Source organism: Cryptomeria japonica, chromosome 4, assembly GCF_030272615.1.
Source record: "Cryptomeria japonica chromosome 4, Sugi_1.0, whole genome shotgun sequence".
NCBI lineage: Eukaryota > Viridiplantae > Streptophyta > Pinopsida > Cupressales > Cupressaceae > Cryptomeria > Cryptomeria japonica.
Window position 1 is genome coordinate 44,215,115 of NC_081408.1, and position 72,089 is coordinate 44,287,203.

Here is a 72,089-nt window from a genome sequence, read left to right on the forward strand (position 1 = left end):
TGTCAGATCGATTGCATGAATCTGGAAGGACGAATGTGTGATCCTAACAAGTCAATTGCGTGATAATAACAAGGCGATTGCATGACACACAGGCAGATAACAAAAAATAAAAATTGAAACTAAATTTGATCAGAAACCTGAAAAACAGATTGTGAGGCCCTAGCTAGATCTCTCATCATCCATTCAATGTTAAATCAAATCATATTTCGCTCAATATGAGAGAACTAAGTTGTTGTATTTGTCGATGGCTAGTTGGTCTTCCTAATCTTGTATCTTCTTTTTCGCTTGGAGAATTCTCTAATAGCTTCTGGTTTGCTTTCTTTGTTCCTTTGTCCTTCTGGCACCTGAAATCCTAAATTATACCTTAATGCCATAAACTGTTAAAACAAAAACATGCAATAAAAATAATTTGTTTCCAGATTTACTCAATTTCATGCAGAATTAAACAAATTAGAGAACATAAAAAGCATAAAAACAGAATTATCAGAACAAAAAGATTCAAAATGAATGCATGATAGTATCAGAGCGATTGTCTGATCCTGTAAGGGTGATTGCGTGATTCTGTAAGGGCAATTGCATGATTCTGTAAGGGCGATTGTGTGATAGGTTCCGCATGAATGCGTAACCCTACCTAGTTGATTTCGTAGTCTTGTCTATGCGATTGTATGATGATGCAACCGCGAATGCGTGATGAAGAGATATGTCTTGAAATCCATGCAAAACCTGCAAAAAAAGAAAAAAACCATACGATATGCAAAAATAACACTGGAAAAAAAAGAAGGTTAATTAGTTGTTGTTCACGTTGGGTTCACCAAAATGTGCTATACTCAAATTCATCATTGCTAAATAGGAAATAAGGAAAATCATGAATCTCTTAACTATCTAAGCAATCCAAACATAAAACCAATGAAATAGATGCAATATAGAATAAAATTAAACAATATAAAACTCCCTATTGTGAATCATGACTTCCATTGCTCTTTTCCTCTCTGTGGTATGGTGGCTCTCAGATATTGCTCTAGCAACCTGCAATTGACACAAATATTCAAAGTTCGTGATTGTTGAAAATGGAGATTAAATGCTCAATTTATAGATAATTGGAGAAGATTGATTGAAAGGTGGAACAAATTGATCAAGAGGTGGAACTCAGGTGAGCTCACATGAAAATTGATAGTGGAACTACTGATTTAGAGGTGAAACAAAATAGATTGAATAGATTAATTGAGTTAACTAATTGAGAAAAAGCTAACTAAAGGAAGAAAAAGAAAGATTGGAGGAAATTAAGAAGATGACAAAGCTAACTAGAAGATGGAAATAAAGATCGGAGAGATAAATGATCTAATTAATTAATTTAGCATGTGCTTGCATTTTAACTTAGATTTTCAATTTAATCTTTGCATAAAATTTATTCAAATATTGAATTTATTTTAAATTCAGTTTAGTATTTGAATAAATGTAGAACTTGACTTTGATTTTTGAAATCATGCACATGTATTTGAATTTAGAAGAAATTAGAAGAATTAATTAAATGAAATTAGAATTTGAAGAACTAGAAGAATTAATTAGTTAATTAAATAATTTAAAGAAACTATTTAATTATTTAGAAATAGATTTTAATTAAATCATAAAGATTATTTAAATTAAAGAATTAAATGACAATTAATTAAATAATAAATATTTAATTAATATTTGGAAAAGGGTTGAATGATTAGATGATTAGAGATCGAAATTGAAAATTAATTTTATTTAAATAATAAAGATTATTTAAATTGGGGAATTAATCAGAATTAATTAAATAATAAATATTTAATTAACATTAGAAAATAGTTAAAATGATTAAATGATGAAAGAATAAGAAATATAATGATTAGTAAGATGAATAGAAGAAATATGAATTTAGAAGAATATGATTAATGAACTTAATTAAATAATTATAGAATTATTTAATCAATTAGACGAATGATTAGTACATGATGAATGAGACATTTTTAGGTGTCTACAAATATTACGATAATTTCAGAGCTAACCCCCCAAAATTGGCGAATTTTATGATTTCTAGATGGACGAAATTAAGGTTCCAATTTAAAAATAGGACCCTAGTATGGTTTTGAAGAAAATGAGGAATTGAATTACAAATTTGAAAAAGGTCAAACCTAATGGATAGGGACATTTGAAATTTGTACAAAATCCAATTAAGTTTGAAAATTAGGGTTTTATGACCTAACCACATAATTTTGAAATTTGAATTTTGGGAAAAAGGAGGGAAATTGAAAATTTGAATGAAAACCAGTTTGAGAACAATCAGAAATCTGAAAATTAAATGAAAATCCAATTTTTGCACAAGTTAAAGATGATTTTTGAAAATTAGGGTTTTAACAAGTAACCTCTTAATTTTGTAAATTTGATTTGCAAATTGAACAAGACAATGAAGAAAATAAATTTGATAAACAAAACAATTTTCACATCTAAGATAACCACAAGCAATTTTTACAAGTCACAAGTTCAATTTTAATTTTAAAAACTAGTTGTTTTTAATGATTTAACCAGTAAGTTTGCAAAAAAAATTAAACTTGCAAATGAAAAATATACAATTTTGTTCAAAGGAAATCAAGAAAGACATCGGGTTCACCAAAATGTAATGTGGTGAATATGTTAATGAGAGATCAAGAGGAAAACAACCCTTTCACTCCAAGGAGAGATGAGAGTTTCACTACGAATTTCCCTTCAAACACTTTTCACGTAATTACATTGGAAGAGGAGAGGAGAATTCACTAGATTTAACCTTCAAAGAAGAAGATAGAATTCTGAGTGAAATAGGAATGATATGCTAACCCCCCTCTTCCTATTTTGAAATAGAAAGGAATTGATTGAATTGTGGAGTGCAAAAGTGACAAAGAACTAATTATAACTTGAGATCGAAGTACAGGATGAAGTTGTGCACCTGGATCTGGCAGTAATGTGTCGAGATGAATTCACCCTACAAATTTAAAGAAAAGTTGTCTTGACCATGGCGAGAATGTACACGGTCCTCTGAAAAATCCACAAAATGAAAAGGGTTTTTCCGCCTCTGCAAATGGAGCCCGAATCCAAAAGTACAGATGTGCACCTACAACCTACACATAGAAAAGAGAGGAAAATGGGTTGGGATTGGAGGTTTTTCCTTTAGGTCAAATCCCAATTTTGGAATTAACCAAGTATTGAAAGAGAGTACTTGCAAGTAGATGTAAATGAAAGAGTCAAATGTAAATCACCTCAAGGGAGGTTGTGATAGCAATGTTTATAGAAATGCTTGTGTGGAATTGAAAGTTGGAATCAGTCTCCTATTCAATGGTTGAATCCGTGACTTGAATGCAACACCTAGCGTTGAAGATAGACTTGAGAATGCTCAATGCTGGAAAGGAATGCTTGAATACTTGAATGCTCTTGAATGCTTGATCACAATTTTATCTAAATTGACCAACTTACCACTTACCTAAATGAGAGGGAAAATGAAACTTAAATACATGTCAATTAGGGTTAATGAAACTGATTTTCACCATAGGCCGACATCGGGGAAGTTTCCCGCTCACTGCACAACCTACAATGCGTGCTTAGGAAAGCTCCTTCCCCAAAATAGGGCAGGGAGAGGAGTGCCACGCCCATGTCCTACCCCTTTTTCCAGGGAAGAGTATAGATAGAGTGTTGTGGAGGCCAAGGAAGAGTAGATTATGAGGGTTGAGTAGTCTCTGGTCTCTGATCAGGCTAGAGGATTCGATCTCGCGTGCATGAGGACCCTAATGCAATAAAAAATTACTAGGGTCGCAATTTTATGACACTACAATTTCCTTCAATCATCATGGCTCTAGTAGCTTCTTGAATTGTCTTATTCTTCCTCTCAATAACACCATTCTTCTATGGTATCCAAGGAGTAGATAACTATCCCTTAACTCCATGCTCTTCACAATATGCATTAAACTCACCGAAAGTGAATTCTCCACCTCTGTCAGATCCCATACACTTCAGTTGCAATCCAGTCTCGATTTCAACTATAGCCTTGAAAATCTTGAACTTCTCCAACGCTTCACACTTCTTCCTTAAGAAGGTAACCCACATTATTCTTGAATAGTCATAAATCAACAACATGAAATACCTGTCACCCTGCAAGCTTCTTACTCTAGAAGGACAACACAAATAAGTATGCACAAGATGCAACAATCCATTATAATTCTATTGTTTTCTCTTTTATGTGACTCTTGTTTGCTGATCCAAAATTAGTGGAAAAGATTTTTTTTAAATCACACTAATTTGAATTCAATATTTTAAATCCATTATTCAGTTTTTTTCATAACAACTTTATTGAATTAACAACATTCAATAAGTAATTTAAATGAGAAGAATTGAAAAGAACCAGAATTAAACATAGACCATACACCGCAAGTTAATAACAAAGTTCACCCCCGATGGGCTACATCTCTGGGTCCGCTTAAAGTGTGCAACCGATCCATTAACATTGATGAAAACAACATAAAATTTCCTTTAACAGCAAAAGCAATTTAAAACCCCACAGAACCAATCTTCTCCAAATTCTCTAGGAAGATATGAGCTCACTAAGAGTTCCTCCAAATTCCTCCTACACAATAAATAAATAAATAAAGGCTAAAAATCCTTTAACTTTCAAAAAATTCTTACAATAACCAATTCTAGGTGTTTCTCTGTTATCAAACATGCTTGTAGAGAAATGATAAAACGTTGCCTCTATATAGGCAAGCTTGCAAGTTCTAGCCTTCCTTTTGCATTAAATTATGATTTATCAAGAATATTGCATTTTAAATGCATATCTTATCTTTTTCCAAACATATCTAAAACATGTGGTGTTATGGATAAGGATAATCCTTATCCCATGGAGGTTGTGGGTTCAAAAAAATAAGATAAAGATAAGCCTTATCCCATGTGAGAAACCATTTTTTAGACTTTATTAAAAATACCGACATCTAAATGCAAGGCACAATAATTATCATGTGGGGATTTGGTGGGGTAGGTCTTGAGATCAATTCCCACCAAATAAACTTTTTATTAAATACACCATTATCCTTTATCATTTTTTTTAATAAAATTTAATTCTTATCCATTCATGGGATAATGGTAGGACCATTTATTTATTATGTTTTTTTTTTGCAAGTTGACTTGCCAAGTGCTAATTTTTGAATGGTCCAAATGACATCTTCTGATTGGTCCATGTGGTCATATTTTCTTGGTCCACTTGTTTCCACATGTTGAATTTGCATTGTGTCATTTTTCAAACTTTAACCATGCCATATTATTTTCTGGTTCAACCACGTGCTAATGCACCCACATCTTTCCCTCAACTTCTGAAGGCCATAACTTTTCATATAGTGTTTAATTAAGTCCGTTGAAAATGCGTCAAAAAGCTCTTGAGGATCTCTACAATATGAAAGGCTTTCCACAAATTTACCACATCATCAATTTTTTTGAAATCATCAATTCGGATCGATTGTGGGAAGATCCTCCTGGATCATTCCTCCCCACTAAGAAACTTTTGGACCATCAAAAGTTTGATTTTATTCAGCAAGTAAGTGAGGGTTCATCTCCCTCACTCTTCCAATTTCCATCCATCATGCTTTACTTGTATGCATTTCTTTGAGGCCTACACGAAGATATTCCACATCACCTTATTGTGAAGTTCTAATACTTCTGTCAAGAAAAACATCTTCCTGAAACTTATCAAGATATTCAAGAGCAAAATCATCAACTGAAGGAACTGAAACATTCTCACCTTGATCCATGATCATAGGAGGCTCATATAGTTTTAAATTTTCAACATTCACAACAAAATATATATGCATATATATGGAGGTAAATCTAACTAGAAAGCATTATAACCAATATTTTCTAAAATCGTAAATGGACCATACCTGATTGGTTAAAGCTTTTTACCTTCACCTTTAAGATGTTCTTTGGTGATGTATAATGAAACTTGATCACCAACTTGGAAGTGATGATCAACCCGATGTTTTTCATGTCTAGCCTTATACTTGGCTTGACTCTTCTCCAATTATTCCTGCACAACTGGATCTTCTGGATGAACTTTGTGGCTTTGTCTGCATCGCTATGCTCGTCCTCCACTGAATCTTTCCCAAAAATGAAATCAAAAGCAGACTTGGGTAGATAACCAAAACATGTCTCAAAAGGATACCTTTGTGTAGAAGAATGTATAACACAATTATAGGCATGTTGCACGTAATGTTGGTCATCCCAAAGCTTAGGATGCTTGCTACAATATCCTCATAGTAGATGTACTACTGTTGTGTTAACCACTTCTATTTGTCCATCAGTTTTTGGATGAAAAGAAGTGCTTCTTTGAAGCTTGGTGTCCATTAACCTCCACAAAGTGGACCAAAACTCCCCAAGGAAGCGATAATCTTGATCAGATACAATGGATGTGGGCAAACCAAAATGAACCCAAACATTCTAAAAGAATAAATGTGTAGTCTTCTCTCCTGTGATCTTCTTTGTACAAGGCATCGAGATGCACATTTTGTTAAATCTATCCACTACCACATACAAGTAATCATGTCATTTTTTAGACATAGGTAAACCCCCTACAAAATCCATAGATACACTTTCCCATGGATGAGAAGGTACTGGAAGTGGCATGTACAAACCTAATGTCTTGTTACTGGGTTTGCTAGTAGCACACATGACACATCCCTTCACATATTTAGATATAGTTTCATTCATTCAATGCCAATAACAATAACATTGAAACTAAGAAATTGTTTTGCCTACACCAAAATGACCAGGAAATGAGAGAAGCATGTGCTTCTCTAATTACATGTTCTCTTTCATCCATTGGAATACACAATTTACCAAGATGATAAAGTAGTTTATCATGAACAAGATAATCCAATTCTTCTACTTGATTACCATAGATTACTGTTGCATATACATCGTTAAAATCTTCATCTCTAGTATATTGTTCAATATAACTTTCATGAGCTAAAGAACTATGTTGTAGAACAATGGATGCATTTGTAAAAGGTCTTGATAACATATCAACAACTTTGTGTTTGTATACCTTTCTTATACCTGATGACCAAATGGAATTGTTGCAAGAATCCCATCCACCAAAAATTTCATGATTGTTGTAGCTTAGACCGTGATTGAAGATATTGCAAGGGTTGTTGATCCATATGGATGATTGTCTCTTTGCCCATAAAATAGTGTTTCCACTTCTTCACACTCTTAACCAAAGCATACGATTCTTTTTCATATGTAGGATAATTTCTTATTGCACAAATCAAGGTCTCAGAATGGTAACAAATTGGTTTCCTTCTTTTTATTAACACTGCTCCCATGGCATAATCACTTGTATCAGTCTCGATCTCAAATGGTTACTATAAATTTGGCAATGCCAAAACCGGGGATGTACTGATTTTCTCCTTCAATGTTTCAAAGGCTTTTTGATGTTTACCTCCCCACTGAAAGACCTACTTAGTACTTGTCAAAGCATGTAAAGGAGATGCAATGGACTTCCTCCAATACTGAATTGCTCCTAGGAATCTCTTAACTTCAGTTACATTAGTAGGCTTAGACCATTTTTTGATGTATTCAACTTTAGAGGGATCAATTTTCAATTTACCACCCCCTACAATATAGCTTAAATACACTAAAGATGTTCTGCCAAATTCACATTTGGAAATCTTTAAACATAGTTTCTCCTTTTTCAAAACATCCAAGACTTTCCTAACATGCATTACATGATCTTCCCAAAAATTTTTATTGAAAATTAGGATATCATCTAACTAGACTATTACAAAATCATCTATGAATGGCCTAAATACATCATTCATAACTCGCATGAATGTAGAAGGAGCATTACAAAGCCCAAATGGCATAACTAGCCATTAAAACAAACCTTGTTTTGTCTTAAAAGTAGTTTTCCAAATATCACCTTCAGAAATTCTGATTTGATGATAACCACTTCTTAAGTCTAGGTTAGTGAAATAGATTGCATCCCTTAATTGATCTAACAAATCATCAATACGAGGAAGAGGATAAGGATTATTCACCGTGATCTTATTCAATGCTCTAAAATCCACACACATTCTTCATGTACCATCTTTCTTTGGTACCAGCACAATGGGTGATCCACATGGAGATGTACTTGGTTGAAAGACTCCTTTCTCAAGCAACTCCTGCACTTTCTTCTTGATTTCTTCATTCTCAATAACTGATAAAATGTACATACACATATTAGGAAGAGGGGCATCTTGTTGAAATTGAATCTCATGTTATATCTCTCTCTTGGGAGGTAATCCTTTTGGTTCCTGGAACAATTCATCATAGTTAGAAACAATCTGAACTAATTTATCTTTATGTTTAGGATCACATTCTTTAAAGGTATTGGATTTATCATCATCCGTAGCTTTTACAATCATGAGCAAAAAATTATTGCTAGCATTTACAAGTCTCTTCATTTGTCTCATATTAACAAAAGAAAAATTGGCCTTTGTTCAATGGGCTCTCACAATATACTCAATCCCATCTTTTATTAGATGATACTTGTTCTCCTCTTTGTAGAAGATAGATTTTCTATCATACAAATATGGACTTCCCAAAACAATCCCACAAATATCTAGTGGTACGATATCTAAATCTACCTCATCAATGAAATTAGATGTAATTGCAAATCTAAGTTTATATTATTTAGACACCTATAGCTTAGCATTTTCGCATGTAGCCATCCTAAAGGATATGGTTTTAGATGAGGCTTAGTCTCAAGTCCCAATGTCTTAACAACTTCTTCAGAAATAAGATTACCTTGTGAACCACTATCAAAGAGTGTATCAATTTTTGTATGTTTTGAGATGACTCTGATATGAAATATCTCACTATGTTTCCTTTCATCATGCACAATTTCAGATTTTGAAGAATGAGTACTAGAGACAGAACCAACAACAGAAGAAGTACCTTGTAAACCCATGGCCATGATCTTGGTTTCATCACCTAAATCTCATCCAAGATCTTGTTGGACTGTGGCAGTGGTCTTCTTATCACCCCTCTTGTTCCCAAACCTCTTTGGTTTGAGTTTTGGATGAAGATTCCAACACCTGGCTTCATCATGTCCTTCCTTTTTAGAATGTGAACATGTGGGCTTCTCATTTTCTTTCTTCACTGTAGTTGTTATTTTGACCTTACCCTTTCCTTTGTACTTGCTAGTTTTTGGTGGAGATGGCTTCTTTGAGAAGTTCTCATGAAATTTCTTTCCTCTTGACTCAATGTGAGTAGCTTGAACACAAACTTCATCAAAATTAGTTGGGTTAAACATAAGAATAGTATGTCTTAAATAGCCATGCAACCCACCAATATACTTCAAAAGAGCTTCTTGTGTATGTAAAGGAATTCTCAATGTTAGTACCCTATTTTTGAACTATTGAGTATAATCTTGCACATTTTGTCCTTTACCTTGTCTTAGGTTTTTTCAATCCATTAATGCTTGTTGCATATATCCTAATGGATAAAATTGCTTCTTTAATGAAAATATAAATTCATACCAAGTAGATTGCATTGTACCTCCCCATGCAAAGATCTTCTTGAATCTTACTCTCCCACCATATTAGTGTAGTGCCTCCTAGTTGAAGAGTAGCTAGTTGGACTTTGGATCCTTCATCCTCAATTCTTTGAACCTTGTCGTAGACTTCAATCTGCTTAATCCAATTATCTATATTTTCTGCATTAATTTCACCATTATACACTGGCAAATCAAATTTCACATCTAATTTTAACAAAGGTAATTTGGAATCATCCTTATCTAGTTGTCCCTTTTGAGATGGAGATAAAGGTGGAGAAGAAGATGTAGAAGGAGGAGGACTTGGAGGAGGGTCACCACCAACTCCTTCATCTTTAACTTTACTAGAGCCTTCTCCATTTTTTCTTTGTTCTCTATAAAACTCTTCCACCATTGCTTTCATGTCAAGAAAAGCTTGCCGAAATGCCCTTTCAGACTCAAGAATGCTCCCTTCTCCTTCACATTTCATTACTTCTCATGGTTCCAAATGTACGTCTTGTACCAATCTCGAGATTAAACTCTTCAAATGATCCTTCTCAAGCTCTGCAACTTAGCAATCATCATATGACTATCAGCTTCATACAAGGTCTCCAATTTTATCCAGATCTCATGAGCAGTCTCTAAGTCCATCACATTAGTCATTTCAGAATTTGACAAGGTACTCAATAATGTTTCCTTAGCTCTAATATTGAATTATTCTTCCTTTATCTCATCCGGAGTAGTAGGACCATTCCGAGGAACATTATATACATTCTTAGTAATCTTCCAATGCTCTTCTTCAATGCATCTCAAATAAAAAAGTACATTTGGCTTTTCCAAAGAGTGTAGTTCATTCCATCAAATCTCAGACTATCCTTCTTGAAAGAAAAGGTTGCCATCCCAGATCTTCTCCAATGGTCAAACTTCTCTCGGAGGATCTAGCTCTAATACAATTTCTTGGCAACAATGCAGCAAACTGAGGGGGGAGGGGGTGAATTAGTTTGCACAAAAACTCAATGCAACTTAAACCACAAATCATATTTGATAATTAATAGTTAAAGTGTGAAATAAAACCACATCAATAACACACATAACACCAAGATTCTTGATGTGGAAAAATCGGCTAAGGGAAAAACCATGGTGGGAACCTACCCACAAAAAGATATTGCACTTTTATGAGTAAATGAAAATATTACAATGGGGAATGCACATGCATTTAGGCACATTGTTTAAGTTTAGGCACATTGTCTAAGCTCACTGCTCAAAATAAGAAACCCAGAAAGGCTACAACCTTTAGGGAAGTCTCATTGCCTTACAATAAGTCTCACTAAATTACAAAAGCATTCAGACAACAATCCAAATTACATGAACTATGAAAGTCGCATCTCCATACATGCTTAAGTACAGTTTCGATCAAGCACACAGTCTTCTCTACAATGTTTCTCTTCTCTCTTTCACACTTCCAAAAGATCAAATCACTTGTTCGCACATAAAAATCGATCATACACACTCTCAAATATCGCAGATATTCAGAGACATAAATCTTACATGATTATTACATTTATTTATACAAACCCTCAATCTATATTTCAAGGTCGGCCAAACCCTCAACACAAATTACAAAATAATAACCTTGTGCACGCTACAACAATGCATGCAAACCAAAACAATGTTGGATAAGATATAGTCTGGACCTAAATCAATACCACAAACATGCAACACCTCCAAAAATTATACCTCGATCATCTCCAACATGCTATAACATCAAGAATGTCACATAATACGAAGAACATCACAAGACAAAGAAAATATTTAATAATGCACACAATAATCAATGCAGACCATCAATACATATAGAACATGATCTAGAGATATTCACAAGCAACATGAATTGCACCACAACAATCACAACAACTCGTATTACCAGAATCATCATCATCTTTCCACTGGAGCTCAAAAACACCATCATAACTGATTGTGAACCTGAAATATTTTCTTGCGGATTTCCAAATCATGAACCAATCAAACTGAGGACACACATCAATGTCCACAACACATCCCACACATCTACAACTAAAGATATAGCAATTTTGGAGCACAACCCAAAATACCAAATAAAACGAACAACCAGATATCATCCTCAATATTGGATCTCATAACTCAATCAAAACATCATGCAAATCTCTTCAAATGGGAATGAACCATCTACAAACAACATACTAGAAACCCTTTAATCCTCATCAGCTCATTTGCAAAACACAGGCTAAACCAAATCATTCAACCATACTGCAACACTGTAATAAATAGAGGAATACGTTGACATCAATGAAAACACATCATACCAACAAACTTCTTAGCAACATCCAACAAAACACCCATATTTTGAATATAGGTAGGGGAAGGGGTTTACTGACCTGGTGCAGGAGCACCATGTATGAAGGAATGAACCAAGGATAAGATGATTTTCTATTAGTCTACAATAAATGTAATAAGACCCTATGGGTTCTTTTTGTAATTCAATGTCCTAAGAGTGTGACAAGTTTGTCCACATTTGGGTCAAATTGTCATCTAGTGTCTTATAGAGCAAATTGAGTCAACAAGGGTCACAATGGTCTAAATTGAGGGATCAAGTGGCCAAAGGTTTATTTTAGTATATTTTTGATATTTTAAAATCAAATGTGATCATTTTGGGGGACTATGATAGTTAGGAGTCTAAGTTGGTTTAATAATGCAAAAATTGTCATATTGTCAATTTGTTGTCATGACAATTTTGCACTTTTTATAAGTTGTGATTCTCCAACAGTCAGTTCACTTTGAAAAATAGTTGGAGGATATTGTGGTCATTTGGGGAGAAACATTTAAAGGTCCCAAACACATAAACATGCAATTTTCTTGATTGAGAAGGAAATTGAAGCATCAAAATTGCTGGAAAACTCAAAAAACTGTCTAATTTCTGTTGATTGCATATTGAAGGTGGATTGGCAAGAACTATCATGTCATAGATCCTATTACTAGATTTTTTTTATTTTTATTTTGAATTTGGTGTGAAGTCTTGAAGTGAGTGTTGCCCCATTCTAAAAGCAAATCTCTATGGGGTAGCCTAAAACCCTCAAACCCCTAGGGTTTGATTGTAATAATGAGTTTTGCCCTATCAATCCTAAGGTGAACACTTTTCCATTATAGGAGATGATAGGCCATTGTATCATATGTCAATTCAAAAATCCATTAATAGGACACAACATGGCGAAGAGGATGGAGAAATAACCCTAGGTCTGACATATCTATATGACAGGCCGGTTTAATGAGTGCAGTGCACATGGATTGAGTGGTAGAGCACTGGAAAGGGGTTTGAATGTGGTAGAGGAGTATTTTGGAGGTTGAAATAATGTTTCATGGTTAGGAATAGTCATAATTTAGGAGAGCCAATCAATTTTGTGAAAGGTGTTCAGTTAAATAGGCCTAATAGCCCTATTAGGTCTGTTAGTGCAGTATAGGTTGGGACATCTGCAAGTTGGTCTGAAACCTGAAAGTGAGATATTATTGAGATATCCAAAAAGGGTGTCTGAAAATATAATTTGTTTTCCTAGATCCTGAGGGTGTCAAAAGTTATCACTTGATTCCTTCAAATGGAAACCTAATTACAATTATGATTGTTTGGGGGTAAAAGAGTCAAAATTGATGTTCCGAAATGTCTAAACCATGAAATACCATTTCATTTGTGTTAAGGTGTTGTGAGAACACCCCTCCAAAGGTTTTTTTATTGAATTGGTCAAGTGGGGCTTTCAAACCCCTAAAGCCTAGTAGTAGCCCACACATGTATGCAAGGGTGTGTGTAGCAACACAAGACTTGAGAATGCTAGTTGATTGTAAGGGGACATAGGTATTTTTGAAGCAAATCCGGATGAAACATCTTCCTGCACCACATAATCGATAATTGCCTTGAAATTTTGCGCAAAGATTGTGGAGTTGCTAATGGGGATAGGGTTGCATTTGTAGGCTAAAAGATTGGTTGATCATCTGTCTCTGCTCATCTCTGCTCCCCCGATGACAGCGGCTTCACGCAAGGCATGGTTGATCATCTGTCTCTGCTCATCTCTGCTCCCCCGATGACAGCGGCTTCACGCGAGGCATTCATGACATTCATCATCAATGGAGGGATTGAGGGAAATAATGGAGGGGTTATATTTAACCTGTAAAATCCGCCCATATTTTCCCATCCGACTAGTAGAGACAGGAGCTACGGGGGAAGTAGGAGCACCAGGAGCAGAGACAGGGACGACAATAGAGAAATTGATCTTGAAGCACCCATTGATTCAGAACCTCCAGATCCAGATGACTGGTTTAGAGTGATGTCATTTCATGTAGGGGTTTTCCAGCTCTAGATCGAGGGGTTTAAAGATCTTGAATAGTTTTGGATGCCATAGCCCAAGGTTCGAATAAGGTAAGTACTTGCTTGAAATTTCCTAAAACCTTTTCAACTATCCATTTTGTGCAGTCTCTGCAATCATTTCATTTTTTCCCTTGAAATAACATCTCTTCGAGGTAGTCATCAAACGGTTCAAGTGTAAACTTATTATTCCACATTTGCATGCGCGTTTGTCAGAGTCAGAGCATTTCGACCTCTAATATCTAGCAAAAACCCATTTCTGCAACTCTTTCTATAATCGTATTCCATGAGACTGCACCTCTATGAGGTTTTTTACCAAATAATTTAAGTGCACTGTCTGTGGTAGCTTTAGTCCTTTGAGTTCAAATGTATTTTAATTTTATTTGTCGGAATCATAAAAAAACCGATAGAGAATACTGGTCTTGGGGAGGATGAACCAAGCGATAATACTCAAAACCAATGATCAATGAAATGCCCGCCAACTAAATCGGTTAAACAATTTGGGAATTCCTTTACCCTACAAGGTCTTTGATCTGTTGCCTGTAATTTGTACTGGATGTCGAAATTAATCCATGGGCATTAGCAATCATCGCGAATCCCCATCCAAACTCTACCAATGCTATTGACTGCTTGATATGTGATGTGTGTTGTAGAGAAATAATCAGCTTCAATGGCGACGAAGGCAAAATCTAAAGTGCCTATCACTTTCCCATTCACTCCCTTGTCTAATGCTCTATCCTGCCATGTAATAATTGTCACACTCCTTCCTTGTCCTATAAAACTTATGTATGACTCATGGGTGAGCACCAACACCTTCTCCCTGTAATACATCCTCCACAATTACATAAATGTTATCAATGTCCTCTTGTTGAGCTATACATACTATAAAATAGAATATCAAACCTGTAAGTGCCTGCCTAGATGAAAATATTCACTACTTGTCTATTATTTTGTGGAACCATATCCACTGCAGCTTGTACGCTATAAGTATCACCACTGCCATCCTTGGCAACATATATTTCCTTTTTATATGGCTTGGCTTCCACATCTCTTACCTCAGAAAACCCAGACCTGAAAGCTCTTGGAATTAAACCATAATAATATCTTTTATGAAAATCTTTAGCCCAGAGGGAAAGAATTGTAATCCTTTATGAAAATTATTGAAACCATTAGTTGCTGAAACATATGAACACAAGGTAGTGAAAACAAGTAGTGGAATTACAGGTACATAACTTGTTTCCATTGTAACTAAATCTGAATCTATAATTATATTATTAGACTGTGATCATTAATGTGAATCTATGACTATAATATCAGACTCTGATTATTTATATAGACTTAAACTAAAGTCATAAGACTTCCTAACACAATGCATGTGTAAGCTATTAACTACCACATGAGGGCAGTTAGTGTGAAATCAAATTCTAGCAAATTTCACTCATAGATCTATAGCTGGTTAGACTTCACTGTTGTTGGTGGATTCGTAGTCATTTCTTGCTTGTGTGTCACTGTTCATTTTCAATCCCATGGGAATTTTTTATCACTGTCATTGCTTCTTTGCTTATTTTCACTTAAAAGAATTATGTTTTACTAGAGATCTCAAACCAGTATACTTGTGGTGTTTCTTTTCAGGATTTCTATATCAAGGGTCTTTTGTCGCTCACTAAAACTGAACAAACACTATATAACATCTCTTATAGGACCATAGTTACTTAAAATTATACTCATTTTTAATACATTCCTGATGATTGTGGCTATTCATATCTTTTTTCGTGTTTTCTTGCACCTCTTCAAGACTGTCAGACAGTCATGATGCCTTCAAAACACAATAATGTTGCCTTTTCTAATCTCTTAGAGTCTTGTTGCTCTGTCATGCTACACCTTAGTAATCCTTTAGAAAGTAAGGTTAATCTTTCCTTTTTGTCCGCTGTCTTTGACCAATGCTCCTACTCACTTTGTATTGCTCATACTAACTTTAATATATTTGTCCAAGTTGGGTGTATACCTCCATGATGGCTAAGAGATCTGGGTATTCATGTATCCTTTTTTGACAATAGATTGTGATGTGCCTTCTTTAAAATGTCACTACTCATACTATGAAAGTTATTACTGATCATTTTGGTCTACCCTAGAGATTATCTTGTATGCTTTATCAATATTTGACGAGGCCTTTTTCTTTACACAAGCTGCACAAATGGTTATTTCATCATTGTTTGAACAGTAAAAATTGAAAAGAATGCTCATGACTACTGTATCTTTTTTTGGGCATCATGACTACTACAAAATGATTTATTTGACCCTTAATGATGCAACCCTGTGACTCATGTGACTAGACATCCCTAAAAGTATGGTTTTAAACTACAGACTATCACTGAAAAATCAACTTCAATATTATGTTATGTGTCCTTCGTTTCTTTTCATACCCAAATGAATTATCTTTGAATCCATGTTGCTCATTGCTTTTTATTATGGGACTACCCGTGTTTTGAATTATTGACTGTCTTTGTTTTTGAGAATTCTCTTGATTTGTAATGCTTCTTGTTGACACCATAAAACTTTGTCTTCATTCTCTGTTCTCTGTAGATTATCATGATGATTGTCCTTTTGACCTATGTACTGCAGAAAAACCTTGGATGTCATTTACTGTTACTGTACATGCAACTTTATGACTGGAACCATTGATAGCATGATATCCTCGTTATCAAGAGATGCTCAAATCTTGTCTTTTCTCACGTCAATAACCTTTGGTGCATTATGGATGATCTTTTGATACCTGATTACTATCTTTGTATTGACACTTTTATCCCATAGGTATCTTCTAAAACCTTTGTTAGGTTTGTTAGGTTTGTCTTCACTCTTCATGGTCTTTGACTTGCTAGTGAAGAATGCCTTTATTCACCGTCAAACTTGATTGCCATACTAAAATAGGTTAGAACAATGAGTTTTCTTTATACCTCAAAACCCTTTTCAACTTATGGATGACATGAAACCTTTTGGCATTGGATTGTAATATTCTGATTTTATTGTGTGGATCTGCCTTACATGCTTTATCTTCAATATTGTCCATGAACATATTATCAAAATCTATGATTGAGATTGTGCTTTTAAGAATGCTCTAACCTCAAAAATCTTAATGTCTTGATGGCTGCTACCATTTGACATTGATCTATACTTCTAACTGACGCCTTAGGACTGATATTTCTTTGTGGGCACTGTTGTAGCTTTTTATACTTTTGATAGCGAATATCATCAACTCATTGTGTACTTCTTATGAGCTCATGAAAGGCCTTTTGCCCTTGTTTATTGCTCAAACTTAAGGAGCTTGATGATCATTGATCATGGATGCATGAACCCTTTTGATTGTAGTGCTTCACTTTTGTGTGACATTTATACCATGAATTCCATCAAAAAGTTCGTAACCTTAAATCTCTATCACTGTATTTTATTATTTCATTATGATGTGTATCCTGCTACCATGCTCTATATTTTGGATTCTTGATATTCATATGGGTTATCACAACTATCTTTTGTATCTCATTGTCTTTATGCCCCGTGGTTTGTCATTTAGGCTCAGATTGAGACTGTCTTTGTCCTCTTTATCTCTGATTAGACACTATATCATTGTCATGTAATCTCATTAGGGATTTTTTACTATTATGTATCACCAAACACTAGTTGCTACTATTAAATTTGTAAGGGCTTCTCTTTTGATGCAATATACTGTGATCTATGTCTCTTCACTTGAAGCTCTTTCAATTGTCTTCACTGGACTGAGATATCTAAGAAATGTCCTGAGGAAGACTGTGACTTTTATTTTTGCCACTGCTCTGTGATAATACTGCAACAGTGAGGTTTCTCTAGGAGATCCTTGAAACTCATGTAGCTACTTCAAAATCCCTAAAGACTGCTATATGCCTTCTTGTCTATTCCAACAGAATGATACCATAACATCTTTATGGCCTTTTATGATTTGATTCCCTTTGGTATTGAAGGCTGATTTGCCCCATTTATTAGGTATGTATTGATTGTATTAGGGGATTATATTCTTCTTGGACTACTACTATTTTAATCCTTTCTCTTCTTTGGGAGTGAATGCAAAAGACTGTATCTCTACTCCTCTTCTCACTGACTTATCATGACTGCAATTATGATGCATTCACTGCCTTTCTTTTCTATTTATTGTGTCTTTCTTCTAACTGTGATTCACTAACTCAGACCTTCGGTGATATCCACTTACCATGCACTATAACTCTGTTGTTGAACCTTTTACTATTAAATCTAATATTTACTTAGATTGCTTATTGCTTAAAACTCTGTCAAAACTGTGTCTTTAACAGTCTTTAGATCTACTCTTGGTCTTTGATGCCCTTGTTCTGCAATATGAAGATCTAAACATATACTTTTCATTGGTAGTCTCATGAGCTTGATATCTGCTCTTTGGATAGTAAATGGTTGTTCCTATGAGTCCGCACTGTTATTCTTTTCATACAGTTATGTCTCTTTAACCATATGATCTTTTGATGTTCTAAGATCTTCTCAAGTCAAAATATCTTCAAGCCTTCATCAGATTGTGTTCTCTGATTTGTAAGGTTTGTTTGATAGAAATGATGAGGTTTGACAAAAAAGTGATCTCTGTTTGGTGACTGTGGCTTATGATCTATAGCCCTTTGATTTTTCAAACAAGGTAAAATATTATTACTGCATCATTATCTTCCTTTCTTTGTTCATCATCATTGATGGCATTCTATAAGACTGCATCATGAACCTTCTCTTTGATGGATGATCTCTGTCAAGACTTTGGATCATTTAGCATTCATCCTTTAATACCTTGTCTTGAATCCTTCAATTGTGCTTTTCCTCACACAGAACTATAATGAACTGTAATCTTGACACTGGCTTTGAAGGTTTTCAATGCCTATTCACGAGCATGCATCTTTGTGAAATATTCTTTCAACTATATTTATCAATCTTCTCTTAACAGTGGCTGTCTTGTTATTGCTATATGTTCTACCATAAATTCCTTGACCGCCATAGAAAGAGAGACCTCCTATGATTGTAACTTTGCTTCATACTTCTCATGTCATCACGCATGACTTTCCTTCGTATTTCATGTGGATCTAATACTTGAAAAAAATAGGAAACTTGAAGGACTTTAAGCTCTATTACCAACTGTTAACAAAGCTTCTTCTTTTTAGCATTTACAAACAAATTCCAATAAAACTGAAGATCTATAATCTCTTTTAAAAATTATTAAATATTTTAATCCATTTCTTTATGAAGCTTATCCATTTACTTATGCAACTCATCTCTTTTCTTTCCTGATGTATCAATTTCCCCACGAACAAATATACAAATTTCCCCAACAGTGTTACTAGCAACACAAACAACATATGTTGCACAAAGGGTTCACGATACACCCATGCATTCTTAAATCTCATTCGTCATAAATTTATAATTTCCAAAATGTGTTTGTCTTATGGAGTATGACATCAGATATTTTAAAATGCTAACTTTTTAACTACCCCTAATGTGTAAGAAAATATGTATCATATTCTCTGACAACTAAATATTTTATTTTGGAATAATTTACACATAGTTGATTACTGGTGTTAAATTAGCTTAATTTTATCTGTAGTCTTTGTAAATCGTGTTGATGTGTGTGCTTGGGTAAAGGAATTGGTTTACTTATGTGTCATATAATCATTACTTCGACTGTCTGACAAAGATATAATAGGCGTTCTCTGTATTTTCTCTATATTTTGCTACTCATTCTCTAATTAAATTGAAGTCCACGTGTTTTAGGTTATTCTACCTCAACAATTCTACTAGGCTATTTTTCTAGTGTTTATACGAAATGGCTGACTAGGTATTTATGTTTTTTTTTAACTTGTAGTATCATTTTAATGAAATGAAACACTGATGAAAGATTATATGTTTTAGAGTAGTGTTATCACTAAGGTTTTCACCCCTCTTGGCTACAACTCTCCTACTATCTCAGGTCCATTCCTTGTGTTTGGACTCATCATTTCCATTTGGAACTAAGTAATGCATCTATTTAGCTATGCATATGACTGCCCCCTTTGATGCTTGAGAATGAATGCTATGACTGCTACTATCTTCCTTGAAGATTATGGATTGTCATTTTGCCTAAGGTTTGCTCATGATTTGTTGTGTGACTTGGGACCCCTTAATAGTTGTTATAGCTTGTGATTAGACCTCTGAATGACACTCAAACTTCTGTTGTGATTTGTTCGACCTCTGATTAGACCTTACTCTTTCAGGTCTTAAGGATACTCTGAGGACTTTATGGCTGAAACAATGTAACCTAATCACCAATATCACTATCTTGTGATTTTTCATAAGCTTCATTTGGCAATAAAATGCCCTTCTAGGTCTGCAACTCTAAAAAAAAATCTTGCGTCCACTACACTATTGATATCTCAACGGCATCCAATGTTTCCTTTGTATTCTGAAAGTTGCACCCTTGGCATTCACTGTCTTTTGACTAATATTTACTGCTTTTTGATCCTCATTAGGACTATCATTTTGATACATGACTTGATTCATTAGATTTGTGTTAAAGCTGCGATCTAGTCTTCATCTTTCACATTATGGATAGAGACTGGATTTGACCATTATGTTCTCAAGGTTCCCATTGATCTTTTGTTTATTGCCAACTTGATTTCTATCATTGTCTCAGGGTTATTATATTACTCCTAATTCTTTTTTTCAGCACCTTACAAAGACCGTGATGGAATATGATAAACTAATGGAGTGGACATCAGGTGTGAATCAAACATGGGGCATATAACATAGAAACATATGCAAATGTACACATACAAATTTAACAAGATGATAGGAATTTTTGTTTATATAAACATAATGTTTAGAAGGAGGATACGACGAGGTCTACTTTAGAGTCTCACTACCCAAGCCCAAGAGAGGTTATTTCCACTTTTGTGTATCTCACCTTAAAGCCATGTTTCCAAAGTTTCAAATTTATTAAGCTATAACATATCATGCACCTAAGAGACATCTTCTTTTCAAAAAGAAGAAACGCTTGAAGTAAAATTTATACTCTTATTGCTAATAGTAAATGGTGCATTTAGGGAAATAACACATCATCATCATCTGAATATTCAGATGAACGAGAAGCAAGACCTGCTCCAAGGACAGATGAATACTTCAATGAAATGGTATATTGCACTTGCAATAGGTGCCAAAATAGGAAACTAAAGAAGCAACGACTTGTTGGTATCCATAGATTGAACCATGGGGTTTATATAGAAGAGGTACACTATAATTAATAAATTATTATTATTTAAATAAATAAAGGTGCACATTATTCAATATATTATTATTGATCATTTCAATTGGTTTTCTGATAAAAAGTCGCTTCCAGTTCACAATAATCCTGAAGAACCAACATATGTCACCGATGATAGCCACTCTCAAGATGAAGAACAAGACACAGTTATGGACGAAGACACTTCGCAGATAAATGAGGCTGGTGTCAATGAATTCATCCAAGATTTCTACACATCTTTTGAAGAAGTTATTGATTCCCCGTAGCTTAGTTGGCTAGGACACCTGTTTTCCCAAATGAAGATACTTTTATATTGGCAAAACTTATGTTGTTGTTGAACTTGAAGGTTACACATGGATTGACAAATACATGCTTTACTAGTATATTAAGGTAGGATTCAATTTTCCTATAAATTAATGCTCTCGATGTCTTAAATTTTTTTTAATAATGTGTATACTTATCTTATAAAAAACATGTGTTGCATCATGTAGGCTTTTGGCAAACAAAATACTTCCAAAGGACAATAAGTTGCCTCATTCTCATAGAGAAGTATCTTCAGTAATGAAAGACATTGAAATGGAGTACAATACATATGATGCATGTCTAAATGACCATATATTGTACTATGGAAGGGATGAAAATTTGCAGCAATGCCTAGTGTGTCACACAAGTAGATATCGTCAAGATCAAGTATTTAAGAAGGTTCCTTATAAAGTACTATGACACATTCCACTAAAGCCAAGGTTCGAGAGGATGTTCAAATGCAAGGAGTTGGAAAAATATATGGATTATCATGCACATGGGAGGAGCCAAGATGGTGTCATGTGTATGGCCACAGATAGCAAATATTGGAAAGAGATTGAGGAAAAATGGCCACATTTAAGAAATGAGCCAAGGAATGCAAGAATTTCTTTGGCAATGGATGGTGTAAATCCTTTTCAAGATATTAGAACAACATATTCTATTTGGCCAATTTTAATTATTAACAACAATCTTCCCCCCTAGACGGCAATGAAAAAGGAGCATGCAATGTTAACTCTTATCATACCAGGTACTAGAATATATGAATGCAGTGATTTCTTGAATATTATATTAAAATATTTCAATTCAGTTAAACCTTGATAAAAAACTTCTTGTTTACTTAGGGAAGTATCAGGTAAAGGATATGGATGTATACATGGAGCCCCTCATTGATGAGATTCATGAATTGTGGGATGGTGTAAATATGCTTGATGTATCAAGACCTATCAATGATAGAAACTTCCTCTTTCAAACGATGCTTATCTGGATAATTCATGATGCCCGGAGGCTCTTTATTTGTTGTGGTAATATATCGTAAATTACATTTGTAATTATAGTGTCCATTGTACCATTTAGTAAATGTGGTTTGCATTCTTATTTCAGGGCTACAAACAAAGGGGAAACATGGTTGTCCATCATGTGGGCCAAAAATGTTTTATAGGCAATCAAAGGATCTCAATAAAATTGTATATGATGAGTATAGACAATTCTTACCACAAAATCATCGCTATAGAGTATGTGAGAAATTTAAGTTCAATGGAAAGGAAGTGGAAATGAGGAAGCCAAGAAGGATGAACCCTTCTAGGTGGAAAGCAATGTATGACAAAAAAGAAGGGGCATGCTTTCCACTAGGAATGAAAAGACTCTCTATTTTCTACAAATTAGACTATTATGAGAATTTGCCAATAGCCCACCTATTTGATACTATGCACATCGGGAAAAATGTGGCAGAGTGCTTGTGGAAACATCTAAATGGAACCAACCTTGAAGCACAAATAAAGTTACGAAAGGACCTCCAAGTTGTTAATGTCATGCCCAACATGTGGTTGCATGAAAACAACTCATATAATCATGCTTCGTGGACTTTTACATCAAAGGAGAAAGAAAACATCATTGATACAATGAAAAGCATAAGATTTCCTTCCGGCTTTGGTGCAACATTAAAAAACGTATTCACGAGAGATGGATCAAAGTTCTCGGGCCTAAAAACACATGATTGGCACAATTGGATAAATGTAACTTTGTAGTACATTTGATTTGTTGGAAACATAATTATAAATTTGTATATCCTAGCGATAATATCAGTTCATGTATATTATTAACTTTGTTATTTGTTAATGGTCATGTAGTATGTGTTGCCTGCAGCAATACCAAGCACTTTCGACCGTGATGTTAGGTTAGCTATTTACAAATTATCCAAATATTTGAGGTATTTTAAATCGATCATTCATACTCTGCCATGACTTAAAGTTTTGAAGTGATCATAAGTTTTTATTGTAATACATGTCAATACTTGTAGGTGGGTCTCATCTAAAGAGATACATTCGGATGACTTGAAGTATTGGAAGAGGAATGTTTCACTTTTAATGTGTGATATTCAAATGTGCTTCCCTCCAAGCTTTTTTAATTCTCAAGAGCACTACCTTGTACACCTGATAGAAGAGATTGAACAGTGTGGTCCTATTCATATTCGAACAATGTGGCTTGTGGAGAGATATATGAAGGTTTTAAAGAAATTTGTTAGGCAAAAGGCTCGACTGGAAGGGTCCATGGTTGAGGGGTACATGGTTTTCCAAGCGATGGTTCATTTGAGTGAGTACTTACCTCAATTGCATCTTGAAGCTCTGCGATTATGGAATTATAGCAAACCTAAATCATTTGAGGGAGAGAAATTAGAGGGTCAAGGGACTTCAAAGAGGATAAAAGGTATACAAAAAACTTGGAAGTAGTTGTTTTTATCTTAAATTATATAATACATGGATTTAAATATTAATTAATTCATTGAACAATTATATTTGTCATTGTAGATGCTAAGGAGTGGGAAGCATTACATTTGTATGTTGCATACAATTCTGACTTTTTGTTGGAATGGATGGAGAAGTATGCTGAACAAAATAAATTAGAGGATGAAAAGGCATGGGCCAATATATATAATATTCATGGTCAAAACACTGCTCAAGGATTGCCTACAAGCCATAAAAGAAAATGGCTAGAGAGATGCTCGTGGAATTGGCTAAAGACCAATATTGAACATGAGGCAACAAAAGAGAGGAATAGAGTGACACAACAACAACTGAATTTCGTGAAAGGATCTATAAATGGGGAGGTGATACATATATAGTAACATATTGGAGTTATTTAATGAATTTTTTTTTAACTTTTGTATTCTCGAATATAATTAGCTAATATTTATATGAATTTAGGTAACATATTACAAAGGAATGTGGAATTTTGGTTATCACTTTCGCATCAAAAAGGTTGATGAAAAGAGACAAACTTATGATTGTGGAGTTTCAGCATCATTTGAGGTGGAATGTTGTTCACATGCAAATGATAGACAACCAATCAGAAGCACACTTCGCTATTATGGAGTGTTGGAGGATATTATACAGCTTGATTTTATGTCTTTCAAGAAAGTTATTTTCCATGTTGAATGGTACAAGCTTATCAAAGTGGGTGAAGAAAAAACTATATTTATGCACAGCAATGGATTCCATATGATCAATACATCTAGGTTTGAAGCCACTTCTGAACCTTATGTGTTTCCAAATCAATGTGACCAAATATTTCTCATTCCAAATTTAGAACAACCTGGTTGGTCATTTGTTATTGATTATGATCCAAGAGGACGAAGAGTAACATATGTTGAAGACAATGAAGAAGATGCAGAATTCCCCCCTGATGATGAAAATAGCGTAGATGGAGATGATAAAATTTTTATTGTCAATGATGCATACGACCAGGATGAATATCATATGAGTTTATTGAAGTGTTGGAAGGACATGAGCAACCACATGAGCATCAAGTCCATGAAGATGATGAATTTATTGATTTTCATTTGCCTGTAGTTGAAGGTGATGGAGACCATGAAAACACTAGTATTAATTTATTTGTAGATTTAGGGCCCATTAATGATGGGGTATTTATGCCATCAAATGAAGAAATTTCATCAGAGGATGACATTGTTTGATCACCATAATCACTTTAAGGGGTTTTCTATATATGCACAACGGCAGGGATACTGTAGCTACACTTCTGGCATGATATTTATTATTCATCAACACAATGAATATTATTTTTGTTGTAAATTTTCTATGCACGATGACATTCATTGTTCCTATGATCACTGCTTTTAGAGAAATTACTGTGCTTATTGGATTGAAATCATAGATCTCAAGGACAAAAACCTTTCTACTTCTTTGTGAAAAATGCATGTGACTATCTTTGCGACTTTAGGACTATGATTTCCTTTATATTTTGCTTTTCTGTTAATGCTTTGGAGATGATTGTACCTTGTCACCCTTTGATTATCAAAAGAACTGAGACTTATGGCTTGTTATTGACATGGTGTTCACTGTTTCTTTTGTGTATTTTCAATATGGCTGGCAGTGAAATTTTTTTGTGATGATTTAACTGATGTCTTTTTTTATTTGAATCTCTATCTATGAAGTCTCTTAGTTGTCTCATGGTGTTTCTCTAACATGATAGCACCGCTCCTTTGATGCAGATATTGTCATGTCATTATTGTCTGCTCTTTTGAGATTTTTGTGAATTTATATGCATCTTTTATTGACTGTGATAATGCTCTCCTCTTTGTCTTTTTCATTGTGAGTCCTTGATGCATGTGGTGTTGTGAGTGTCTTCGGGGTTGCATACATGCTTATTGTAACTGTAAATCAATGTCAACTCATGCTTTTAGCACTTTCCAAACCTGATAATGACGCAACAACACCAGTCTGATCTCTATGTCTTTGATGGCTACACTATGACTTATATGGTTCTTAGTTTGATCTCTATGAATGCTATCTTAGTTCATACAACTGTCTTGGCTTTAATGTAGTCTTCTCCTTATGTAATTGAGACACTCTTTGCTGATGATCAGTTCACTATCACAGGTTTGCAACAAATCTTTCTATAAGTATATATTAACTGGACCCACTATGGTTTTATGACTGTCATATTTCCTTATGGCTGCAACATCAATATTTTCTTATTTTTATATCATTTTATGTTTTTTTTTAAGAATGTAGTCATGGATGCTACCAATTCTGGTATGGGGGATCCTCCGATCTTAAATGCTTTGATTGATATGTTAAAAAATGGACAAGGGCAACAAATTACTATGATGGTGCATGAGGTAAGCTTGAAATTTGTCTTTTATATGCTAAATTATCTTATGTTCCTTATTATATTATGCTAATTTGTGCTTATGGAATGCAGGCCATCTCGAAAGTAACTCCATCGAGCGTGAATCTTGTTGGCATGAAGGATCCAGTTGTGCTCTCCAATACATCTACTGTTATGATAGAGGTAAGATTCAATCATATGTTTGTGTGGGTTTGATTACGTTATTGTCACCTATTATACCATCCTAATATTTATATTTGTGCCTCATAGGATATTATAAGGATTACTCCAACAAACACTAATGTTCCTGATTTGGGTTCAGTTAGAATTCTCCCACCAACAATCGGACAAGTTTCCTTGAGGAGTCTCATAGATTCACAATCAAGAATACTAAGGTTCCTACTAGATACTCCTGAAAATGTTCCAATCAGACAATAAATAATTGTAAAAATTCAGTTATGGGAAAGGGAATTGTTGGAGAGTGCAGGGCCTACCTCAGATGAACAGGTAAAATTAATTATAGATTTTCATTTTCATAATTTTATAATCAATGATTTTTTATTGTGTTTTATTTTATTTAAACACTAAGATTAGAACTTTATTATGATTGGTCATTAACCTTTACTCAATGGTTGTCCTCTTCATTTGTAGCACTATAGATACTTTGGTCACTACAACTTAAGATGAATTGTCTTTGTTACATGTGCATTAATATCCTCTAGATACTTCTTCCTAGGTATCAATCACAAAAATGGAACAAACATAATCAGAACTATGAATGCTTGCACCCCAATCCCAATCAAAACAAAAAAAATCAGAACTATGGATACTGTCAAACAATCTTTCTTTTTATTGTTTGACCTTCATTCTTGTTGACTGTTGCAACTTGAACAATGATGTATATTCAAGACTATCTTGGATCATCTTCATACTAGTGGATGCTTACAAATAGTTTCATATTTTGGTTCGGTTTCTGACAATTTCACAATGTCACTGTAAATATAGGAAATAAATGACAAAGTGATTGATGTACCTATAGGAGGATCTACCTCAACCCCTAAGACTACAACAATATCCTCAGTGACTACAAAAGGAACGCAAGAAGTTACAATCTTGCTCACCTCAGAAGGAAATGTCTTGAAGGATGAAGTGGGGTTAAAATTCTTTCACTTTATTTTTCATCGTGGAGAACAATTATTTGGAAATACCATTCAAATGGATTGGAGGAAGCAATCCAATTCTAAGAAAGAGGAACTCTTTAAAAATGTCATAACAACATTTGGAAATCCTGGTTTTAATAAGGATATTATTCTTGATATTGCACGGAAATACATGCACTCTAAACAAGAAAATTTAAGGTCAAAGCTGACAAAAGACTTGAGATATCCATGTCCAGCTTGGATTGCAGACCTAGTGACATGGGATGAACTTATGAAAGATGCCAAATTTAAGAGGAAAGCCCACAATAATCCAAACTATAGGCCATCTACACGAGGAGGATCTAAAAGATGCCTTCGAGATACAGCAAAAGCAACCCAAGCTAGGGTGTCAAGTATTGGATCCCATAAATTAGGATCTAGAGGGTACAATAGCATTCGTGGTAGTTTGGCAAGTGAATATTTTCATCTATTGTATTTTCTATTTCAAAAAAAGCCATGACAAACTTTTGAGTTAATTGTATCTTATGATTCATTATACCTTATAAATTTGGTTATGTGTGTATATGTAGGTTCATCAATTTCAAAAGGAAGCTTCAGAGGAGGACCTAAAATATGCTTTATTACATGGTTCCCAAGGCCTACAACAAAATTTGGTAGATCGAGGGGAGATTTTAGTGAGTGGTCTTGAATCTAAGGTAAGTTCTTTATAATATCATATGACTTTTGCAATAATTTAACTAGAGTTATTAAGTTATTTAAAAAGTTAAATTGTTTTGTGTATAGGAAGCCCAACAATCAAACTCATTAGGTAGTGAGCATGAAGAGGAGGTAGAGGATCATGATGAATTGTTTGTTCCACACAATGATTCGATTTTCATTCCTGAAACTCGGCAGGAAACCATCCTTTAATTTCAACAAGTGGGAGACAACAATATTGAGGAGGGTGTTCAATGTGATGAACTATCCACACCCATAATAAAAAAGGTGCCTCATAAAAAGAGGACACAAAGCAAGAGGATGGATAGAAACAAACGAACAAAAGACATATTTGCTTCCTATCATTGTTCAATTTCCGTTGCTATTATGAACCTAATTTATATATCATCACATTTGTTTAATTAATACTTGTGAATTTATTTACTCTCAAGCTCTTCCTTAAGAACATGTGGTGTTGGCTGTTTCTTAAATAATTATCACTTTTGATTAGGAAAGTAAGTAACTATACTTGGTTTACAGGTTGCTAAGTTCCAGTAAACAAGAGTACAAACATGATAAACCAAATCTATCAATAAAAAAAATGAGTAAACAAATAGTTATCATTCGAAACAAGAGTAGGATACAAAGATGTAATGCTAGTGTGTCCTGTGCAGTCAATATTCTCTAACAATAGTCCTTAAAATCAAAATACAATCTTTAAAAAGACCTAGTTATGATTCAACAATCATTGGTCAATCAACTTGTCTTGAAAACTACACCTATTAATGAAAAATTAATTTTGAAAAAATCAGAGTAGAACCAGCAGAGAAAGGCTTCTGCTGGGACAATTTTGTCTGATAGATTGACTTTATTTTTACATGACAAGCATAATACATTCACTTTATAGTGCACATGGGATTACAGTCATCTTGCAGTTAAGATTTTAAGAGTGTGGCTGATAAGAAGTGTACAAGATCATGAACATTATAGCTACCGTGGTTGATAAGAAGTGTACAAGATCATGAACATTATAGCTACCGTGGTTGATAAGAAGTGTACAACATCATGAACAAAGACATTTCTAGCCAATCCTAATCATTTCCATCCATCATGACAGATGCAGCTAGTAAATTGGACTGCACCCTCCAAAAAAAAGGGCAAGGTCTTTGTACAACTTCCATTCATCCAGAACAATGATTTCCCTGTGAGGTTTGGGATACACCTATACACTGTGAGTGGATCTAGCTAAAATTAACAAAAAAAATAAGTCTGAAACACAATATCCAAGTTATTAATCTAGTTCTTCAAGATGCGCTCTCTTTTCTGCCGCAATCTTCCTGATAAATATACCCCAACGTAGGGCTGCTTTGAGTTTTAACCATCCAGCAACAACTTTCCCAGATCCACGAGTTCAATCTTCATTTAAGCCATAATTTACAGCTGGGGTAAAAGCAACAGCATATTGAAACGCATCATCTGCAACACCAACACCTCCACCACCAATACTGAACATGCATAGCAAATGTTGCATGTCTTCATTTTCTAACATTTCCAAACTTCTTGTACGTATATCCTCTTCAGAGAAATAGTCATCCACCTGGCCTCTATTATCTCTGTTATGCGACCAATCTTCTACTCCATTTATACTTCCTAGCTGCATTACTGTCCCCATGGAATGATAAGGAACAACAATTGAGACTGTTGACTGTGGAGGCCCCAGTTCAAGACCCACCAAGGAACCCGTACCTGAAAGGGCATTCTGACGTGGTAGTCCTTGTAATGCTACCTGGTTTGGTGGATTGTAAGAAAGATTTCCATAGGGAAGTTGATTGGTGGTTGTCATTTGTAAAGGTTGACCTGCATATTTTGCAACTAAATTCATTGATACACCTGCAAAATCTCAAGACATTTTAGTAGAACAAAAATTTGGAAAACTTATGAACAAGAATTTGTGTAGCTACTAAGTTCCAATGTAAACAAAAAATAATATCAATTCATCTATGTCATTGGTTCTGTTGACCCACCACCTCTAGTCAACCCAGCATTAGCTAAAGCTTGAGCAGCTTGCATCCCAACTGGTTCAGAACTTACTGAAGCTTGCTGGTTATAAGGATTAGCATATTGCACAGTGGGTATGGAAGCTTCTTGGCAAGAAGTACTACCTTGTTTGACTTTATATTAGGCAATGCCTTTCCATCATATCCGACAACAGACATCCAGTTATCATATGCCTTATTCACCAATGCATCAACACTCACCTGTCACAACAGATGACACCATCATAAGCACATTTTATTTGATGTCCATGCATAAAACATAATTTAATGCGCATATCAAGATACCTTCTCAGTATCAGATAGTGATTTAGCTGGATAATATTACTGATTTGCAATAAGACCACTCAGTTCATAGACATTATTGAAGATGACCCCAACGTTTTGCGTCTCGTCAGTGTAATAAACATACAGTTTGCCACTAAGCACACAAGTTTTTGCATGCTCTATTGTACTCTCCCACATTTTGTTTGACATACCGCTTCCAAGGATCTGCATCAAATACAAAAAAATATCAACAAAGGCAAAAGCAAATCATCAAATGACATTCACCACAAACTTAACAAATCAAGTGCTTACATTTTGTAACTTTTGAGGATCTCTGACCACAAACTTAACAAATCAAGTGCTTACATTTTATCTAACTCGCTACTTCTAAAATGTTAATCATCAAAGATGACAAACATTTAGAGTTAATTTACTCTATATAATCTAAGGAATAGTAAAAAAATTTGTAAGGTACAGTACTCACATTCACCCCTGTGATCTTTAACAGTGAAGGCTTTTGTCTTAGCTTCGCGAATACGAATGGCTTCACAATAACCTGATGCAACTTTTGATCCAAGTCTTAATTTCCTGCTCCTTATCCAACTTGAATTATCAATAAAGATTAATTCCCCAATAGTACCAACACCTTCCTTCAATGTAACTTGCAAATCTCCAATCAGTAAAGGCCTCTTCCCTTCCCGCTCCTTAACTTCATGACTCTCAAAATCCTCGTGTCCAATTCTCTTCATCTTCATTGTTGAAGTCTCTTTCCAAGATTGTAATATCTAACTTTGCAGATGCCTCAGGCCCTGATGTAACAACCCAACCTGTGTCTGTATCCAACAGAACAACATGAATGGCAACACCCTGCTCTCCGTCTACCTTTGCACCTGTGAATAGAGGGAGTGATAATGTCGATCTGAAATGCAGTTGCAGGTTTCTTCCATCAGGCCTTTCTATGCGTTTTGGAAAAGCCCTTCATTTAAATAGTAGATGTGGTAAATGCCAACCCAAAGAAACAACACTAAATTGAAAATATAGGTACCATAATTATACAGCAAAACAAAAAGCCCACAAATAATTACAAAATTGGTAAAACAACACACGACAAGAAGAATTATTATTGTACTTTAGAACTCTATTTTTCTCGGATCAACTAAAATGGACAATTAAACCTAGAACTGTTTTGATCATTAGCCCTTAAACAAGCTTTGGTGAATGACAAAACAGTTAAATATAGGGTTCTTTAAACTCTGGTAAACTGGCTCACCCAAGACTAAGTACAACCTGGTTTTGAGAGCAAGGTAGTTGTGGACAAGCATACAACTAATCTCATCCATTAATGTCTAAATCCGAAACAGTGGAAATTTAAGTTAAAAAAAAATTATATTGCAATCTATGATTTATTTGTTTTGAAGATGGGCTATTTATGACAAGTCTCCAAACTACAAACAATTAATATATATTAAATAAGAGAATATATTTTAAAAATATTGTTTAGTTTCAAATCATGATATTGCTATCAGGATTTAATTGTGTTGTTTTTTAGTCAAAATTAATGAACTATGTTTCATGAGTAGTAGTCACAGGAATTCATCTCTCAGGTATGGTCACAGGTCAACATAGAACTTAGAACGTTTTGCTTATTCATTGACCAATGCGAATGCGTCTTGTGGTTAGCTATTCAGGTTATGGATCTTGTCACAAGAGTTGTTGCATATGATGTGATTATGGGTATGGTAGCAAAATGAGGGTTTTTGAGACGCTCGGTTTCCTTGCAGCAGTTATTATTATAAATTTAAATAAAACTTAGAAATGAGGTTGAAACTGAGAGCTGTTTATCCAGAAACAACGTGGACAACAATGTGGCAGTCCTTTATTTTGAAGGTTGGTGTGCTTTGGTTGGCTTGTAGTATGCTTATTTACTGCGAGGACTGTAGCCATGGTAAGTTGCCTTATTTTTCACTTTACAAAATTGAGAATGGTTGATCTTATTTTGTAGTATTGGTTGATCTTATTTCGTAGTATTTCTTTTTGAGAAATTTGTTGTTAAAAATTAATGAGAATTTAGAAATCTAGCGTCTAGTTGGCTTGGATTTATCATTTTACGTCATCTAATGATTGGAATGTCCTTAAAATCCAAGCAAACAATACTGATTTTGACCTCTGCTTGTCAGTCCACAATTACCTTGATCACAAGTCTAGTATATTTCGCTTCCATATTACCATCCCTGTGTTTATGCCTTAAGATTACTAATTCTTTGAGGTTGAACTCTCAACAGGCCTTACATTTGCATACTCTGAAAGTGTCAGTTTTCCATTGTTTCATATTCTCACGGGACACTTTACTATCAATGGCTTTAATTTTTCCAGCTAAAAAGATGTGATATGTTTCAAAATCCCTGGCATGCTGTTTTCATCAAAGACTAGAAGCATTTTAACAATTATTGAAGCAATTTTAATTTGATTTTTGTGTTGACAGGGCATAGGCCTTAAGAATATAAGCAAGGGAGAATAAATCTATGATTCTTTGATAGCGATAGACTGGGCTAGTCCTGAGGCCATGAGGTAATATGTATGCATATCTTGAGATTGGTCAACTGAGCAAGAAGAATATTATTTTGAAGAGGTTGAATTTCTATGATATACGTAATCCCAACATCCATTCTTTGGTACACTATTAAACTCTAGAGGTTAACAATAGAGAGAAACCAGTTATAATTTTTCATCATTAGAAATATTATCTCCTATATGATATAATAACTTTGATAGATGATTGAGGTCCAAATTTTTGCTTTGTTAGTCTATGGAGAAATTCCATTCAAATGTTGTATTTTTCATCATCTTGTAGACCAAATGTGTGGTGGCTGGAAGAGGTATCAGGGATATACATACATATAAACAACAGATACCTCAAGTTGAGACAATTTCTGGAAATTGTCTAAGTGTTATTTATATGTATGTATATCCCTGATACCTCTTCTAGCCGCCACACATTTCAGGGCACCGCTACATTCCACTTTATATATATTTTCCACTTTTCAGGGCACCGCTACATTCCCGAAGCTACAAGAAGGTTGGTTAGTCTTTGTTATGTACTATATACTTGTAGTAACGACTATCTAAAGATTGTAATTTCTCTTTTTAAGTAATAAGAATATTAATACTTTTGTTTGAAAGATATTTTTAAATATATTGATAAGATTTTGTCATGTTTGTTGAATGTGATTCTATTATTCTGTGATAGTCATATTTTCTATTAGTTCTTTTTGAATGTGTATGCAATAGTATTTTTAATCACTAGTTATGCCTTTGTTATGATTCATGATGGACTTTGTACTTTAACAGTTCTTGCATTCTATTGATGATCTCTGGCTCTCTATTTCTATCTTCTTGGTTCATGGTAATCCTTCATGCTATGTTTATCACCATTAGGATTATCACAGAACTTAAGGTTGCTATGAGATATTCAGAGACTGCAAATGGATGTTTTAAGCTCATGGCTGCTTTGTCTTGTCACTTGTCATTATTCACTAGTTTTTCCTTTTTTGAGCCCTTTTGACTGTCATAAACTTTTGACAATTCTATTGTTTATTTTTTAATACATTTTTATTGAAAACTACACAAAAATATTTAAAATAAATTGTTTATTTTTTTAATACCTTTTTTAATATTGTCTCTAGAGAGACAATAGTTGAGATCTAAAGACATATCGTCTCTCTTGAGACAATATGATTTTAATCCCAACTAGTGTCTCTCTAGAGACAATGTCTTTAAATCCCAAATTGTCTCTACAAAGACAAAAAAAATTCTGTTTTATATCGTCCCTAGAGAGACAATTTTAAAGACGATAATTTAAGACACATGGTTAAAGACATTTTTTAAGACAATATCAAACTTTTTTTTGGTCTCAAGTTGAGACAATTTCCTCAAAAATTGTCTTAAAACACCCCTCTATGTAGTAGTGATATGAATGCCACAAGTCTAGTGGAGACACCCTAATTATTCATATAGATATTTTGTAGACTTAAATACTAAAACACTAGATCCACTTTAGATCCGATTTGCCAATCTACAATGAATATTCAAGTTAATAGATATCATAAAAAAAATTTGTATAATAATACCAAAAAAAACTCCACACTTAGTAGTTATAACTTATACTTACAATTGCTCCATAACTTGTAGGCCAAATCTAGCATCTCCCCAGCTTTCCCCCTTTTCATCTGCACATGAAGTGGATAGATACACTCCCATCTGGTGTGCACAATAGGGAACCACTTGCCATTCTCATTCAAATACTTCTAAATTTTCATATTTTTAATTTTGTCCACTTTTAGCACATGCCTTTTCTGTCGTGCAAGATGAAGCAAGCTCAACCAATGAACACTGCGAAAATTGTTCTCCTTGCTTGAAGTGCCAAGGCATACCCAATTCAAAGTTAATACTTGTGTTACTATATGAAGATGCCAAAGCCACAAGTGGCTTCTCCCTAAACTCACCTAATTGACGTCTACTCATACAATATGTACCCTCACAAAAGTTGCAATCAACGAGCTAATTTTCCATACAACTCTCAACTTCAAACCCCATTTGTATATAATGGTTCTGGAGTACTACTCTTGTTTTCTTGTCAAACCCTAGTGACACTTCTTCGATTTCTTCATAGTCAGAAAATATGCTTAAAATACGTTTAGAGGCGCACACCAGTGGGGGCATTTTCAACAAAGATTTTATTGTCTGAAACATCAATGGCACTTGGATGAGAGGTCGTTATAGTCACGTGGCCTCCGAATGATAAAAATAGTATATATACTCCATTTCAAATTTACCTCTGTCCATGGCAACAAGAATATCAGAGTTCATACACCCCCAAGCCTAGCAAACTATTATTCGTGACCACCAACAATGGGCAGGCTATGATGGAAGCGAAGTAGTCGGGGCCCTTTTTCTACTGCTTCAAACTTTGCTTCCTTTGGCCCATCTGCAGGTATCATCTCCTAATGCAACCACAGTTCTCGCTACTCATTGTTCGCAATCAAGGGACTCACTACCTCTAGTAATAAAAAATGCCATAATTAGCTTCCAACTGCATAGATGCCCTGCAACCACAAACTTCGAGTCTACTAACCCCAACTTCAAAATAGGCAATAGCCAACCAATTCATGTAGCACAAGTTCACACAAGAACCAATCAATTGTATATGGCAATCGTAGATTCAATGAACTTCACAAATACACCAACACATGGAAGTGTTGTCTTGCACATGGATGTTATATGCTCTATTATGAATCTTCTTACCTTTTTAACTTGCTTTCCCCGGATTTCATAAGCTTTGATACCCATTGTTAAATAATTAGAAAAATTGAGAACCCACAAATTATACAAAAATATAAGTATTTATTGTGGCTCACAAATTTGGCTACATCCATAGGAAAGCATGCTATAATTTTTATTATTCATTGTAACTTACATACATAGGACTTATTCTCATATATATATACAATAGTCTTCAATAAAAGATGAAGAGACAAAGAAGAGAAGATGAAATGAATAGTCGGACTTCACAATCCAATAACTAGTACCTATATTACATATATCAATAGCTTCCTACTTGTACCCTAAGTAGTTGAAATTTGTAGACTTTAATTGGAGGATTGTGCAACTTTATTTGTTCCCTTCTCTCTCTACATATATAATTTTTAATTTCAATTAAAAAATATATAAATAAAATTTAAATAATAAGATTAAGAATAATATTTTAAATTATTGAATTATGTAAAAAATGTGGGCTTCCTCCCCATTAGTCTTAAGTTCAACTTTGAGGTTTAGATTCATCCGATGTGGCTTGCAAGAAGTTGCACACATTTCTAGAGGACTAGTCTTGCTTCAGCGCACCGCTTCCCAACTCCAACTTATCATTTTATAAGCCCAATGTAAGGTAGGTTGGGTTAGATTGCAAGGATACCTCTAAAGTTTAAAAAAAATAAAGAAAAAAATTATGTAAAAAACCCAGTTACTAGATTAATATTAATATAAAATTATCAATTATTAAAGTAAAAATGATTATTTTATTTTAGTGGTGGAATTGATTGAATTCTAATAGTCTTAAAAACTTACTTAAAATATTGAAATTTTATTTTAATTGCTAACCTTCCTAATGCCTTTTATATTTTAAGATTTTAATCTACCTTTTAATTTTTTTTCTAGTTCTTGAAGTCTTGAATATTCTAAGCGATCTTCAAATCATTGATTGGAGTTTAAAAGAGCCATCTTAAAGTATATAATTGAATAGCATGATATGCATAAAATTATGTTGTTGAATATGTTTACAAGATTTTGAAGAACTGCTATATGGTAATATTGACAATTATATAAGTTACATTGTATTCAAATATTTTGAATCAAAATTACATGTTCAACTACAAGCCATAAGAGACACAAACATGACTACACTAAAATTATAACAATAGATTGATTTTCAAGCATGAATGTGATGTTTACAATATATAATTACATTGTATATGAGATGCTTTAAGGAAAAACAAAAACAATTTATGTGATGTTTACAACATATAATACATTTTCCAATATTCTAGAATACACATTAATGTGGGTTAGTAACTGGCCTCTCAATGGAGGGCAGAAAATGGAAAAAACAGAGCCGCATTGCGGACTCTACCAGCCTTAACCAGTTTTTCCGCTAGGGCGAGAACCCTGTCAAGAGGGCCGGAGGCTTTAATAGAGAGGAACTCCCGCACCCTTGGGACAAAGTCTGCTACATAGTGATGAACTATTTTACGCTCGAAGGCAGGTATGGCATTTTCTACTACTACCACCTCCCCTTCTTGAACCATTTGAGGAACAAAGACCTCATTTCCATTTCGTTCTTTTTATTGCACTCTATGGATGCTAACGTTAAAGATATAGCTGATGCCAAAAAGAAAGGAAAAGACTTTCCTATCCTGCACCAGGGCCTTATGCTCTGCCTTTTCAACTTCCACCTCACCCTCTGCCCGTCCCGTTCCATTTCTGTGCAAAATGTTGGCCCCTCGAACCAACCTCTGGCCATTATTGATTCAAGCCCCCGTTGCACGGAACTTGGCTCCTCCAGCAAGAAAACCAAGAATCACTCCTCGGAGGAGGTCAAAACCCCTAAAAAAGGTTAAAATCCAAGAAATTGATTCAGACTTGGACTTTACCGAAGACACCAACACGCCCCGCCGCTCTAGCAGATTGGCCTCTAAACCCTTTGATAAATCCCTAAGTGACCCCTCCTCGCACGACATGGGCAACTCCATTCCGATTGATAAAACCCCTCAGGCCCAGCACAAACATTCCCTCCTTTCTGTGAGCTCAACCCATGTTTTCGAAAGCTCGATCGCCTCTATGAGTTCGGAACCAGCCAATTTCCCTTGCCTGACCTTCAGGATTGAGAAAACGCTGGTTGTTGAAGAGGCCAGTAGTGTGAAGGAAGAAGATCCCAACTTGGCAGAGCTCGAAAAAAAGATAGAAGCCCTCTCTGACAACCTGGAGGTGATTACCAGCAGACTGGAGGCAACGGAGTCCAAGATGCATGATGTGTCTAAATTTGCTCTGAATGTCATGAGATGCTCAGCCACTACTCTGTGCCTTTTGCAAGATAGCGCAGACAAAGGTAAAGGCAAGGAGGATGAGGACTTTAAAGGCTTGTTCAAGTTCCTCACTAAGGAATGGGCTAAGAAGCTGCTCCCTAAGAAGAGCCGTGGGAAAAAGAATTAATTCTCTGCATGTGGAGAAGTTTTTTGTCTATGCGGTGTAGTAGGTTGGATAGGTCTAGTTTCGGCTTATGTTTATATTTTAATGGTTATAGCCCTGCGTGGCACTGGAAGTATACTTTGACTGGTAGTATTTTATTGCTGATAAACTCTCGTAAGATGGTTTTTGTTTTTGATAGAGGTAAAAGGCTGCTTCTGTGCTGATTGTTTGCGGACAATGGTCCTTCCATTGTTCTCTTAATTGTACCCATGGGTCAGCCCCCTCGTTTTTGGTTGCTTTTATTATAAAAAACATGCATAATATACAAAGCGAATTTGTTTTCAAGTTTATTTATGAATGTTTGAAGATAAATGATCATGTACAATCTATTGTTCAAATTTAGAATGCCTATATATACAACAACATGGAGTTTGTAATTAGGAATTGATTTTCAAAACTTAAGCAAAATGGTAATAAATATAATAACTTGATTTCATAAATATTATAAAATTGTGTGAGTATAATAAAAATTATAACAAGAAAATTGTTGTACATAATTCGGTGTAATTTGAAATATTTATGATTTGTTATTGAAAAATGTAAGTTAAGGTGCACATGTATTAATCCATATCCAGTAGATACCTACAACATGAATTTTAATCCCTATCTCATAAATATCTACACCATTAATTTTATTATTAAATCAAATTTCCTGATTTTTAATACATAATAATTATTTCCTGTCATTGAATCTACATCAGAGTATTTCATTAAATTTAATATTAATTTCACTATTTTATCAATTGCAACACTAGTAGACATCAAGTTTCCACAATCCATAATATAATAATCTTGAATGTTTCAAGATAAAAGAATTTTTTTCATCAACTTTTAGGATCACACAATCTTATCTGAAAACACTCAAGATTATTAAGTGCAAGAGTAATTATTTTCCATTACAAAATTAAAATGCTAAGCTAATATGATGCAACCAAATTATTTTCAATTTAAAATCCATTTTACAAGAATCTATGGACATTTCACTCTTTCCATAAATAACCGTCTAAACAATTGCGCAGAACCTGTGCATAGACTCCAATCTCTGGAAAGTGCTCCAAGCTCGCCTTGCACTGTCGGTTTTTTGAGCTCATTTAGTGAGCGCCCGAAATTACATCCTGTTTTTACTTGTATACAGTTAATGTGATAATCAATTGGATACATCAATACCGTACAGTGTGCGTGACATTTACACAATACTCAATACTTGAAGATCCTCATTAGATTTGTGATCAATTGCACATAGGAACCACACCTTTTCTTGGCCTTTCGCATTAACTATTTCAGTCACGGATAACACATTTTATGTTTATGTTCCATTATTCATTACCTACCTAATCACAGCATTATTCATTACCTACCTAAAGTACAGAATTTGAAAACCTGGGTGCACAATGCCCAAACGAATTGTCGAACCTGCATTTGCCAAATTAATTGCTTTACGGTTGCCCGGAACTCTATGATCTGTAGTGTGCATTCCAAGCTGTCAAAAGTTGATATCCCTGTTACATCACCTCATTTAATTATTCCAGTAATTAAAAATCGTGCCAAGTCTGTCACCGTCCGATTCCCACACAACAGCAGTAAATGCAGAAATGAAGATGAGTTGGCGAGATAGGATGAGGACAGATTATTTATTTATTCCACGCGTTGGCTTCGGTATTTCTTTATTATTATTGAAAAAGCTGGTATGCTTATTAATTGCGAAATCCCATGATGGCTTATAATATCCAAGTTTCTTGGCCTTCCGCAATAATTAATTGTTCCAGCTACAAATTAATCGTCTTTGTGATATTGTATGTTTCAGCTCTCTATTTCGCACGGTAGTCGAAGGTTTAGGCGGAAAAAAAAATAAAAATGGGTAAAACAGATCTTATGAATTTTCCGTGTGATCTGTTCTGTTCTCAGATTTTAACAAGACTTCCTCTGAAAGAAGCTGTTCGCTTTTCCGCTGTTTCTCGAAAATGGTGTAGAGCATGGACGCGGTTATCTCATCTGCAGTTTTCTGATGATTTTTTTATATCTATTTCTACTACACCTACAAAGAGAAAGGCTGTATCTAAATTGACTCGTCAAAATATAGCTGTAGACATAATTAACAAGATTATTCTTATGCAGTGTGGTGGCCTGGAAATTTTTGAGCTTGACAGTTGTGTTGGGTTTGAAAGTAGCATTCATAAGTGGCTTCTGTGGATTTCTTCATCAGGTGTGAAATGCATAGATTTAAAAAATAATGGATTACAGTTGGAGGTTTCGGAGTCTATCTTTTCATGTGTGACACTTACGTCTCTGTCTCTCTTGAATTTTAAGATGATAAAGGTGCCTCCACTGTTTCAGGGTTTTTCTCAACTTGTAACATGTTTTCTTGAATACGTTGAACTGAGTAGCGCGACATTCAAGGCAATTTTAAAATTATGTCGCCTTCTTGAAAGTTTGACGCTATCCGAATGCGAATTGCCTTCAAATTTGAAAATAATTTCCTTGAGTCTCAAGTCTCTCGCTCTTCTTGGACTCTACATCTATTCAATCAAAGCAAATTGCCCACGATTAGAAAGCATTAAAATTATTGAATGCAATGACTTGAAAATCGGAAACATATGTTTACCTGTATGTGTGCATTTAGAAACTGACTTTTGGCTTCTCAAGGATTTCTCAACTATAAAATCGTTGAGGAAAATTGCCTGTTCTGAAGATGTAGATTACACCTCTACAAAAACCTTTCTTATCTTCAAGTTAGTCATTTTAAATAAGCTAAAATTTAGCCAAGAGAGTTTTATCGCAAATCAACAATTCTGACTCAAAAATGTACTCTTAAAAAGAGATGAAAAAAATATATGAAAAAGCTAAAATTTAGCCAAGAGAGTTTTATCGCAAATCAACAATTCTGACTCAAAAATGTACTCTTAAAAAGAGATGAAAAAAATATATGAAAGTTCCAAACTATGTGAAAGGAGAGTTATAAGATTTAGGACATAGAACCTTTTAAAAAGAATGTTCAGGACATAAGAACCTTTTAAAAAGAACGTTCACTAGCTATACTAGCTATAGATTTTAAATTTAGCCAAGAGAGTTTTATCACAAATCAACAATTCTGACTCAAAAATGTACTCTTAAAAAGAGATGAAAAAATATATGAAAGTTCCAAACTATGTGAAAGGAGAGTTATAAGATTTAGGACATAGAACCTTTTAAAAAGAATGTTCAGGACATAAGAACCTTTTAAAAAGAACGTTCACTAGCTATACTAGCTATAGATTTTTTTAGAAACAAAAAGAAAGAACATGATGTAGGAGGACATCCTAAACTCACATGGGTTATGAGGTGTCTGTATGAGCGAATTTCCTTTAAATCTGCCTCCTACGGCTCTGTTCTTCATTCAACAATGTGATGTTTTCTTTCCCAGTTGGCATTGTTATTTTAGTTAGCTTAGATCCTCTCTAGCAGTTTTCATGGCGACGTCGGCGAGTAGAGCACCTCAAATATAGAGTCAATCTTCTTGTAAGAAGCTGGGAATTTTCTGTCGCAAGGTAGTTCAATTATTCACACCTCAATTGGATCTTTGTCCTCAATATTTCTGAGGTTAAGGAAGCTATCAGAGACATTATTGGAGAAAATATATTTAATGCCTCTTCTCCTCATTTACTATACCCATCCCAGTTGCTCTCTATTTTTTTTTGTCTAATTGTTTAGACCACTGTCATGATTATGGGACTCTTATACGCATAGCTTGTGAATTCGTCCACGATGAATACATTTGCTAATCATGTGTTTGATGAAGCGGTAAAGAAGTATACCTTCTATAAGGGCAAGAAAGATATTGGGGGCCTATTCTATAGGGTAAACTTGCAGAACAACTCATCCGTGGTATCCATATACGACAAGTTCAAAATTGTAGTTGAAGCACATCAAGAAAACATTCCATCCATATTCTCTCGTTGTGGGGCTCTTTTTGCCTATGGATATACCATTGGGCCAAGAAAATCAGAGGAGATTCAAAACAAATATAAAGCTATGGCTCAACTTAAGCATGAGAGCCTTTTGGGTCAAAATTTCTGAGCTAAGAAGAGGCCAATCATTTCTGCTGCTCATCCACGTATCCTGCACTACCAGAAACATCGTTTGCTCCTTTGAGACAATCAACTAGTGTCATCCTTTCCGCCTTCGGCTTTTTCCCCTGGCATCGAAAGGAGGTGATTCAGCATCTTTTACCTGATTTTTCTGTGGGAAGCTTATAGTTCCTCCCTGCTGTATTTACGATTTTGGTGTCACAGTTTTTGGTTTTCTCTCTTGAGTGCATCTCTGAGGGGGGGTATGTCCACCTCCCATCTCCTTTGTATGTAACCAAAATAGTAATTAGAGAAGATAATTTGTTCTACTATGTAATAAATAGTAATTAGAGAAGATAATTTGTTCTTTGAGCTACAAAATAGAGGAGTTGTATATGGCTTTTGTATAAATGCAAATGGCATTTTTGGGCCATCTAAGTTATTTATCATAACGGACTACGAACTTTGGCTTCATGTTAGAGACTGCAATGTAATTACAATAGCAGAATTGAAATTCATGGAGTGTTGAGCATCTCAAAGTGTATAATACCTAGTAATTCCATTTACTACATACATTCATCTTAAAGAAAACACTTGATACCTTTTTTTATGGGATATATTATTGTCCGTTATGCAATAGATTTTTATTTGATTTGCTCAACTTTTCAATGGAAGCCCAACTTGAAAATAAGTGTGTTAAAATGTATATAAGTGTGTTAAAATGTATATGAAGTGCAATATCCCCCATCTTAAAAATTGCTCAAGGTTGTAAATGAAATAACAAACATTCCCCTTAAAAAGGGTGAAAAACTGAGCCTAGCCTAACATGCACACTCAAATTACTTTGTGCCGAAATTTTTTCATCTAATGTAGGAAAAAAGATTGAAGAAAAGGAGGATGAAAAAAGGCATGTGCATAGAGATGGTATAGGAAAAATGGCTAATTGGTCGATTTTTCACATAATGTGCTCTCGTTATATCTAAAGGAAAATAACATAATCAAATTATGGTTTTTAACTACCAAGTCATAACACGAGCATGTTTTATGAACCCCAAAACACACTCGTGTTTTGTGGCTAATAAAACATGCTCACATTTTGTGAGCCATAAAATGTGTCATTTTTTATTACCCACAAAATATGAGCACATTTTGTGAGCCACATAACACAAGCAAATTTTGAGGCTCATAAACTTTTGTATGATAAAGAGGAAGAGGGGGAGGATAATGAGATAGAGAGATATAGAGGAGGGAGGGAGGGAGGGAGGAGGGAGGGTGAGAGGGAAAGATAGAGATAGGAAGAGATGAGAGAGGGAGAGATATAGAAAGAAAGGTAGAGGGAGCGAGAGGTATAAAGATAAATAAATAGAGGGGAATGAGGGAGAGAAAGGTAGGTAGAGAGAGTAGTGAGATGATGAGATAATGAGGGAGTGAGAGGAAGAGTTGGAGATAGAGGGATAGAGAAATAGGTGAGGAAAGTATAAGAAGATAGGGAAGGATTGAGGGAGGGAGAGGTAGAGAGATTTAAGAAAAAGAGTAGAAAGGGAAGAGGGATGGAGGGAGAGGATGAGGTAGAAATAGAGTGATGAGAAAAATATTAGAGAAAGGAGGAAGGAAAGGAGAAATAGGGAGAGATATATGAGATAAAGAGTAGAGAGGGAAGGAGGGAGGGACAAAGTGAAAGGTAGAGAGAGTTGGGGAAAGGGATGGAGCTAGGAGAGAAAAACATTAAGAGGTAAGGAAGGAGGGAGAGGTTTGGAGAGAGGGAACATATAAGAGTGAGAGATTGAGAGGGTAGGTTAGAGGGAGGGAGAGGGGGAGAGGGAGAGACGTGACAAAAATAGTAGATGAGGGAGGGAGGGATGAAGAGGAAGGAAGTGATAGATAGAGATACAAGTGAGAAAAATAGTAGATAGTGAAATAAGGAGGGTGAAGTAGGTAGGTAGAGAGGGAGAGGATCCACTTGAGAGAGAAAGGAAGAGGAAGAAGTAGAATGAAAGATAGATAAATAAAGATTAGTTAAAGAAACATGGAGTGAGATATAGAACAATAGAGAGGAAATATAAAGAGTGTAGGAAAGGGTTGATGGAGGGAGGGAGACGTAGGGATGGAATGAGGGAGGGAAGGAGAGGTAGGGAAATAGAATTTTAATTAAAATAAAAATGCTTTATTTCAACTAAATAGATGCAACTTGCATAAATACAAGTGGGGAGATTTTTATAAATAAATTAGATTTATTTATATGCAAGGATAAATTTAATTAAAAGGAAGAAAGGGGAATTAATTAAATAAAGTGATTTATTTAATTAAAGGCTAAAAAAAGTTTAGATGAATTTAATTAGATAAGTTAAATAATTCATTTAATCAAATAGATGAAAATGAAGAAATTATTTAAATAAGATTTAATTAATAAGGAGATGTGACCTTTAAATAAATATTAAATATTTATTTAAGAAGGTGGTCAGATCTATATGTCTATAGTTATAATGTTCTGATACCGGGAGTAAACTGAGAAGGCAAGGGGGGGTGAATCAGTTCACTGACAGTAACATGACACAATTCAATTATAAACCTTAAACTAAAGCACAACTCAATGAAGAATATAACATGAAAGCACAATACACATAACACCAATATTTTGACATGGAAAACCCAGAAAGGAAACAACCACGGCGGGAAACCCTACCCACAATCAAATGAATACTCTACAATAGTATTGTGAATGATTACAATGGGGTCTGCACATGCAGAAAGGCCAATATCCTAGAGCGCACTGCTTATCATAAAGGGAAGTCTCACCGACTTACAATATCATCAGACTACAATCTAGAAAACAATAAATTGTGAAAGTAACATCTACTAATGCTCGATACAGTTTTGATTAAGCACTGATGTCTGTCCTACAATACAAAACCTTTCCAACTTTCGCTGAATGATATAACCTTATTCTCTCATAAACCAATCTCTAATAATGCAGACTTAACCAACCATAACATCAATCCATCCATTACCAAATTACATGAATAAGTCACCTATAAATATAGATCATCAACCTTATTGAGAAGGTCGGCTAAACCCTAAACCCATAAACCCATGATTACAAAAATGACATCACACAATACCACCAGACCAATATTATTATTTACATTACATAGCATGAACCTAAATCAAGTAACCAAACAATTAAATCCATTGGGAATTCCGTTAAGACCAAAATCCAACACTCTTCACTGGCCAGTAGAAACCCTTAGTGAAAGTTTAACCGGATCCAAATAGGACCACCATAACAACACACCATCCAATGCAAAGTCATCAAAAACTCGAGATATGATCAAGAACCACCAACAACATGATAGAAATCGATTCCATAAGCCATACCCAAAATCTACATATGAAGTCGCCAAATAATGCATACCGGTAAAGCTAACCGGGAAGGCCAGAAGCCAGTAAAGCCAAAAGCTAGCTGGCAAAGGCACAAGCTAATCTGATACCCGAAAAATACCAAAAGCGATAACCAAATCATGAAATCACCATAATATAGAATAAGCATCCAAAACCAATTCTAAATATCTGATCATACCGGATCAAAATCACAGTAAAAGCCAAGACGATCACCAAGACTAACCGGGAAAGTCTCTAGCTAGGATACAATGTTGACATCAATGACAACACTTAACCATATCCAACATATTTCCAACATAATCATTCCCTAATTTTTCAATATCTATTTCTATTTTATTTTTTGTTCTCACCAAAGGTCTTTCATTATGTGCTTTCTGTCAATGTGGATTAGCATGGCATTCTATATATCGAATTGATTTTTAACATTTGATTTATCAATTCTCTCCATCTATCTTCTTACCTGAAGGTTGTCAATATGATGGAGTTGGCACTTCCTCAGAGCCGTCAAAATGCTAACAAGGAGCATGAGTTGATGGAAGTTTTTGAGCATTTTGATGCCAATGGTGATGGCGAAATTTAATCCATTGAGTTGAAGGTTGTTCTTTCTTTGATTGGGGAAGAAGATATGAGCAAGGAAGATTCAACAACCATGAGTGATTAGGTAGACTAAAAGTGATGTTTATATCAGCTTGATCCAGATTTTATGAGTCCAAACACAGTGAAAATTGTAGGTTTTGACTCTGACCTTGAGCAGAAAGAGGGCTTTAGATTGTTTGATGTGGATAATAATGGGTGTATAATGGCTAAATTCCTTCACAAATTTGATGTAGTTGAATGAAGTGGGAAATTGGGATGTTGTCAATTGAAGATAATCTATTGATCTTGCATGTTTCTAGATTAGATTGTGTGTGAGTGTTTTGCATCAATGTTTTAGATCACACTCCACGATCCATCATCAGGGTGAAAATAGAGAGCATGCAAAAGTAAAAGACGGTTTGAGTAAAAAGTAAAGTTACAATTTAGCTTCTACTTTGAACCAAAGGTGTAAAGAGTGAAAATTGGCATTCCATTTCATTACAGTTGGTGATTTTTATAGAGTGAATAGATGGGCGGCTTGAATAGATAATTTTTAGTACTACAAAGTTTCATTCTGAACTGTTACATCATTAGTCACACCATTGATAAGAAAATGCCCCAAAACTAATTTATTATCCCAGACATGTAATTCATTGGTTTAGCATGATGCTTATGTTGAAAACTAGAATTTTACTTAATTTTTTTAGCATGATGGGTATGTTAAAAACTATGGATTTGCTAATCTAAGCGTTCCCACGATCCAACATGTAATTCATTGGTTTAGCATGATGCTTATGTTGAAAACTAGAATTTTACTTCATTTTTTTAGCATGATGGGTATGTTAAAAACTATGGATTTGCTAATCTAAGCGCTCCCACTATCCACTAGTATTTGTCAAGATTATGAAAGAAAGATTAAATTTGCGAGATAGAAATCGCTATCACTAAACATTGGCCCAGTAGAATTTAATGATGTCATGGAGAAGAAGACATTATTAGTTCCTATCGTGCTGACAGGATACTAACACATCCGTTAGATGCAATTATTATTTTGATTTAACTAATGAGAATATAGTAGTTTTCAACTTTTCTTTTTTTCCTAATTGTTTTGGTTTTAAACAGATTTAATAATTCATATAAAATTATTTATTCTAATTTCTATTGGAGCCTGTCGTTAATTTTATTTATTAAAAAATAAAACTGAAATTACATAAACTTCGCCAAGAAGCACTAGGATAAAATAAAACTAGAATTGCAAACAAAAACTTCTGGAAGTGTCAGTATAATTTAGCATCAGGCATCATCAATATACAATATACAGAAAAGACCTTTGATATCGCTTCTACAGAGGTTCACCCAAAGAGTTGTGTAACTTGATATGCTTGCATTGGGATATTGAGGTAAACATCCTACTAATTTTTTTTTTTCTGCTACAAATGCAGTAACAAAGCGAATGACAGTTTTTATTTATACCGTACTAACCACCATATTTTATAACTGGATATATAATGCAAGCTGTTTATAAATACCCTTGCATCTGAAACCCTTTAAGCAGAGGACTATTATCACTTTGGCAGTCTTCGAAACCTCGGTCAAATCAATTTTATCCTCCTTGAAATCCATTTCATCCACAATTTGATCACCCAATTTGGGCATGTCTGACAATAATTCTTCCAAAATCTCATTTGTAATCTTTCCTTCATTCAACATTCACACTTGGGCATGTGAAGAGAAACGCACACTGTATGTGCAATATACAACAAAAGGGCATGGTTTCAGTTTAAGGGTTATCACCTTCATCTTGGTCATAATCGATTTCCTTAGAAGACAATATTACGAGGATATAAGAGGACCGACATTGCCAAATTTTGCAGTCTTTCCCAGACTTTAACATTTCAGTCTCAGACCCCATATCATCCACTTCTAGCATCATTGGACAACACTTGATTTTATCTCCATTCCAGTGTGGGGTTTCATATGCCCCATTTTACCCTAGGCGACTATCTTGGGAAAAGACATTTGCATATGTTAGAGGTTGCCAACGTCATGAAAGTGGTCCAGAATTGCCCAGAGTACAACAGCAGGAGTGCAGACCTAAATTCGCCTTCTACAAGCTTCAATGATCATCATACAAGGGTACAATCCATCTGGGTATGTGAATAATGACCTAGATTTTTTGTTGATTGTGTAATGTAACTTATGATATTTCAGTCTGAAAATGTTTATATCAGACCTGGAAACGCATGTACTCAGACCTGATTTGAAGTAATGAAATGGGCTTTCATTGAAATTAGTTGTTGTTCATGTTTATGCATTATTGTTCTTTCATTTTGTATGCTCCTATCATCATTTGGAATCAAAACATAAGCACTCAAACCACAAATCAGTTCTTAGGAAAAAAATTCAGACTTTGCACACAAACTGTTTGACAAAATGTCAATAGATTAAAATTGAAAATTTAAGGTAGAATAAGCAAGGGTTCTTACACTATCAGTGGGTAGACTTCCCTGCATATAGATTGTGGATTCCAAATTGCTTTTCCCTTAATTTTAAAGTTGTTTTCTTCAATGTAGTTTAGAATATCCTATGTGTGTTTTCCCCTATTAACAAAAAAAATTATTATTTTGAAAACTTCTAGCTACACAATTTTTTAGACATACATTTTCTTCCTATGTGATATATTTATTTATTTCTTTACACGATTTCATAGAAATGTTAGAAAATTTCAATGTTGTTTGTGTTTCACTGATTTTATTTATTAAAATTTTCTTGGTCTCTCATTCAATCTCATTTCCTTTTAGCCCATTAATCGAACTTCTTCAATGAGCAGGAAAAACGTTGATTGTTGATTGGAACTCATTGATCACTTCCCAAACGATATTAAAATTTGATAAGGATAAAAAATACATCATAGACTACCCAAAGTTTTGTGACCATCCTCTAATGCAATGTTTTCCTTGTATGAAAGGTACAAATGTAATTAGAGGCATCAACAATCTTCAAAACTTGAGCTGATTCCTTATTTTAATACTCACACCCTTCTTCTTGATTGTGTATGACAACTATATGGGGTAAATTTTGTACAACCAGCCTTTGACCTGAAAATATTACTATAACATAGTACGACTGCCCTTCAAGGCCTCTAATCTATGAGTATATTTTCAAATAAGTTCACAAGTAGAGTTTGATCAACATTCTAGAAAAATAAAATTATTTTGTTAATTCAGCACACATCTCCTTACCAGAATTTCATTTATATTTGTTTGCAAATGACTTTTGATAAATGTCAAACTCAGAATTTCATTTATATTTGTTTGCAAATGACTTTTGATAAATGTCAAACTTGTAACTCCACTGTAAATCAAAACATCAATCTTTTGGAAATGATATTTTAAATATTCCTTTCAAATCTCCACAAATCTTCTAACATTCAACACACTGATGAATCTCATATGAATCCACTCGATTAGCTAGGTGGCTTTTTGTATATATATATTTATATACTCCGCTACAAGAAAGGACCAAATATCTCTATAGTAATTTAAATCAATATGAAACAAAGTATTGTGTGCATTTGGTTTCTTTAAATATTTAAATATTCTTGATTTGCTTTCTATCTTTCCAAATTATGTTGTTGGCTGAATTTGTATGAAAGAAACTTACTGAATTTGATGATCAATGCTAAATATTGAAACACAGAGTTCAAGCACAAGTTGTTTCATCATTATTTCAATCAATTGTACAAATGAATAATCTCCTTGGACTTAGCGTCAAGAATTTCCTTCAACCTAATGCCAAGAACAACGTTTTCATTCACCAAGTTCTCACCTTATCCAAGGCCTTCTCTTCTTTAAGAGTTTATGCAAGATGGCTTTGATATTTAGAATATAGGAGGAAAAAATCCTCTACTAGGATAGCTATAACATTGATAATCTAGAGAGATTAAACAACCTCTACCATACTAAGTACCATTGTAGAGTGAAGGTTCAAGGATAATAGTAGTATATTCACCATTCTAATGGTGATGGATAACCAACCAATCACTTATTATTGGTTTTGGTTTTCAATTTATGTCTCAAATTTACTCACGACTTTTATTGTCAAGGTTTCTTATGCCAATATAGTATGACTTAAAAGTTGCATGGAAGATTGGAAAATCAAGAGTTCAATAAACACTAGATTCCTGTTTTGAATAGACTGTGGAGTTGAAAGTTTGCATGGATTATGATAGATGTGAGTTCAAAGTGAAGGACTTTGTATCTTCACTTTGATGAAATAAACTTATTGAATTTGATGATCAATGCTAATAATGTCTATCCTTTCAATTAGATTGTTGTATTACACAGATATCACTTGGTCTCCACTATTCTAAAATGTGGTTTGAGTTTGATGATACTTAGGGCTTTATCAATCTCGAGTTTGATAATAATTTAATTTAGCAATTCTTTTCTTTCATGTGTAATTTAGTAATTCGTTTCTTTCAGATGTGTAATTTTTTGGTTTGCTTTACAAAGGCAATTTTTTTATATGCAAACGTGACACTTGAAAGCATTTAATTTAATTTCTTTTGTTTCATATTGTATACAAAACTCGGAAGAAATAAGAGCATCAATAGAGTAGAGAAAAAATGTGTGTATGTATATGTGAATGTGTATGTTTATGTAATACACATCCATATGTACGTATACATAGATGATAGATATGTATACACACATACAAACATATGTACATACTCTACCATGAACCAATAAAGGGCCTCCATATTCCAGTCTTCACAGTATAATAATAACAACGCAACACTCTTTCCCTCTTTACTCAATATATGAACCTCTGAATATGTCGAATCTGAAACACACAGAATAAATAAAAACATCTACACCATTAAAAATATAAAACACAGAATGATATTACACACATAAATCTTTTTATTCATTCAGAATTGATCATGTCTTGCCTCAATAAAGAGGTCATGTATTTGTTCAATACAAATGAGTGTTAACACTCCACTCTAAACAACATTAGGATAATTTTTTATGAAGATTACATCATGGTTTGCACTCTTTAGTGCATGACATGAAAAATTTAGTTCACGAAGCACACTTGTGGCTTTACCATGAGAATCCTAGCCAGGATAATACTAATGTTAATCATGTTTTGAAGCTTATGAAGGATCCCATAAATGATCCTTTGCTTCTTTCTGGTTAATTGTTCTTTCTCTATTTGAAGGTTTTGACATCTCTCTACTTGGCCTCAAGCACATTTGATTCCTTAGATAAGGTTTATATAGGAAATTTTTTATTCATTTGATTCTTTCTTTTTTGTATTCTCATTAAAATTACAGTGAAAATAATACCAATTCTTCCCAAAGTAGAAAACTCTAACTGTATTCACAGGAGTCCAAAAAACTTGATATCATCTTCAATTAAAAATGTGTGCACTAAACTGCAGCTTGACCGAGGTGTCCAAACCTACAACATGCTCAACTTTCTTGTTCTCTCAATGGTTCAAAGCAAGGTAATTTCCTTTCGCTACACACCACTTGGCTAATTTCTCACAACATTTGTTAAAATTGGATTGGGCAGTTAGCGAATATTCACCAGGTTTTACATATGAAAGAAATCAGTGAAGCTCAACCGAAGAATCTGAATTAATTTTTTTTGTATGATTTTATCTGAAACAACCCCCTCTCTTTCTCTTTAATAGATTGCAAGTAACAATGTCTTCAAGAACACTCGAAACTTTCAGAAAATAAGATTAGCATCTACAACATGAAAACATAGAGAAAACTAAAAAATTGAAAACCAAGTCAATTTAAACAGTTGTTCCATGAAAATTTTCAGCCTTCTTACCAAATTCTTGAGCTTCTACAATCAATAGATAAAGAAAAACTAGAAACAAAACTAGCAGAGATGAACGAGGAAGAAAGAAAATGCTCTGAAACAAAAAAATGTAAGGAACATATGGTGTTGTACAACCAAACCTTTGCATCCCCTTAGAACATATTCTTCTTATAGTGCCATACATTTGTCTTAGTACTACAAACATTGAACTCAACTTCCAAAATCATACTTTGACGTCGTTCCAAGATCTACACAACTTGAAGCCACTTGCCAGTGTGGATGTAGTTACTTTTGTACATCTCAAATCTTTCTCATTTCCTCTCCACGTGTTTATTTCCTACAAACATTTAATTTTACAGATGTCTTCTCTTGTATTTAGTGAAAGGATTCTTTTGGAGGCCATAAAAATTTTCAGTTAATATACTATGCTTTTCATGCATGCACGATGCATTTAGGTAATTAAGCCGATAGGCTTTTAGTGGGAGAATCTTGCAGCGAAAGTGCAAGACATTCTGGCGTCTGTCAGAAAGTTTGTCGCCGGCATTTTCTCTCGGGTGGTGATGTGTGCGTTCGATTCTATTTTCTGTCGTCAGCTATCTACTTGCGGTGGCGTCCGTGCGTGGGCTCTTTTTTTGAAGTGACCTTGTCTTTAATGTTTTTGTCCCCGATCATGCGCACGAATGTCTACGTTCTTTATGGACACTTCGAACCCTAAAATGTAATTTGTTTTGTTGTTGTCGTAAATATTTTGCTTTGCAAATTTTTGGGTAATGTTGGATGTAGTCGTCGAGTTAGGTTTTCTTCTGGCTGTGACTGTTTTGTTGGTCTCATTTATGAGCTTCTCGCCATTAATGGTTTTACTCTGCAAGGTATGTGTTTATTTTAAAGTTTATTTAATTTGTAATGCATTGTTTTATAGTGTGCTTATTTTTTCCCGTGGTGTGCTTGCAGGGTTCTTACTTTGTTTATGTTGTTTAACTATTTGTGGACGTGACTACTTTCAGTCTGCAAGGCAAATTTTCACTTTTACAGGTATTAGGCTTTGTGAAGGTGTTTGCTCGGTTTGTCTCGGTTATTGCTCTTTCGTCATAAAGTTAAATATCTTTGCAGTTGGTAAGTGTTGTATGTTTAATGTTTGTTGTTCTGTTTGAGAAGGATTTTACTCTGCAAGGTGAGTTGTTAGTTCTAAAGTTTATTTCATTTGTAAAGATGCTTTCTTAAAGTGTGCTTATGTATTATTGTAGTGTGCTTGCAGGGTTAATACTTTGTTGCTTTAACTTTGTAACGCAAGTGTTCGCTCTTACAGGTATTAGGGTTTGTGAAGGTCTTATTTCTCTCTCTCTCTCTCTCTCTCTCTCTCTCTCTCTCTCTCTCTCTCTCTCTCTCTCTCTCGGTTATTGTTGTTTCTTAATCAAGTTAGACATCTCTGTAGTTGGAAAGTGGTGTATGTTTAATGTTTTGTGGTTTCATATCCTCGGTTTTTAGCATTATTTTGTTTGTGAACAGTTTTACTCTGCATGGTAAGTATTTATTTGTACAGTTTATTTTGTTTGTAAATATATATTTTATACTGTTCTTATGTGTTTGTTTTGTGTCCTTGTAGGATTGTTACATTGTTTGTGTTGTTCCACTTTTTGTGGACGTCAATACTTTCACTCTGCAAGGGTACTGTTCACTCTAAAAGGTATTAGGGTTTGTGAAGCTGTTTGGTATTTCTGTCTTAGTTATTGCTCTTTCGTGACCCAGTTAATAAGGATTACAATTGCTAAGTGTTGTATGTTTAATGTTATTTGGTTGAATATCCTCTATTTTTGGCGTTGTTCTGCTTGTCCATGCTTTTAGTTTGCAAGGTAAGTGTTTATTTTTATAGTTTATTTTGTTTGTAAAGATTTTGGACGTCAATACTTTCACTCTGCAAGGCAAATGTTCTTTGTTTGGCTTCTAATTTCTCAGTCTCTGTTGCTTATTGTAGAGAATTTTGGTTATAATTTCTCCTCGGTGTGAATCCTTTCAGTCTGCAAGGCAAGTGTCCTTTTTTGGGTTTCTAATTTGTCGGTCTGTGTTTTTTATTTGTGGGTCTTTCTCGGTTATTGCTCTTTTTAAATCCTATTAATTTGCAGGGTTATTGTTGTTATTTTATTCTTTCTGGTTGTGAATCCTTTTCCTCTACAAGGCAAGTAGAAACTTCTTAATTTCTTCTTTTACAAGTATGGTTCATTTATAGGTTTTCCATGTTTAATGTTTTCATCGCTGTTGGTGGCAAGTTCTTAGTGGTGTTATGTTTTAGGGCTTTGTTTTCTTCAACAAGGTGCTTAACTATTAAAATTTAATCTGTGGAAGGTAAGATCCTTTCCAAAGCTACGCAACTAATCAAATCTAAAATTCGTACATTAATTACTGTACATAAATATATGTTAGTTGTGAACATGTATTTTATGTTCTTACAAAATTTTATATATGTCAGTTTGTTAAAAAAGTTTGTAGATATTTTGATGCTCAGAATTTGTCATTGTTTACAGAATTCGTATTATTTTGGTCTTCAAAATTTGTCATTGTTTACAAAATTGGTGTATTTTGGTGTGAAGAAATTTTCTTAGTGCCAATACAAGTATATATATATATATATATATATATATATATATATATATATATATATATATATAATAGTTTTTCTTAAATTGGTGCATAGTGCTGATATATGTATATGTACACACACACACACACACACACACACACACACACACACACACACACACACACACACACACACACACACACACACACACACACACACACACACATATATATGTATGTATGTATACGCATGTATACGTTTATATATATACACACATGTACACACATATATGTACATGTATATATCTATATACACATGTACGTATGTATATATGTATAGTTTAATCAAATCTCTGTTTTAATAACTCCATTGTGAAGTGTCTAGGATTTATAGATAAAAGTCTATTTATCTTACAGAGAAAAAGCCTTCATGTGCAGACATCACTAATCACATAAATAACACTGTAAATTAATAGCAATGGAATAGAAACATTAGTAAACACTTACCTTGTAGAGCAATTTCCTTCTCAAACAGAACAAAAACATTAAACATACAACACTTACCAACTGCAAAGATATTTAACTTGATGATGAAGCACCAATAACCGAGAGACACTGATCAAACACATTCACAAACCCTAATGCCTGTAAAAGTGAACAACTGTCTTACAGTCTGAAAGTAGTGACGTCCACAAATAGTTAAACAACATAAACAAAGTAAGAACCGTGCAAGCACACCACAGAAAAACATAAGCACACTAAAAAAAAATGCATTACAAATGAAACAAACTTAAAAATAAACACTTAACTTGCAGACTAAAACCATTCATAGCGAGAAGCTCAAAACTAACATCAACAAAATAGTCACAGCTAGAAGAAAACCTAACTTGATAAATAAATCCAACGTTACCAAAAACTTTGCAGAGAAAAATACTTACAACAACAACAAAACAATTTACATTTTAGAGTTTGAAGCAGCCATAACAAAGTAAGAATCCTCAAAGCACACCACGGAAAAACATAAGCACATTATAAAAAAATGCATTACAAATGGAACAAACTTTAAAATAAACATTTGCCTTGCAAAGTGAAAGTATTGACGTCCAAAATCTTTACAAACAAACAAACTCTACAAATAAACACTTACCTTGCAGAATAAAAGCATTGAGAAACAGAACAACGCCAAAAACAGAGGATAACAAAAAGTAGAACAACACAAACAATGTAATAACCCTGCAAGGACACGAAACAAACACGTAAGCACAGTATAAAATATATATTTACAAACGAAATAAACTATACAAATAAACACTGACCTTGCAGAGTAAAACCATTCACAAATAGAATAATGTTAAAAACCGAGGATATGACACCATCAAACATTAAACATACAACACTTTCCAACTGCATAGATGTTTAACTTGATGACGAAAGAACAATAACCGATAGAGAGAGAGGTAGCACCTTCACAAACCGTATTACTTGTAAGATTGAACACCTGGTATTAGAAAAAGCTTTGCAAATTGAACAATCTGTAAAATAAACACTTACCTCACACACTAAAAAATTCATGGCAAGAAGATCAGAAATGACACCAAGAAAACAGTCAAGGCGGGTGAAAAACCTGAATCGATGACTATATGTAACATTACCAGATATATTTTATGGTTAACCAACAACCATAAACAACGTTGACATTCATGTGCATGGTTGGGCAGGAAAACATTAAATACAACGTTGCTTCATGAAATATGTGCACAAACTGACGCAAATGTTATAACTGACTTTGTGTACATGAAGGCTTTTACTCTGCAACATAAATAATGACTAAAAAATGATCCAGATTTACAACATTGGAATAATGACATTGATGTGTAGAATTGTCATTTTGTGAGCAGCTTATTATATAAGGTAGATACCTTCACAGTAATTTGATTATAGTGTTTCATTTGAACAAACAGGTGACCCTTCAATATAAATCCAATAAAAACTTGTTAACTAAGCAATAGGCTTTTAGTGGAATCTTGCTTGCTTTTGTCTAGCTCCTTGTTCACGCATGTCAAAGTGTTTATGGCTATTGAGTAACTGTAACATGCATTTGCCTTTTTTTATTGATTTAGTTGTAGTACTCTCATTTACTGATTATAATTTCTGCAAGATTTGTATCGTTTTTAGTGGGAGAATTCCACCGCGGATGTGCAAGATATTCTGGCAACGGCTGGAATGTTTGTCCCTGAAATTCTTCCTATCGTGGTGACTTGTGCGTTGTGTTTCTTTTTGTGTCGTGAGCTGCTTGCTTGTCGTGGCGTCAGTCTGTGCGCTCATTTTTTGAAGTGATGTTGTCTTTAATGTTTTCCTCCCTGACTGTATGCACGAATGTCAATGTTGTTTATGCCTGCTACGAACCATAAAAATTATTTTCTTTTGTTGTTGTGCTAAGTATTTTGGTTTGCAAATTTTATTGTAACATTGGATTAAGTTCACACTTATATTTAAATATATATACATGTGTATATATATAGATATACATATATATATATATATACATACATATATATATATATATATACATACATACATATATATATATGTATGTATGTATAGATATATATATATATATATATATGTATGTATATCTATATATATATGTATGTATATATATATATATATATATATATTTCCTTAAAACAGTTAGTGCTAAAGTAAGCAATTATCAAGTGCAAAGTGAAAGCATTGACGACCAGCAACAATCTCTCTCTCTCTCTCTCTCTCTCTCTCTCTCTCTCTCTCTCTCTCTCTCTCTCTCTCTATATATATATATATATATATATAATACTAGATTTATTAAAAGTCTTCACAGTACTTATAGATATAAATACATGTATATATAGACATATATACATATATGTAAATCCATTCTGAAATTTATATACCACAAAGTTAGTAATCATTAAGAAGATTACAAAAGAGCAATAACCAAGAGAGACTACCAAGAAAGTGTACAGTTCCCTTGTAGAGTAGAAGTTTTTTTACATTTTATAGTTCTATTCGTTTCACAAACCCTTTAAACTGTAAAAGTGAATACTTACCTTGTAGAGTGAAACCATTTATGGCCATACTTAAATATATATCCATGTATATATATAGACATAGATGTATATATATCAGATTTTCCTAAAACAGTTAGTGTTGCTTATACATGTATATGTATACATGTATCTACATCTATATACACGTATATTTGTATATAAACACATGGATATATATATGGACACATCCTACAATAAGTCAAACTAAGCACTTGTCTTGCAAAGTGAAAGCATTGTCGGCCACAAACAATGTACATACATCTATATAGATGTTTATATATATATATATGTGTGTGTGTGTGTGTGTGTACATGTATTCATATGAAAACTATACATGTACATACATCTAAGTACATGTATATATATACATGTATACATATATGTAAATCCATTTTGAAATTTATATATCCACAAAGATAGTAATCATTAACAAGATTACGAAAGAGCAATAACCAAGAGAGTGTAACAAGAAACTGAACAATTTTCTTCTAGGGTGCAAGTTTTTTTACATTTTAGAGATCTAATTGACTTCGCAAGAACATTGTAATGCCATTGTTGGCTATGCTCTATTGCAGTACACATAGATTAGCATAAATGACATTACACCGTTGGATGTTACAATATGACAAACACTAAAATGTCAAATCATGCATTTGAAAGATTCATCTATCAAATGCACATGTGCAATAACACAAACTTGCCATTAATTACTACTATAAGAAAGCATCACTACTTAACCCATAAAACTTTTGAACGTTAGTAATACTATATTTGTTACATTACTTAGCAGTCTGAAAATCATTTTTCTATTTATTTGTTAACATTACATGTTGTTCTTCAAATTTAAAGTCTTCCACCCACCATCCCAAATGCTACTATATGCAGCATGATGTACTAAAACAAAATATCATGGACTGGTATTTTGACAATAATTTCTTTTGTAGGTTGTATTGTTCCCAACCAAAAGTATTTATTGCAACCATGAAATTCTTATTATCCACTCTCCATCATCCATGCTGCCAACATCAGCATCTTACACAGCCTTTTGTTGAAATGCATCTGATCTATGCCATGTCAAACTTGCATCATTAGTCAATTTACATAAGTTAAAGTCTTCAACTAATTATTACAAGTTTTTTTAATTAGTCAATAGTAAATTCGTTATGATTTACAAAAAAAATTATGATCTACTTTAAGATAAGCTCTCTTATTCTATTATGTTCACTTTTTTAAGTAATGCGTTTTCATTTTGTCAATCCAACAGAAAACAATCACACTAACACAATCAAATTTCAACAATGAATAGAAGATTGAAAGAAACAGAGGACATTAACAATGTCATTGAAAGGATGTTGCAAGAGAGCAACAACTTAAAGAGCAAGCTCAAAAAGATAATTCAACACTATGAATATAAATTACCCAACTAATCAACAGAAAACCTCTCTACATCTTGTAGTGTTGTAACAACCATACATACTATCGAATTAGCGCCTCCACCAATACCAACTGTTGAACAATTAACTGATCCAACGGTTATTTTCACATTGGGAGACAGAGTATTTAAATGGAGTGATAACGAGCTTGGATGGGTTGCTTGGGTAGATCCTATGTTTTTGTAATTACTAAGTGTTTGAAAAGCTACAATCATATTTTGATTAACATTCGAAACAAACAAATGCATCTCATATTTTGAATGGTCTTAGATGAGATTAACTCATATTTTGCTAACACATTCTCAAATATGTAAATCATAAAGTGATAATTTATGTTTTTTAAGCTTGTCAGCATATGACCAATTGTCCTTTTGAATACATGTTTCAATCACATTATGATCAGTTCATTACCATTTCAAACAAAATTTAAACTCTATCATCATTAGTCTATGGTGAGTTGATTTTGTTGTTCTTATGCATATATACCTTTGATCAGTTTAACTCGTGTTGTGATTGTATTCTAATATAAGAAATACAATTCATCATGCTTGTAATTTACTTTTAACTGTCAAAATCATAAAAAAAAATTCCACCTTAATGTAGCTACAATTTCTCCATCTTCAATACACTTAATTCACCACTTACCTAAACCTACCCAAACTGAAGAACTACTAAATAACACAATACAGAAAAAGAACTACAATTCTCAAATTGAATTAGCAATAGTTTTTGTGTTTAGTAGGTTTTTGTTGCATATTTACCAACTACAATGAATTAGTCTTCCCATTATGGCATTCAATCTATTCTAACAGAATATTTTAAATGTCATAATAGGAACTCAATCAACTTTATTCTGCAAGTCAATATACCAGTCAAGGCGATGCATAATTTATCGTTAGATTAAATCTAAAAGGATTTTGAAACTAACAAACAGGTAAATATGATATCCTTGCATAACGTTCTGTTTATTTCATACAAGTTGTACAATATTCAAATCTTCCAGTAAATAAAACTTTTAGGATTAAATAAATTAACTTTCTATCATAACATTAGCTAGCACTCAAACAAAAAAGGTCTATATGCACAATGGCATCTCCAGCAACCACCTCTAAACCGATAGAGCACTCCACAATTGACAGTTTGGTAAGATAAATTATCAAACCTTTTCAAAATAGAAAGATTTTATGTTCTTTTTTTGACAATACATCTATCTTTTCCATACCATCCTTTTCATTACCACATGCACCCTTTTTTCATAGCATAGTCCAAAAGTAGATGAATACTCTATACATAACATAGCTTGGTTACATGCTCTACTAACACATGCTTTACATTAATAAGTAAGCACATGTATAACTTGCTTAGCATTAAAATTAAATCCTATATATTCATATTATTTTCTGTAGGAAAATACCCAAGAGTATGCCCCTACCCTTTTTGCAATTCAATCTATCAATGCTGGGGATGAGCTTCCTTCAACATTGCTACAAGTTTTGTCATTTCAGAAAATGCAGAACAACAAAGATGATACTGACAAACATAAATTAGTCTTATCTGACGGCACATACATGCAGTTAGCAATCTTGCCTTCTAAATATGCTATTCTGATAGATTCAGATATTCTAAAAATAGGCACAATAGTCCAGTTATCGAGTTATACATGCAGATACATATGGAACACAAGGTAGGAAACAAACTATGGTTATTAAATACTATATGTCTGATCTCTATTTAATTGTTTTCAAGTATAATTAAGAGTATTTTAAAAAAAAGTCTTTTCTTTTCACAGGACTATTGTAATACTTAGTCTACAAGTGAAACAAAGTGATTGTCCGTTCTTTGGTAAACCAGTATACCTGTTCAAAGAACAACAAGCAGAAATAATGTCTGAGGACACACCATCAACATCTAAGTGATCTCTTCAGTTTTCTTCTAAATTGCCATCCTCGCAAACAACAACTTCTGAAAATATAAGCCCTATCAAAAATTTGAATCCATACCAAAATAAATGGACAATCAAAGGCAGAGTTACTCATAAATACCATATTAAGGCATATAGCACAACCACAAAAAATGGGCACTGTTTAGCTTTGAGATTGTTGACTGTGAGGGCTGTGAAATTAGAGTCACATGTTTTGATGAAATAGCTCAGTTACACTCTAACCATGTGGAAGTAGGTTCGCATTATATTATTTCAAAGGGATCCATTAAGGAAGCGAACACAAGGTACAACAAACTAAGCAGTCATTTAGAAATCATCTTATCTGATACATCCATACTAAAATGTTGTAGCAACAAAGAAGAAGCAGATCAATAACGTTCTCCTTTCACACCCATTAGTGAATTGTTTCATCTAACCAATAAAACGTTGGTTGACATAATTGGTCTTGTTTTATACGTTGGAGATATTATTTCCAATACACAGGAAAGATGGCAGTCAAACGCATAAACGAGTTGTCAAAATTAATGATCTGTCTGGACCAACAATTGACATCAACCTGTGGGGTCCAATGGTAGAAAAAAAAGGCCTAGAATTGGAAAACATGTTGACCAATGATAGTGTGGTCATCCTTGCTTTACGTAATGCTCATGTTGGCTATTTCAATGGAAAGCTTATAAACGTAACAGCTTCCACCACATTACATATCAACCCACCTTTTCCAGAGGCAGAACCTCTAACATTAAGAGGAAAAGACCCTTTGCTTGTTGTACCCTTTGTTCCAGAAACTATCCACATAGATAGGAAATATAGTAGAATGACTATTTCTTCAATCCATGGGAGGATGAGTATCAAACCAGAAACAATTCATACTACTTTGCTAGTTGTTCTACATTTTGTAAACGTAACTGATAAAAGTTTCTATTACGTAACTTGTCCACTAATAGTCAATGGAAGGCCTTGCAAAAAAAAATGTACATAGCGAGCTGATGATTCTTGGTTCTGCCCTAGATGTGAAATGACTATGCAAGACTGCAACTATAATTACCTCTTGCAAGTAAAGTTACAAGATGCCACAGGTACACTTTGGGCCACTGCATTTGATGACATTGGCTTTCACTTGCTACACAAAACAACAAAAGAGCTTTGTGAACTCGAAAATGATGCAACAACAATAGAAACACCTTGCTCAGTGATTAAAAGGCTTTTGTCACATCACTATTCATTCATACTCTTGGTGTCCACTAACACATACAATTCTAAATCAAAGATGAAAGTGACAGTCAATAAAGTCTCTCCTGTTGACTTCAAAACTAAGTGTGTTGCACTGCTTGTAGAAATTGGTCACCTAAGTACACAGGCTTAGAATTATAAAGGATCTTTCCTGATTATTAAACTTTTACTTTATAATACAATTATTACATTAGATAATTTACATATTTAATAGTTTTACAAATACAAACAATTACCTTTTATGAACACATGGCTGCTTCTATAAATATCTATATGTACATTTCTTACATCTATTTCTTATCTCTTTGAAATTTTTTCCTCCTGACATATGTTTTTTCACTCATGCTTATTACTTTTAAATGTATTGTGGTGATAAGATTCAATCAATAAATAGATATGTTTATATGTTTATGCACATCTAAATATACAACATTTCAATACTGATTAATTGCCTTGCAGAATTAAATTGCTTTCCTTGAGATTCTTCTTAGTCTCTGCAATCTCAACATTCTTTCCAATATGTCTTGTACCTTCAATCCTCTTTCTATACTTTTCTAATGCACAGGGACTACCTTATTTGCAGAAAATTTATACATATATGCACATATATCTTTTTTTTTTTCATATCTATTTGTATAACTATACAACACCAGAATTATTCATAGTTATAGAATTTTGTAGATATACATGTGTACTTATATACGTGCATATCTATATATACAAATTTTCATATATTTGATATATATATATATATATATATATATATATATATATATATATATATATATATATATATATATATATATATATATATATATATATATATATATATATATATATATATATATATATGCATTTGTATATATATACATACATCTGTATGTATCAAAGAATCACACACACACACACACACACACACACACACACACACATACTATAATAATTCATAGTTTTAGTTTTTTTGATATATACATGTGTAGTTATATATATGCATATGTTTGTATACAAAACTTTGAATATTTAATTGATATGTACATATACATGTGTATATGTATACATACATCTGTATGTATCAGAAATTACTATATCCGTGCATACCTATATTAGAATAATGCTTATAAAAAAACAAGCAACCAACAACAATAAAGAATTACACACACACACACACTATAATTATTCATAGTTTTAGATTTTTTGATATATACATGTGTAGTTATATATGTGCATATGTTTGTATACATAACTTCAAATATTTAATTGATATGTATATATACATGTGTATATGTATACATACATCTGTATGTATCATAAATTACTATATCTATGCATACCTATATTACAATAATAATTGTGAAAAAGCAAGTCACTAACAACAAGAAGTGTAGGCAGAAGAACACTACAAAGTCAATTTACGACTTTGCAAAACCCATATATTTCAAGTGAAGCAGTTTATAAAACCCATACATTTCAAACAAAATCTCAACCTAACATCTATACACTAACAAACACGGGACTCTAGCATTTCACATATGTGGACCTATATTTATATATGTGCATATCTACGTGTAGAAGTATTTGTATACTTCATTTACATGTATACAAATATCTGTACATATAAGTTGAGTAAATCAGAGCAACAAAACAACAGAACAGATCAATACACATACAAATAAACATCACAAAACCACTTTACATACAGAACTAATCCTCTAAAAACACATAATCATAGATCAAGCAATTTTCAATTCTCATACATTCTTAATACATACTTGAAAGTTAACTATCTTCAGTTATGAAAATTATGACATACCTCTATTATCTTTCAAATATTAGATATCTATCGAGCCTTTCTCCCAAGAAATTGATGCTATCAAATTAAAGAGAAGACAAACCAATAGAACTTACTATGCAAAGAACAGAGACAATATCTCCAAGAAACTCCACTTGAGATGTCATGCACTCCAAAGACCTGGTAATAACTCCAAAAACTTATTACAAACAGAAAGAAATGATCTTGAGTAAATTGATGTTAATCAAACACATTCTACTGCTCCTGAACTTGCTCTGAAGACTCCTTCATTTGAACATGCATTGTCTAATTTCCAAAAAAGGATTGATATGTTGGAGGTCACAAAGCCATGTATTGTTTATAGAGAAATGTATGTGGGCATGACTATTAAAAAAGTCAATCACGTAGTTATGTGCATGAGATGCTGTGCTGAAAAAGGCCTCCACCGTTTCTTGTTATCAAACAATATGGACCTAGGTGAGCAACCTTCTATTTTAAAGTCTCTTTCTCAAGTAGAAGAAATGCTCATAGCAAGAATTGCCCCTATTTTGCAAGTAACACATGAAAGGGGAGGACAATACAAATGTTCTGGCCACACAATTAACTTCCCACAAGATATTTATGAAATTGCAATAACATTGCCCCGTCAAATTAAGCATTTAGAAATTCTTATTGTCCATAGAACCAATTTGCAAGGATTAACTTATGACTGTTACGTGAATAGATTTCACGTCATGGATGCATTGACTTACAAAATGAAACATGATCAATACTACAAGGATATAGTGATTGATCTAGATGCAACACATCTATTACCAGACCAAAACAATGACATTATAGAGCTATTGCATTCAGTGCATTCACCTCAAGAAGATGATATTGAAGATAATCCAACTCTGCCGAATATTAACAATGAAGAACAAATAGTGGAAAACACTTCCTCATTCTTTCCACAACTACCATCATCAATGCTAGAACTTGATGCCATAAAAACCATCCTACATCTAGATAATACCAACAACAACGTTGTTGCTTGGCCACAAATCAGTACATTGCCTATCAATGAGTACAATACAGAGGGCCTCCTTTCCATGACATTCCCAACACTGTTCCCTTCTGGAATGGCTTTACCACTACAACAAAGAACAAAGCATGTAAATTTACATGAATATGCTTTGCACTTGATCAAATATTACGATCAAAGATTTGGTCAACATGTGTGCTTTAGATATTATATCTACAATCTTATGATGAGACATAGATCCCATTAATTAGCTGTTGTCTTCATTAAGACTAATCTAGAAGATAGTCTTCCACATAATCTTCATTGTCTAAAAGAATACTTACAAAATATACCCTCCAATTAATTACCAAATCATATCATGCGATATGCAGCCTCATTGCGTGTTACACGAGCATTTTGGAGCAAATCCCAGCGAGACCTTACAACAATGATAGAACAGTTAGGTGCACCTACACTGTTCTTTACCTTAAGCTCAGCTGATACAAAATGGCCAGACTTGGATAAGTTATTGCCAAAAGCAAAGTCAACTACTGTGCACAACAAAAGAAGACAATTTATTGAAAATTTAGTCAATAATCCACATATTACAACTTTATACTTGCACTTAAGATTTCAAATCTTTCATGATGAAGTCATTGTCAAACAACTCAAAGCCATTGACCACTGGCACATATATGAATGGCAACATCGAGGATCTGCGCATATACATGGCTTTCTTTGGTTTCCAAAAGCACCAAATATTGATAACCTTGATTGGTCAGATCATGCAAGTATTCAATCAGTTAAACACTAATTTGACCAGTAAATCACAGAATGGAATCCACGTACTGAAGAGGATCGCTTGAACAGGCAATTTATGCTCGTAATTTCAGATCCATGTCTTGCAGATACAAAGATCATATCCAGGTCTAATTCTTCCACTGATTATACTGAATTGCTCAATGTTGTTCAGCGGCATACAAAGTGTTCAGAGTATACCTGCTTGAAGAAAAAAAACTCAACACTAGAATGTCGGTACAAAGCTCCTTGGCCTGAACAACATGAGTCCTCATTTACATTAGAGCACAACAATAACCCATCATACAAGCCAGCAAGGAATGACAATCATCTAAATGTACACAACCCAACAATGCTCGCCATATGGAGGGCTAATGTTGACTGTCAAGCTGTCTACTTCAAAAAAGATGTTCTACAATATATTTCAAAATACGCATCCAAAACTAAACACAAGTCAGAAAGTTATACTGATATGCTCAAACACATAGTTGGATCAACAAATTTAGAAGATACAATCCTGTTAGCATACCAAAGACTCTTGATGGGAATTGTTGCTAATAGGGACATTAGCGCACAAGAAACTTATCACATGCTGCTTAAACTCCCATTGATATCTTGCACATGCCAGTTTGTAACACTCAATGTTGGGAAAAGAATCTTCCAACGCATAGCTAATTGTGATGAAGGATCACAAACCTCAATTTCTTACATCTCCAACTACATGAAACAACCATTAGAGTTAGCAAACCTAACTCTGCTTCGTTCAGCCCAGCTATATACATACTCTGACCAACGTAAATCATGTAAATGGTTGAAAAGAAAGGTACCAACAATTGTAAATGTCTACAAACAACACAAATCTTTACCTTTACAAGATGACAGTACTTTTGAAAGTTTTTGTTGGAGTGAATTTCTTCTTTACAAACCATTTGAAATCATCCCTCTACATATGGGAAACTCAACTAAAGAAATTATAATAAATTGGAAACAACTTCAAAGTATAGATTACATCTGTTGGCATGTAAATGGAATTGAAGAGCACATTACAACAAAAAATAGTGAAGAGTTGCAACTAGAAGACATTCAACAATCTACTCATCAATATCTCTACGAATGGGAGTTCTTGTCACAAATGGGAGCATCAAACAACTTTGATGTTGCTACTCTTCAAATGCTTGGCAGTCGTGATTTTGATCTAAACTTTAATTGGACTGATTCTATACCTGATGTAACACTGCATTCAAAGCATCTCAATTTATTTTGATAGAGAAGAGCCAAACACCCCACACCCTTGCCAAACCGCATTTAAATACACCTACTAACTATGAGCTTGCAAGAAACCAAATTATTGCACTTGATATTATTAAAACTCATGCTGAACAAAATTTGTATTCTTCACCATTACGTTTAATTATTCAAGGCACAATAGGCACTGGAAAATCATTTCTTATTGACTATATACGTAGACAGTTAAATTCAACTTTAGAACATGCACAATACCCTTTGCTTGTACTAGCACCAACAGGTGTTTCCGCATATAATATCCAAGCAACCACAATCCATGCTGCCCTCTGTATACCCATTCAAGAATACAAACCCTTAACATGCCATTCCCTATTAATGTTTCAAGAGAAATGCAAACATTTACGTTACATTTTAATAGATGAAATGAGCTTTGTTGGCCGTCAATTACTGATTAAGATTGATAGAAGATTGCGAGAAGCTTTTACCAGCAGACAACATGAATCATTTGCAACTATCTCAGTCATTTTGGTTGGTGATCTTGCATAGCTTCCCCTAGTTATGGATAGGCCATTATATGCATCTCACTCAACGGTACTGGCTCTATGGCACACATTAAATACTATTGTAACCTTGGATATTCCATTTTGTCAACAAGGTACAAGTTCCTTGCAAGGAAGTTTCCGTGAAATATTGCTTAATATACGCAGCACAACACCATTGCAAATAGACTGGGAATCCCTCCAATTGCAGTCTACCAATGCTTTGACACTTGATCAGAATAACCACTTCAACCAATAGAAGCATTTGTTTGCAACAAACGCAACTTCAAGTGCACACAAAATAAAAATTTTAACACAATTGCACTCACCCATTGCACGTGCAACAACAATCATTGCCCATCAAAGAGATGAACAAGCACATCAAGAAGAACAACTAACATTTGAAATCCTTCTTTCTATAGACCAGGAAATTATGCTTATTGCAAATTTATGGATAGAAGTTGGCCTTGTGAATGGTGCTTTGGGTCAAATAAAACAAATTGTCTACAATACAACTTCTAAACCACCTGATTTGCCAAAATATGTAGTGGTTATTTTCAAACATTATACTGGGCCTTCATGGGATCCATAAAATCCAATACATGTGCCTATTCCACCAATTACTAGAGGAAACCAAACACAAATTCCACTAGCAATGGCATCGAGCATTACTATTCACAAATCATAGGGTCTAACATTAGACTTTGCCACAGTTGACATCAGGAAAACAAAGAAACAAGGCCTCACATTCACAACACTTTCAAGAGTAAAAGCAATTGAACACCTACACATACAATCGGCCTTCACCTACCAAAGGTACTCAAGATTGAAAGGGCACCATCAACAATTCTATGAAAGACCAAGGAAGCCCACTTGCTAAAGCTTTCATGCACAACAGAAGAAACATACTTACACAACAAACAGAATCAGGTATGCAAATCACATCTTCATTATGTTTTCACATGCTACATATCTTCTATTGAATGCATCAACCAAAAGCAATATTTATACTTTCCAGGATCAACAACACAACTAACATTTATGAATTTGAGAAGTCCTTCTACATGTGCCAACTCTACAACAACAGGTACACGTTTATCAACCAGTTGTTGTTCAACTATTTTATTGCTATCAAAAAAAAGTTTTCTGATATTTACCAAAATTACTTTCTCAGACATTGCTATTTATCATAGGTTCCAAATGCAACCCAACAAAGAAAGCTACAAAATATAAGAATATAACAATTACAGATATTAGCTACTTGTTCAATACATTTACTATCCACTAATAATGTTCTAATACAGATTATTTGCAACAGGCTTCAGATTTTCCATGGTGTGCTTGCAGGGTTCTTACTTTGTTTATGTTGTTTAACTGTTTGTGGACATGACCACTTCCAGTCTGCAAGGCACCTGTTCACTTTTATAGGTATTAGGGTTTGTGAAGGTGTTTGCTCTCTCTCTCTCTCTCTCTCTCTCTCTCTCTCTCGCGCGCGCCTATTGCTCTATCGTCACCAGGTCAAATATCTTTGCAGTTTGTAAGTGTTGTGTGTTTAATGTTCAGTGTTCTGTTTGAGAAGGATTTCACTCTGCAAGGTGAATGTTTAGTTTTAAAGTTTATTTCATTTGAAAAGATGTTTTTTAAAAGTGTGCTTATCTATTATTGTAGTGCACTTAAATGGTTATTACTTTGTTGCTTTCACTCTGCAACACAAGTGTTCATTCTTACAGGTCTTAGGGTTTGTCAAGGTGTTATCTCTCTCTCTCTCTCTCTCTCTCTCTCTCTCTCTCTCTCTCTCTCGATTATTCTTCTTTCGTCATCAAGTTAAACATCTCTGCAGTTGGAAAGTGTTGTATGCTTAATGTTCTCTGGTTTCATATCCTCGGTTTTTACCATTATTCTATTTGTGAACAGTTTTACTCTGCATGATAAGTGTTTATTTGTACAGTTTATTCCCTTTGTAAATATATTTTTTATACTATGCTTATGTGTTTGTTTTGTGTCCTTGCAACATCATTACATTGTTTGTGTTTTTGCTCTTTCGTGACCCAGGTAATAATGTTTACAGCTGCTGAGTGTTGTATGTTTAATGTTCTTTGCTTGAATATCCTCTGTTTTTTGCATTGTTCTATTTATCAATCCTTTTAGTCTGCAAGGTAAGTGTTTATTTTACAGTTTCTTTAATCAGAAAAGTTTTTGCTTATGTTTTTTTTTATGTGCTTGCGGCGTTATTACTTTGATTCCACTTTCACTCTACAAGGCAACTCTTCACTCTTATAGGTATTACATTTCTGAAGGTATTTACTCTCTCTCTCAAAAAGGTAACTATTAAATCTTACAGATTATTACTTTTTACAGTTCTTCAATATATTAAACAAATTATCCATCATTAAAATTAGTCTATTTAACATTGACTACCTTCTCTCATTACCATCCATTTACACATCCAGGTTCTCTTGATAGAATTCTCTTTTTACAGTTCTTCAATACATTGAACAAATTATCTATCATTAAAATTACTCTATTTAACATTAACTACCTTCTCTCATTAACATCCCTTTACACTTTCAGGTTCTCTTGATTGAAGAAATCAACTTTCGATAAAGAACAACATCCAATACACCAAGCTCATTACTTTCAAGGTATGTAAACCTTTTCAGATTACAGAATGCTATTAGATAACTCAATATATCAGACCCACTTTGAAAAATTAACTTGTTTTCATCAATTGTACCACTCATTTAGTATTTTAAAGATATTATTTATATAACAGAATTACAAAACTTCTTAAACCAAATATGATTATTTATCTAAAAAAAATTTCTATAGAAAACCTCTCTCACAACACACAAATATTGACATGGATGATTGGTCAGATTGCCATTGTGCCATTTCACATTCCACGAGGTATTATTTTACTAAAAATTACTACATTTCAAATTTTGAAGTTTTTAAAAAATATTTAACTTCACCACTTCTACAAGTTTTCCAAATCTAACTTATATAAATGAAACAATGATGCAGGTCTTTCATGATATAAATCACATACATTTCAACAAAAGGCTATATAACATGTTGGTCTTATCAGCATGGGGGATGGAGGGTGGATAACAACAATTTTCTGGGTCCAACAAATACATTTGGTTGGGAACAATATAGCCTACAAAAAATAAATTATAAATAAAATATTCATGACATTTACTTTCAGTTTATCATGTTGCATACATCAACATGGGGGATGGTGGGTGGAAAACTTTCAATTTTGGGAACAACCACTGGTTGGGTTATGTACACCAAAACATTGTTACTGTGCAATTATCTGTTTCAGTTTAATAAGTTTTCCTTATTCACATGTACATTTGATTGATACTTCTATGGCATGAATCTAAATCCATATATCTCTGAATATGACAAGTATGATTTATCTAATGACATAATGCCTTTACAATCAGACCTATCGGCCTCCTGTTGCAGACACTCCCCCTGCAACTGCTAGTTAAAACATGTAGAGCAATTTCTATTGGCACGTTGCTAGCCTAAAATATTTTTCTCCATGTTTTTTCTATTTAGTTTTTGATGTCTAGAATGCACTAACCTCTAAGTTATTAGTTAGGTCAAGGACAACAAATAAAATATATACGCTTTATTAAATAATAAAAAATAAATGAAAAATATATATAAATTCAAAATTTTGATTGAATCAGTGGATGGGGAAAAGGCTTGGTTTTAGGTGAAAAGAACTTGATTTAAAATTAGAAATATTTTTGTAATTGATATTATTATTATTGATTTAAAATAGAAATTAAATTATAAATTATAACTATAATAATATTAAATTTACAGATATGATTTTAGATTACGACATTTTATAAATTTTTAGATAATGAAATTGTGAGTTATAATTTTAAATAAAGATTCTACAATAAAGATTATAATTAATAGTATTAGTAATATAATTAATACTAATAATTAATTATAATTGTCCATAAAGATTATAACTATAGAATAGAATTACACATTTCTAATTAATATGATATTAACATATTAACGAACATACCTTCAACATATCACTAATGTTACAAACATATGTTCATAATTCATTTTTTCATTGGCAGCTATATAAATTGGACTGCCATGAATGAAATTATGCAATTAAAACAAGTTCAAAATGGTGTTCACTTAAAACACATTTCAATTCAAAAAATTTAAATAAAGAAAACAAATTAA

At 33.7% G+C, this 72,089-nt stretch overlaps 3 protein-coding genes and 1 pseudogene across 9 annotated transcripts; 3 read left to right on the forward strand and 1 right to left on the reverse strand.

Moving 5' to 3' along the window:
- The first annotated feature begins 13,402 nt into the window (after nt 1-13,402).
- LOC131075415 (uncharacterized) lies at nt 13,403-28,666 on the forward strand. Of its 6 annotated transcripts, none has more exons than XR_009372181.1 (6): nt 13,403-13,988; nt 26,285-26,398; nt 26,482-26,571; nt 26,659-26,895; nt 28,118-28,243; nt 28,332-28,666. XR_009372181.1 is itself a non-coding variant. In XM_059219554.1 (3 exons), the coding sequence occupies exons 1-3, from the start codon at nt 27,604-27,606 to the stop codon at nt 28,455-28,457; spliced, it is 645 nt and encodes a 214-aa protein (XP_059075537.1). In that variant the 5' UTR covers nt 26,975-27,603; the 3' UTR covers nt 28,458-28,666. The 6 variants fall into 6 exon arrangements, 1 of the variants encoding a protein (XP_059075537.1); XR_009372183.1 differs by having other exon boundaries at nt 13,411-13,988; nt 26,711-26,895; XR_009372180.1 differs by having other exon boundaries at nt 13,415-13,988; nt 26,292-26,398.
- Nucleotides 13,995-26,276, forward strand: LOC131875398 (uncharacterized). Of its 2 annotated transcripts, XM_059219553.1 has the most exons (4): nt 13,995-22,291; nt 22,386-23,967; nt 24,069-24,367; nt 24,465-26,276. In XM_059219553.1, exons 2-4 carry the CDS (start codon nt 23,628-23,630, stop codon nt 25,107-25,109), a joined length of 1,284 nt encoding a protein of 427 aa, XP_059075536.1. In that variant the 5' UTR covers nt 13,995-22,291; nt 22,386-23,627; the 3' UTR covers nt 25,110-26,276. The 2 variants fall into 2 exon arrangements, with proteins under 2 accessions (XP_059075536.1, XP_059075535.1); XM_059219552.1 differs by having other exon boundaries at nt 13,995-23,967.
- A 559-nt stretch (nt 28,667-29,225) lies between the features above and the next one.
- Nucleotides 29,226-37,422, reverse strand: LOC131075416 (calmodulin-binding protein 60 B-like; annotated as a pseudogene).
- A 1,762-nt stretch (nt 37,423-39,184) lies between these two features.
- On the forward strand, nt 39,185-41,155 carry LOC131075422 (putative F-box/LRR-repeat protein At3g42770). The gene has a single exon (XM_058012265.2). It carries the CDS (start codon nt 40,217-40,219, stop codon nt 41,153-41,155), a length of 939 nt encoding a protein of 312 aa, XP_057868248.2. The 5' UTR covers nt 39,185-40,216.
- Nucleotides 41,156-72,089: the final 30,934 nt, after the last annotated feature.

Coding starts and splice junctions, on each gene's coding strand:
- LOC131875398 (XM_059219552.1), top strand. CDS start 23,628: ATGTGTGATATTCAAATGTGCTTCCCTCCAAGCTTTTTTAATTCTCAA. Junction 23,968..24,068: donor GACTTCAAAGAGGATAAAAG/GTATACAAAAAA, acceptor TTGTCATTGTAG/ATGCTAAGGAGTGGGAAGCA. Junction 24,368..24,464: donor AAGGATCTATAAATGGGGAG/GTGATACATATA, acceptor ATATGAATTTAG/GTAACATATTACAAAGGAAT.
- LOC131075415 (XM_059219554.1), top strand. CDS start 27,604: ATGGATTGGAGGAAGCAATCCAATTCTAAGAAAGAGGAACTCTTTAAA. Junction 27,997..28,117: donor ATAGCATTCGTGGTAGTTTG/GCAAGTGAATAT, acceptor GTGTATATGTAG/GTTCATCAATTTCAAAAGGA. Junction 28,244..28,331: donor TGAGTGGTCTTGAATCTAAG/GTAAGTTCTTTA, acceptor TTTTGTGTATAG/GAAGCCCAACAATCAAACTC.
- LOC131075422 (XM_058012265.2), top strand. CDS start 40,217: ATGGGTAAAACAGATCTTATGAATTTTCCGTGTGATCTGTTCTGTTCT.